We start from the raw sequence: 72,089 nt of genomic DNA, 5'->3' as shown, positions 1-72,089 counted from the left end.
TATGTAATCCTGAGCGGACGAAAGTTGGGATCGGAGAGAAGACACCTCATGATTCATCCTTTCGACTTCCTTACCTAGGCAATGACCCTTCTCCCGGACCATGTGCTGGTTCACCAAACACTCCACGTTCAGGCTCATAGATTTGATCAAGATATCATCAAGGTTATCCGGAGACAGCCTATCCCGATCTTCTCGAAGACAGATGGAGGACGCCAAGACCTTGGCGAAACCAGGGTTCTCTCGAACCGTACAGTTTTTCTCCAACGAGTGGATCAGCACTTGGGCACCGCGGGAAAGGGCCCTTACAGGAGGCTGGGAAGGACCCCCTTCCGCACTCGGAGCAACTGGAGGAGGTGGAGGCGGCTCTTCTCGACGAGGAGGAGATCGGACCACTTCTATGACTGGAGGCCCAGAAGGTTGAGAGGAGCCTCCCTGAATTTCCTCGGGCTCATGCCTGGGTGTCTGCATTTCTTCAGCCCGCTTCATTTCCCGAACTTTACGGGAGATCTCCCTCTTCCGCTTCCGGCTCTCCTTAGAAGCTTCGCCGCTTGCCATACCTGCACAAAGAAGAGGTCAGTGAGATCGCTAAGGTCCAAAGATCTGAGATATAGAAAATACCGATGCCGAGATCAGAGAGCTGAAGCCCGCGATCTTGACCGGTGACCAGCTGCATAGTCTAATGGTGTAGCTCGGCCGTCACTGCATCCAAACAAGAGAACTTCTCTCTGGATGCCTGATCTTTCAGCTCCATCACCATCAGGCCTTCTTCCCTATTTAGAGTGATGCGCTTCGGAAGTGAGGGGCCCTGGTGCAGCCAGCTGCGAGGGAAGCCCTCAAAGCTGTTCGGAATTTTGCTCCTCAGAATGAAGAAGCTATTCTTCCAATTCTTCAGGGAGGAGGGAAGGTCGGCAAACAGCCCGCAATGTGGCTTCGCCTGAAAAAACCAATACTCGTCGTCCTTTTGACGAGTCAATCTATGTAGTTCGGTGAATACCTTAGCTGTAGGATGGAGTCTCTTAGCTCGGCAGAGACCTCGGAAAGCTACCAAGATTCGCCACGTGTTCAGAAGAACTTGAGCGATGCACAGTTGGTGATATTTCAAAACTTCTTTGAAGAAGTCATCCAAAGGGAACCGCAGACCGGCCTTTAACTGTTCTTCGTAGACCATGATCATATCATTCTCCTCGAAGAAGTGATCAGCACGAAGATCGCCGTGACACTTAATCAATTCGTAAGAATCAGGCCGGATGTTGTACTCCTGGCTGAACGACTGAAGGTCGGTTTCTTACAAGATTGACGGTAGCTCGTCCATGAGAAGATTTTCCCTCCCCGAAGAAGGCCCATGCCTTGATGGCACTGGTTGTCCTCGTACTGGAGTAGAGACCCTAGGAGGTTCGAGCTACGCGCTTGGTCCGACCACCTCTACCTCATCGGACGACCACGAGAACTGAATGGAAGGGGGGCTTGCCGCTCTCTGACCCTCGGCACCGCTCATTTTCAAAGGAAATAGAAAGCTTAAACTAAAAGAAAGATCAAAACCCTTACCGGAGCTTGATCGGTGTCGGAGGAAACTTGAAAAAACGAGAGAATTCGGAAGTTGTTTGCGAGAGACTGAAAATGACATAAAGGAGCAACTGGCTAACCCCACCCCTATTTATACTCGTTCGAGCATTTAATGCTCGCGAGGTTCTAGGTAATGCATCGGATAGTGGGACTCGCCAGCTGTTCTGACACGTCTCGCGAATATTCCCAAGATTCCATGAAGAGATCGGTTAATTATAGAGCGGCAGATTAATGTATTTTGAATTACGGATCGGATAAGTGTCATTCAAATGAAGAATCAGATCGGATAATAACATCAGAGATCGGAAAATAATCAATGTAATAATAATAAAATGATAGTGGTCAAAATGAAATTTTATTTCCGAAAAGGTCAGATTACATCATTTGGGTGATCTTCAGAGATCGGGATAACACAAAAGTTGAATTACATCATTTGGGCGATCTCTAGAGATCGGATTACATTAAAAGGCAAGTTACATTATTTGGCCGATCTCTGGAGACCGGCATCACTTCCTATCTAGCGAAGGCCCATGTCAAAGCCTAGTCTCGTGGCTGAGTCAAAAGATGTGTCTGATCAGGAGACCGGCCGTTGGATAAATGTATAGCTTAGATGGGGTGAATATGACTCTCATGAGGATGTAGAGTCATTTCTATTGTCATCGACCAGAACCGAGCTGTAGTTGGGACGCCCAATATGGTGAGGAGCCAAATGAACATCAGCGGGCAATCACCGAGGTTGAAGGGAATGTTAGTAGTCTTCTCGCCCGAAATTGGATCGCCAATTATATTGGCACAGTAATCCGAGATCGGTATGATCGATATTTTCGATCTTAATCGGGAAATTAGTCCAGTTCTCTCACTATCATCAAATAAGGATATCATTACAGCCCGATCACCGGGGTCGTAAATTTTCAGTTGGGACATGAAGAAAATGGTCGAAAAAAGATCAAAAGTGGTCACCATGGCCGGAATTGTTGCCGGAATAGCTAGAACAAGGAAATGAGGAGAATAGGGGAGAAAGTCAAGTGAAGTAGGGCTTTCCGATTGAAGGTATATATATAGGAAAATTTGAGCATTTATTGCAAGCAGAAAACGAGGCGGACGCCTCGAGAATTGAGGGGAATAAATGCTTTGACTACACCGAACCCGATAAAAAGGAAGACTGGTGTGGTAAAGATCGGTAGAAGAGAGCGTGTCAGGAAAGATCGGAAGAGAGGAACCCAGTATGAGAGATCGAAAAAGGATCACGTTGAAAAGATCGGAAAAGAGGGGAGGTCAGGAGACAAAGAGAATAAGACAGCTCTTGGCAATTATCATCACAATCAGAGCTGAGGTAGTTAAAGCGTTGCTGGAGAAATCTCAACCGCATGCCCCAGAATCGCCCGCATTTCTGACATGCGCCAGAGTACGTCAGGACAGTGCTGTACATCCTAATCTCCACCGTTGATCTTACTTGTAAGGACGAGCTCGGAGCCCTCGGATCGAAGAAGAAAATGACAAGATCAGTTCCTTTCACTCCTAGCCCTCGGATCGCCCCGGACAAGAGAATTTGGGACCGTCATATTAGAAGAAGAAAATAACAAATATTCTAAAGGGGATCTCAGCCGTCCGTTCTGATCCTCTTTAATTCCTGAGCCTCAGATCATGTCCTTCGAAATCCTGACCCTCCATCTCCCTCAAAATAGATCCTGACCCTTCATGTGGAGCACCCGGTTCCTATAAATACCTGCATGAAAACTGTTCAAGGGACGGGCAAAAAAGGAGAAATAGTTACTATAGTGGAAGAACTCTGAAATTTAATTCATTACATTTCACTGCTTTTTAAGTTTTTGATAAGGAAAACTTTTGAAACCGCTTTTCAAGTGTTTTCTTGCAAAAGGAATTCTTGAAATACGAACTCTCCATTTTCGCTTCTTTCATTATCCCGTGACGCCTTTATTTTCGCTTCTTTGTCATCTTTGTTTCCATTCTTATTTCCCAAGCTCAACTTGCTTGTTTAAACTTGACTGCCGTTTAGCGAAGCATCCTTCGTTTCTAGGAGAGCTTCAGCCTTCAAGCTAAACAGCTTGTGCCCCTATTACGTTCTGTGATTAGTTTAGTAGATTCGGCTCCTCATAAGTGAGTGTTTATATCTCTGTTTCACTAAAAGCTCTTTTTATTTTACGCATTCCCTTTACTTTTATGTTCGTAATCTTCGCCAAGTTTCTATGGTGTAATGAAGGTTATTCTCGAAGTTTACTTTCTTTGTCAATTGGTCCATTCTTTTTTTTAAGCTTTGCTACTTCTAAATGCGAAAGTCCTCATCTCAAGTAGCGTATAAGTAGTTCCGTAAAATGTAGGTAGTCGTGTCTTAAGTGCTTCTTTAAAATAGAAAGCCTGAATAATACGTCAAGAAAATAATAGAGTTGTATCACTAGGCTAACATAGAAGGTGATCCAGTATGACATCATAAAGCAGAATGAAACTAAATTTCAGGTAAATAAATAGGACGGATTATGTATAAAAAGGTATTGGTAAGGTAATTACATAGGAGATCAGTAAAATTTAGTCCGGCATCCTTTGTCTGGTCACAAGGTATCAATCAGTTAAAAGAAGCCTTATTCCGACCCTTGGCATCTTTGAATGCCGAAACTCTTAGTCTCAGGTTCTTATGATGCATAGCTGTAATTAAACCTTGAGAGATCGGAAAAGTCCTTATTCGGTCTCCATTTAAATGTTTAATAGAGGTCGGAGGAGAGTTCTTATCCGATCCTCGCCCAGAGTTTTCATAAATATTTAATAGAGGTCGGAGGAGAGTTCTTACCCGATCCTCGCCTAGAGTTTTCATAAATATTTAATAGAGGTTGTCGACACCATATTTTGGCCGATCCCCAGAATCAATAAACTTTGAAATCGATCCCCAGTACTAAGTCTCCCTTTGACAGCTAATTACATTTTCGATCTCTCTTTGACTAGATGGTCACATTTCCGATCTCCCCTCACAAGGAATTGAATCAATGCTAAGTCCTCACATCAGTCAAAGCCTTACCGGTCTATTAAATCACTCACCGATCTCTCAAACCCATTGTCGAATCTCCTGACCAGCCGAGTATATTCCTAATCTCTTTCAATGAACGAAATTGAACTGACACTAGACCTTTGTTACCAGTTTTATTGCCGATCTCCCTTTTAAAAGTTTAGGAATGATCAAAGGTTCCATTCCGGTTTAATGATGATCCCGATCTTAAATGTTCAAGCCAAATTTACAATTTTAATCAAGTCCTGTCTAGCATTGGTTTCCTAACTATCTCATGCTCATTGTGTTTTCCGATCTCTCACACTTAGGTTAATAATCACTTTCAGTTATTTCAACATACTCAGACAATCAAGTGTTTAAATAATTTAGAAATTTTCCGATCACAACCATTCATCGAACAAAAAAGGGCATTCCATTCCATTTCATTTCAAGAATTAGTACAAGTCATTCGGCTGGGGGTGATCCCCTAGCCTGATCTACATTTTGTTCATTTTCTCTCTCACCTTCAGCCTCCCCTTCGCTATCCTCACCTTCGTCCTCGGGAGCCAGGTGAACGCCAAAGAGCAGTCACCGGTGTTGAGGGGAATATTAGCAGTCTTCTTGCCCGAAACCAGTTCGCCAATTATATCGGGCGAACGATTCGAGATCAGCATGATCGAGGTCCTCGATCCAGATTTGTTAATTAGTCCAGTTTTCTCACTGTCATCAGATAAGGTCATCATAATTTTTCGATCACTGGGATCGTAAATTTTCAGGCAAGGAACAAAGAGGACAACCGGAAAAAGATTAAAGGCGGTCATTTTGTCCGGGATTGTTATCGGCGCAGCTAGAACAAGGAAAATGAAGAGAATAAGGGAGAAAGTCAAGTGAGGTAGAGCTTCCCGGTTGAAGGTATATATATAGGAAAATTTGAGCATTTATTGCAAGCGTAAAACGGCGACGCCGGGAATTGAGGGAAATAAATGCTTTGACTGGACCGAACCCAATAAAAAGGAAGACTGGTGTGGTAAAGATCGGTAGAAGGGAGACCGGCATGAAAGATCGGAAGAGAGCTTGTTAGGAGAGATCGGAAGAGGGGAACCCGGTATGAGAGATCGGAAAAGGATCACGTTGAAAAGACTGGAAAGGAAGGAAGGTCAGAAGACAAAGAGAATGAGACAGCTCCTGCCGATTATCATCATAACCAGAGCCGAGGTAGTTAAAGCGTTGCAGGTGAAATCTCAACCGCACGCCCCAGAATCGCCCGCACTACTGACATGTGCCAGAGTATGTCAGGATAGCGCTGTACATCCTAATCTCCACCGTTGATCTTACTTGTAAGGACGAGCTCGGAGCCCTCAGATCGAAGAAGAAAAATGACAAGATCAGCGCCTTTCACTCCTAGCCCTCAGATCGCTCTTGACAAGAAATTTTGGGCCGTCAGATTAGAAGAGAGAAAAGGACAAATACTCCGAAAGGATCCTACGTCTGCTCGATTCTCTTTAATTCCTGAGCCCTTAGATCATGTCCTTTAAAATCTTAACCCTCCATCTCCCCCAAAACAGATCTTGACCCTTCATGGGGAGCACCCGGTTCCTACAAATACCTGCATGAAAAACTGTTCAAGGAGGACGGACAAGAAAAGAAGGAAGTTACTATAGCGGAAGAACTCTGAAATTTAATTCAGATCGTTACTCTGCTTTCATAAGAAGAACTTTTGGAACCAGTTTTCTGAAGTGTTTTCTTAAAAGATTTGGAACACTGAAACTCTCCATTTTCAGCTCGTTCATTATCCCGTAGCGTTCACATTTTTCAGTTCCTTGTTATCTTTATTTTCACTTCCATCGCCCATGCTCAATCTCATTTAAACTCGGGTATAATTCTGACTCGATTGCATTTAGTGAAGCACTCTTTGTTCCAAGGCGAACCTTAGTCTCCCGGCTATCAACTTGCAATCTTATTGCGTTTTGTGATTCTCGGTTAGTTCACTAGAATCGACTCCTTACAGGTCAGTATTCATGTTGCCATTTTATTAAGTTTAGTTCTTGTTTTACGCATTTCCATTCTTCTTTCTTTATGTATGTTATTTTCTTTAAGTTCATATCACGCTAGAAAGATACAGAGAAAGGTTGTGCTCTAGTTTATTTCCGTGTCGATACCTTTGTTAATCTTTATTATTTCTGAGCGTAAGTCATCTAGTTCCAAGCGATACATAAGTAGTTGGATGAGATGTAGGTAACGGCAACTTAAGAGTCCTTTTGAAATAATGAAAGGTCTGAATAATAAGCCTGGAAAATGGTAAAGCTGAGTCACTAGAATAACTCAATAGGTCATAGGGCAAGACGTCATAAGACAGAGTAAAACCAAACCCTGGATAACTAAATGGAATAGATCGGTTACCAAAAAAATGCTGGTGAGGCAACCATATAGGAAGGTCGGAGGATTCGGTTTGGCATCCCCTGCCCAGTCCTAAGGTACCAATAAGTTAAAGAGGTCTTGCGCAGACCCCCTGACACCTTTGAACGTCAGAACCCTTAGCCTTAGGCCTTCTCGATAGGTAAAATTTAGAGAGATCGGAAAAATCCTTATCCGACTACCATTTAATTAAAAGAGGTCGGAGGAGAGTTCTTATCCGATTCTCAATCTAAAATTTTAACAAATATTTTAAAGGAGATCGGAGGAGAGTTCTTATCCGATTCTCAATCTAAAATTTTAACAAATATTTTAAAGGAGATCGGAGGAGAGTTCTTATCCGATTCTCAATCTAAAATTTTAACAAATATTTTAAAGGAGATCGGAGGAGAGTTCTTATCCGATTCTCAAGCTTAAAAATTTTAATAAATATTAAAAGAGATCGGAGGAGAGTTCTTATCCGGTTCTCAAGCTTAAAAATTTTAATAAATATTAAAAGAGATCGGAGGAGAGTTCTTATCCGGTTCTCAATCTAAAATTTAAATAAATATTCAAAAGAAATCGGAGGAGAGTTCTCATCCAATTTCAAAAATTGGATTCTAATAAAATAGCCCTTCAAACAAAACTAATATACAACAGTAACTCACTAAGGTTGTCTCATTTACTTATGTATCTGGGTAATCCGAATTTAGTGAAAAATCAAATATTCCTTTTTGTTAAAAGGATTAACATTTCCATTCAAGCCCTCCTAACTAATTTATAAAAAATGCAAAGTTAAATCTACTTACCCTTATTAAGGGACGAGGTGGGGTGCCTAACACCTTCCCCACCCGTTTACGGACCCCGAACTTAGAATCTCTGTTTTGAAGTGGTTTTATTTCAATTTATCTTCACAAATGGTTTTCTTTAGTTTCCCTCAAAATTAAAGTGGCGACTCCTCATTCTTTTCCACTTCGGTGAGGATTCGTTCAGGCGACCGCAAAACTCCTTGCGACAGAGGTCGGAGGAGAGTTCTTATCCGATCCTCATCCAGAATTTTAATAAATGTTTAATAGAGGTCGGAGGAGAGTTCTTATCCGATCCTCAAGCTTAAAATTTTAACCAATATTTAAAAGAGATCGGAGGAGAGTTCTTATCTGATCCTCAAGCTAAAAACTTGAACCAATATTTGAAAGAGATCGGAGGAGAGTTCTTATCCGATTCTCAACCCAAAATTTTTTAATGAATATTTATAGGAGATCGGAGGAGAGTTCTTATCCAACTTCCAAATTAAATTTTAACAAATACGTAAGAAGATCCCCCTGAAATAAAATACGCAACAGCAACTCACTAAGGTTGTCTCATTTACTTATGTATCTGAGTAATCCGGATTAGTGAAAAATCAAACATTCCTTTCAGTCAAAAGGATTAACATTTCCATTCAAGCCCTCCTAACTATGAAGAACGTGAAGTTAAATCTGCTTACCCTCGTTAAGGGACGAGGTGGGGTGCCTAACACCTTTCCCACCCGTTCATGGACCCCGAACCTAGAATCTCTATTTTTGAAGTGGTTTCATTTTAACTTGCTTTCACAAATGGTTTTCTTTAATTTCTCTCAAAATTAAAGTGGCGACTCCTCACTTTTCCACTTTGGTGAGTGTTCGTCTAGGCGACCGCAAAATACCTTGCGACAGATATTTCACTATTCAGGGCTGCCCAAGAACATGAGTACGTGAGATGACCTTTAGTGAGTAGGCATCAGGCAGTTGATCTTTGTTTGGGGGTTACTTTGTATATTATGATATCTTAATTCGGGCTTTAGTTAAAAGAATTCGGGTAAGGACTTTCTCCCGATCTCTTAATGTATTTCGTTTAGAGTTTTTAAGCGAAGGATTTCAGATAAGAACTCTCCTCCGATCTCCACATATTTTATTAAAATTTTGGTTGAGAATCAGGTAAGAACTCTCCCCCGATCTCTACATATTTTATTAAAATTTGGCTGAGAATCGGGTAAGAACTCTCCCCCGATCTCTTAAAGTATGTTCGTTAAAAATTTAAGCGAAGGATCTCAGATAAGAACTCTCCTCCGATCTCCACATATTTTGTTAAAAATTTTGGTTGAGAATCAGGTAAGAACTCTCCCCCGATCTCTTAGAGTATTTGATTTAAAGTTTAAGTGGGAGATTTCGGATAAGAACTCTCCTCCGATCTCCGCTATTTAAATATTTGACTGAGAATCGGGTAAGAACTCCCCCTCGATCTCTTAAAGTATTCGGTTTGAAGTTTTAAGTGAAGGATCTCGGATAAGAACTCTCCTCCCATCTCCTTACATTTAAATTTGGAATGAGAATCAGGTAAGAACTCTCCCCCGATCTCTTAAAATATTCGTTAGGATCGCATATCGTAAGGACTTTGAACTAAAGATTCTAGCCGAGCGGGGCGCAAGAAACCGGTGTAGAGCTTCTTCTAACCCACAAAGCCTTATAACTAGAGGGTGAATACAAGACCGAACTTCTCACCGATCTCCTATGTGATCGCCTTATCAGAACTCTTTGGTTGGCAATATCTGATCTCTTTTAGTTACTAGTCCGAGGCCTAATCCTATCTCGGTTCCCGCTCTATTATGTTATCTTCTGGGCTCATTTCGTAGCCTGACCTCATTACTTATTTGTTTGACCTACTATTCGACCTATTGTTACACCTATCCTTTTTGTCATTTTTTATTTGATTGAAAATTCTCACATCGAAACATTCCTGCTTACGTGCTTTTAAGTACTTACAAGCTACTTGTGAATTGAACGTCTACTCTTGAAGGAAATGAAAAATAAACGAAGACACAGGAAATAACTGTTTGATTGGACAATCTATTTCGAGATTTTAATGCAACTGGATATAGAAGAGATTTCAAAAGAAAGCTGGAGAAAATAAACAAGGGTATTTGACAAAATGATAGTTTAGACGCTTATCTGTGGGGAGTTAAGGAGACAGATGGAATGACTCCAGAATCCTCAAATATTGCAGAGCTGAAAGCTGACGGCCGAAAGACTAATGCTTACTTCGGAGTAACGGAACTGTCGAATGCGCTTGAGTCGGGCGACGGAACCGGTCGAATGCGCTTAAGCTTGGAGAGTAATATACTGATGTTAGGGCAGTGAGGACGAAAATGGAAGAAAAAGGAAAAATGGTCTCACAGAGTAATGAACAAACACTGAAAACGAAGAATTTCAGGGTCCAAAACTCCTTCAATGAAGATACTTATGAAAACTGGTTTCTAAAGTTTCTCAAAAGCTTAGAATGACAAAGTAGCAAGACTGAATCAAATTTCATAGTCTTTCCACTATAATCACCACCACCTTTTTTTTTGCCCGTCCCCCTCTACAGTATTGCATGCAGGCATTTATAGGGAACGGGTGCTCTTAATGAAAGGTTAGGATCTCTCCTGTGGAGATGAAAGGTCTGGATTTCAAAGGACATGATTTGATGTCTGAGAATTAAAGAGAATCAAAATGGATGGCTGGGATCCTATCCAGAATATCCGTCCTTTCTCTTCCTAATCCAATGGCTCAGGATCCTGCCTTACAAGATGGATCCAAGGGCTGGGAATAAAAGGCGCCGGACCTGTCATCTGTTTTTGATCCAAGGGCTCCGAGTTCATCCTCGCAAATATAATCAATGGTAGGGATTGTGATGTACAGAACTGTCATAACTGTTTTTGGCGTCTGTCAGCAATGTGGGCGATTCTGCAAATGAGGCGTGCGGTGAAGATTTGATCATGCCTGCAACGCTTTAACTACCTCGGCTCTGATTATGTAGAGAGTTATTGGAAGTCATCTCATCTTCTTCGTGCTTTCCGATCTCTTATTCCTTCCGATCTCTCTATTATGACCCTTTTCCGATCTCTCATATCAGGCCCCTCTCCCCGAACTCTCCCCTTCTAGAACTTTCTTCTTTACCCGACCTGCCTTAGTCAAAGCATTTAATTATTCGGTTACCGATGCATTCGCTTCGGTTTCCGTATGCAATAAATGCTCAGGCCCTATATATATATATGCCTCAGCAGGGAAACTCTTCCACATTTGATTTCTCCTCCTTCCATTTTCCATTTGTTCTATTCTAGTTTCTCCGGTAACAATTCCAGCCATGGTGACCGCTTTTGATCTTTTTTTGACTATTCTCTTTGCTCCTTGACTGAAAATTTATGATCCAGGTGATCGGAGAATCATGAAAACCACATCTGATGACAGTGAGAGAACCGGACTAATTTACCGATCAAGATAAAAAATGTCGATCGTGTCGATCTCGAATGGGTCTATCGATATAATCGGTGAACCGATCTAGGGCGAGAGGACTGCTAATTTCCATCTTAATATCGGTGACCACCTCTTGAAGTTCATTTGGCTCCTCACCACATCGGGCGTCCCGACTGCAGCTCGGTTCTGGTCGATGACATCGATGATGACTCCACTCACCATCATGAGAGTCATAGTCACTCCATCTGAGCTGCACATCTATCCAATGCCTATGGCTGGCTTTCTGATCAAACACATCTTTTGATTCAGCCACAAGACTAGGCTTTGACATAGGTCCTTACTAGGTAGGATGTAGTACCGATCTTTAGAGATCGCCCAAATGATGTAATCCAACCTTTAAAGGTTCTCTTAATGATGTAATCCGATCTCTTTGAGATCGTCCAAATGATGTAATATGACCTTTTAGAAATGAAATGAAATTTTATTTGAAGGTCATTATTTAATTATCGCATTGGTTAATTTTCGATCTCTGATGTGCATATCCGATCTGATCTTTAACTGAATTGTCATTAGTCGATCTGTGGCCCTGAAAATTCGCACAATCCGATAACCCTAACTAGCCAATCTCATTTTATTTAATTTTATTATTGTGTTTCTAAAACCTTCCCGCGACGTGTCAAGAAAGCGGGTCGATTCCGCTAACCGAAGCGCTGCTTGGGACTTTGTGAGCGTTGAATGCTCAAACGGGTATAAATAGGGGGAGGGTCAGTCAGTTGCTCCCTTATGTCATTTTCAGTACTTTGCAAGTGACTTCAAAATTCTCTCGTTTCTTTAAGTTTTTCCGACACCGATCACATTCTGGTAAGGGTTTTGATCTTTTCTTAGTTAAACTTCATTGGTTTCTTTGAAAATGAGCGGCACCAAGGGTCAGAGAGCTACGAGTCTGTCTTCTGTCCACATTTCATGGACCTCAAAAGAGGGTGATGTGATTAGATCGGGTGGTCAAGCCAGCAGAGCCCTCATCCCGGTAACTAGTTTGGGTGCCAGACCGAGGCGAGGGGCATCTTTGAGAAGAGATAACTTGCCAATTGATGAGTTGCCTTCAGTCTTGACAGAAACCGATCTCCAATCTATAAGCCAGGAGTACAATCTACGAATTGACTCTTTTAAACTGATCAAATGCCATGGCGATCATCGAGTCGACAATTTCTTTGATGAGGGCGATCTCATCATGGTGTATGAAGAGCAACTAAAGGCCGGGCTCCATTTTCCCTTGGACGAATTTTACAAAGCCGTCCTAAAATTCCACCATTTCTCGGTAGCCCAAGTGCATCCGAACTCCTGGCGGACTCTAATAGCCTTCTAGGGCCTCTGCCGAGCTAAGGGACTGGAACCCACGTCCAAAGTCTTTACCTAGCTGCATAGGCTCTCCCGAAGGAAGGATGATGAGTTCTGGTTCTTCTAAGCTAAGCCCCATTGTTCTCTCTTTACCGATCTTCCTTCTTCATTGAAGAATTGGAAGAACCGATTCTTCATTTTGAGGAGCAAGATTCGGAATGGCTTTGAGGGCATCCCACGAAGTTGGCAACAACTGGTGCTTCAATCCCAAAAAAGATCACCTTAAATAAGGATGAAGATGCCATGGTGAAAAAGTCAAAGTCTCAGACGTCCACTCAGAAATTCTCTTGCTTAGATGCAGTGATGGCCGAACTGAAGTATTGGATGATGCGGCTGATCACTGACGAAGAATACAAGCTTTAGCTCTCTGACCTCGGCCCTAGTACTACCCATATCTCTGGTCTCTGAATCTTAGCGAACTCACTGACTTCTTTTTGGTTCAGGTATGACGGGCGGTGATGCTTCCAATGAGAGCCATAAACGAAAGAGGGAGGTCTCCAGAAAAGTGAGGGCGATGAAGGGGCCGCCACTGTCGATGCTCAGTCCCCTTATCGTGAATCAATAGAGGTGCTGAGCTCTCCTCCCCAACCTCAGGAGCAACCAATCCCTGAGGTAGAAGTCATCGCCCCGGCTCCTCAATAAATCAAGCTTCCACCTCCCCCTCCTCCTTGACCTTTTCTAATGTAGAAGGGGAGTTTTCCGGTCCCACGGTTAGGACACTTTCCTGGGGTGCACAACTTCTGATCCAATCATTGGAAAGGAACCGCTCTACTAGGGGGAATCCCGGCCTGGCCAAAGTCATGGGAGCTTCCATTTGCTTCCAAGAAGATCGAAACAGGTTGGCAGAGGAGAGCTTGGATGATATCTTAGCTTAGACAATGAGCTTAGGCTTAGAGGCCATCGCAAACCAGCATATTCTCAAAGAGAAAGCCCACGGCTTGAAGAAAGAGATCCTTAAGGCGGTCCAAGATGCCTCTGTTGTACAAGCTCAGCTCTCCTCTGCTAACGAGTACATCGCCAGAATGGAGGATCAGATGAAGCGTTATGAGGAGAGGATCGTTGAAGTGGAATGAGAACTCAAAGACTCTCGAGTTGATTGGTCTGCTAATCTCGCTCGTTATGCTGAAGACCTTCGGGCGAAGGAGGAAGAGCTCCGAGCTAAGGATGAGGAGCTTTAAGCTAAGGAAGAGAAGAGCACTACGAAGGAGGCCGGGGCTTATGTGAATGCCCATAACGACCTTATGGCCGAGCTGAAGAAATGGTATCCTGAAGAGGACTTCTTCAGGATGAACGAGCTCGCCCCCCTAGAGCATATTATTTAGTATGTATCTTGTATATATTTTTATTAATAAAAGGCATTTCCACTTTTCTGTTTACATAATATATTTATGTGTAATAGAAAAGGTCCATTGATATTTTATTAGAAATATTATTCTTAAGTTGTTAAGAATATGAGTGAAATTATTTCTAGTATAAAGTATCATAAATAGGTTCACAATCGAGGATACTTCAAAATAAGGATATGACTTATCCAGAAAGATTGTATTCATGTTTGTTACCAAGTTATTTATATGAGATATAAATAAGATGGAATGGTGAGTCTCATGCCATATGAAAAACATGATAGGCACTTATAAATGATAAGTAGGCCGAACCAGTAACACTTATGACAAGCACATGGAGTTTACTCTCGTCAATGTTTTTTCATAAATCATATCAGTGCATATAATCTTTAGACCTGAGATAGCACAGTTATCTTATATATAGGTAGTTTGAGTTTGATACTGCTTTCATACTTGTACTGTGTATGGGTATATGGGCATCTGTTGGCTCCTACTAGTTATATATGGAGGTAGGTATTGATCAAGATGGAATATGTTCCTCTAAGTAAATAGAGATAAAATCCTATGTTCATTTAATTGTTCTTGATGTTTCAAGTTCTGCCAGACAGATAGATTTATTGAAAAGAGTTTCTGTTGAGAAAATCTTTTTAATCAAGAACTGGAATTAAAAGAGAATATAATATTCATAGCAAATGGAGTTTGACATAAACCATGACTCCAGCTTGAGTTGGGATTTTGTAACAGAGAGATTCTAGTGCATGGTAACATATGATTATAGGTTCATTTAAGGTAAACTTTATTACTAATTGGGTGGCCATGGCATGCTATGCTAGGTGTTAACCATGGTCTATAAGGTTCATAAAATGATTTAGAGAAATCATTTATGGTAAGAAAGAGTTCTGATGATATTAAGAGTTGATATCATGTCTCATTGCCAATTAGTGATGAGCCTAGTAAGTCACACACATACACAAGTTATCACCTATGTAAATATGATTTAATTAATTAATTAAAGATTTTAATTGATTAATTAAATAGGTTTGGTTTGCAATTAAATTGCAAAGTCCCTAGCATGACTTGAAATCAAATCTAGATTATTGGATGTATAGTATAAGTTAAATTTATATTTAAAGTGTTTAAATATGAATTTAATTAATGAGAAATTAATTAATAGAGATTAATTAATTAATTTATATTTGATATAAATTAGAAGAAGAAAAATAATTATTTTGGGTTGAGAACTCAAAATTAAGACACAGGGGCATTTTGGTCATTTCACAGTGTGACACGTGGCACCATGAGATGGTGACACATGGGATTACACATAAGCTTGCCAAATGTTTTTTAATCATGTAAGATGATTAAAATCAAGATTAAATATAGGTTTGACATTTGGCACAATGTGATTGGGTCACTTAAACCTAGAGCTAATCAAAGGGTGACATGTGGCAAGGGTTTAATGTGTTAATCTAGCTATATAAGTGTTGTTATGAAAAAGAAAAATAACCAACAGCCACTCCTCTCCTTTTTCATGCCATTTTGAGGCTCTTCATCTATTCTTCTTCATCTCTCATCAATTCAAAGAGATTAGCCATCAATCTCTTGAATTAAGAACACTAGAAATTATTTCTAGTGTCCTGTTTACATCTCTAATCTCTTAAAAGGCAGAACTTGAATTTCTAATTAATAGAAAAAGCTTTAGAAGCTGTTCAAGGGCTGCCATAGGTGTTCTTAGTGTGGACAAACTAGAGGGACAACATCTGGTGTCCTGAAGACAAATCTCAAAGGCGCAGACACGCTGCAGTGCATCAAGAGGTTAGTGTAATCGTTCTTGATTTAATCTAGGGTTCTAAAATTAATCTGATTAATTTTAAAAATCTTAAATGGAAAACACAGATCCAAAAAACATATTAAAAGAGTTTTAATATGTTGTTTATCATTGAAATCAAATAGATAAAAATAAATCTTGCATGATGCATGTGACCCTAGGTGAAAATTTTTGAATTCAATGGTATAAACTTGTGTTTTTCACGCTTCCGTTCCTTCAATTGGTATCAGAGCCACTATATTTACCATTTAGATTGATGTTTATATGATTTAATTGTGTGTGTGTTTGATCATGAGATCAAAAGTTCATTGCTAGTTGCAAAGCCAAGGTGGCGGCACAAATGAAAAAAACCATCAATGGTGCGCATGGTTTGGCTTCCATGGGTGGTTCAAGGTTTGGCTTTTAATTCTGCAATTGTTGTATGATCTAAGGCCTATTCTTTGACTAATTAAAGTGTTTAATTAGTAGTTTTAATCACACAATTAAATTTTGATTCAAATCAGAATTTTAAAAATTGTTTGAATGTGATTCAAATCTGAATTTTAAAAGTTGTTTGAATGTGATTCAAATCTAAATTTTTAAAGTTGTTTGAATCCTATTTAAATCTGATTTTTTAAAGTTGTTTGAATAATATTCAGATCTGAATTTTTAAAAATCATTTGAATGTGATTCAAATCTGATTTTTTAAAAATTGTTTGAATGTGATTCAAATTTGAATTTTTAAGGTTGTTTGAATGTGATTCAAATCTGAATTTTTAAATTTGTTTGAATGAGATTCAAATCTAAATTTTTAAATTTATTTGAATCATATTCAAATCTGGATTTTTAAGTTGAATATGAGATATTCAATTTAATTTAAGTATGTATAGTTTATTTAATTGTTAAATAGAGATATGCATGATGGATGATCATGAACTATAAAAGACCAATATGATTGAATTTATTTCTTTTATGTTTCTTTGGGATTGTAAATTAATTAATTTATTTTAATTTATTTTGGGCATGTATTATTAAGTTTGTAATAATTTTTGGGTTGTAATTTCATTTATTTAATTTCTTGTAAATTCGCCTTGGTATGCCAAGGATTACTATGTAATAATGGATTGCAAGAAGTTCAAGGAAGTCAAGAGCATTGGTGGGACCAGTGGGAGGAATTTAAGATCAAGTGTTGATTATGTACTCCTTCAGCAACTCTTGTTAAATGAATGAATGAAATGCACCTAGGAATGCCCTGATTTAATTCTTGGTGGCTCAGAATTGAATCCCTTAGAAAGTCCATGATCATACCATATTTACTGCTTATCCATGAATGCATGAGATGTATGAGAATGTATGCTATTATATGATGTATGCATGCTAATTGGATAATGTGCAAAGTGAGACCTTAATAGTAATTAGAATGACCATAAAATCTTCCAAACAAATGATTAAGTTGGAAATGCTATAATTAAAGTAATTATAACATAAGCCCTCCATTGGGGCAATTATTTTAAGAAATTTTAAATAGTTGCATAAGATGCAATTAATTTAAGAGATTTTCTTAAGAATAATTGTTAAGCATGAGATGTTGTAAATATGTAAATAGTTTGGTGGCCAATATTGGATGTACCTGAGGACATTAAAATTATTTGCATAATTACTTGTTCAATGGGATTAACTTAACTAATGCAAGATAAGTGAATAATGGATGTACCTGAGATTTTGAGCATTAGGGGCTAGGTAAAGGATTGAACCTCACATGAGATGTGATGGGCAAGGAGTTGCTCAGTTATAGTTTATTGTAATTCCAATAATGGATGTACCTGAGGATGATCAATAGAATTATAAGAATTCAATCACCCACTAGAAATTCATCCAACTAGGATTTCCATTTTCTACTTTGGAAGTGTAGGATTCGCTAAGTTAGTGGGAGGACCAATTTGATTAAAAGACCATAATCATTTTGGTTAATTACATGATACATTTACTAATTAATCTGGTTATTTTCTGCAGTTAATTTTTTGATAAAAATGAGCACAGAACAACCACCACCATCCAATATCCTTGCAAGCATACTTGATCGTAATAGGTTGACAGGACCTAATCTCTCTGATTGGCTAAAAAATTTGAAACTTGTTCTGAACCTTGAACATATAGGATATGTTCTAAACTCAAATGTTCCTGGTCCCTTACCTCCAGAGGCCACTCAAGAGGAACATAAAACTTTGGACAAGTGGAAGGAGCATGATATGAGAGCTAAGTGTTACATGCTTGCTTCCATGAGTAATGAGTTACGTAGCGGCATGAGAACATGCAGAGTGCGAGTGAGATCCTCCTTCACCTACAAGAGTTGTATCTCGAGCACTGAGGGAATGCTAGGTATGAGATATCTAGGCACTGCTCGCATGAGGATGTCCGAGGGATGTAATGTTGGGGATCATGTCCACAAGATGATTCGGGTGATTGAGCAGCTTGGAACATCTTGACTTCAACATGGATTTCCAACTACAGACGGATTTGATCCTTCACCCTTCCCCGAGTCTTTTGGGAATTTTGTGACAAATTTCCATATGACTCAACAGGAATGCACCTTAGCTGGTTTACTCAACATGCTGGTTATTGCCCAAAAGAATATGCCGGGCAATAAAGAAAAAGAGGTAGCTTTGATTGCATCTTCTTCTGCTGGAAAGTCTAACAAGAAGAAGGGCAATAAGAAAAAGAAACCTCAGATTCCTAGTCCTTCCAAGAAAATAGCTAAACAGAAAAGGAAGACTAAAGCTGATGGAGGCAAAGGAAAGTGTTTCCACTGCCAAAAAGATGAGCACTGGAAAAGGAACTGCCCAGAGTATCTTGCTTCTCTGAAGGACAAAAAGGATACACCTTCGGAAGGTATGTCCATATCTTGTTATTTAGATTCTGATGATACTCATAGTTCATCTACAGCTTGGGTTTTAGATACTGGTGCCAGTTCTCACATTTCTAATGATATGCAGGAACTAGCAAGCAGCTTGCGTTCTCAAGATATTAGAGTCCGGATTGGCAATGGCTCAACTGTTGAAGCTTTAGTCATAGGATCTAAATCTTTTTACATGTTTGGACATGTTTTGTGTTTGGATAATATTTTATATGTACCTGATGCTTTTAAGAACATCATTTCTATATCTAATTTGACTAGAAATGGCTATGAATTTCAGTTCACAGATGATGTTTGCAATATTTATTTTAGAAATAAATATGTTGGTTTGGGTTATATGAATGATGGTCTTTATTATTTGGGTAATAATGACAAACACAAATTGAATGCAAGTGATCTAAAAGAATGCAATGCCATGGTGAAAACCAACTTAAGTTCAAAATATATTTGGCATTTAAGGTTATGTCATGTTGCAGAAGATAGGATTGCAAAACTAGAGAAAATGGGGATTCTATCCTCATTGGGCTCTAAGCCTACTCCAACTTGTGAATCTTGCCTTCAGGGCAAAATGACTAGATCACTCTTTGTTGGACAAGGGCAAAGAACTGAAAATATTTTGGAGCTAATACATAGTGATGTATGTGCTCCATTTAAAGAAATCGCTAGAAGGGGCTTTCATTATTTTATTACCTTTACTGATGATAAATCAAGATTTGGGTATTTGTATTTGATGAAATACAAACACGAATCCTTTGAAAAGTTTAAAGAATTTAAATCTGAAGTAGAAAATTAAAGAGAAAAGAGTATTAAAGCTCTTCGATCAGATCGTGGAGGTGAATATTTGAGTACTGAATTTGATGAATACTTGAGAGAGCATGGCATTGTTTCTCAGTTGACTTCTCCAGGAACGCCACAGCTGAATGGTGTATTTGAAAGGAGAAATCGTACCTTATTGGATGTGGTACGTAGTATGATGAGCTATACTGATATGCCAATCTTCTTTTGGGGATTTGCATTAGAATCAGCTTTGTATATTCTGAATAGGATTCCATCAAAATCAGTTTCTCCCACACCTTATGAGATATGGCATGGAAGAAAACCAAGTCTTAAGCATGTTAAGATTTGGGGTTGTCCAGCTTATATCAAAAAGCTGAACACTGATAAATTGGAGACCAGATCAGAAAAAGGTCGATTTATTGGATATCCAAAAGATAGTTTTGGATATTATTTTTATTTGCCTACTTCACAAAAGGTTGTGATAAGTAGAGATGCCACATTTCTTGAACAATAGTTTGTTCAATAAGGAGCCAAAGGAAGGCAAATAAAGTTAGAAATGGAGAATTCTGACCAACCAACAGATCAGATGGATATAGATCCATCTAGTTAACCTATACCCGTCGATGAAACATCTACAGCTGTTCCTCATAGAACAACCAGGGTATCTCACCCACCAGTGAGATATGGTTTTCTTCATGAAGAAGAACAAGAGTTGTCTACTCATGAAGAAGTAGATCATGGAGATGATCCACTTACCTATGAAGAAGCTATATCACATATAGACTCTTCAAAATGGATTGATGCTATGAAATCTGAGATTGATTCCATCTATAAGAATCAAGTTTGGGATCTTGTTGACCCACCTGAAGGTATTGTACCTATAGGGAACAAATGGGTTTTCAAGAAGAAAATTGGTTCTGATGGAAAGGTAGAGACCTATAAGGCAAGGCTAGTAGCCAAAGGCAAGGAGTCGACTATGAGGAGACTTTCTCGCCTGTTGCCATGCTTAAATCAATTAGGATTTTATTAGCAATAACTGCATACTATGATTATGAGATTTGGCAGATGGATGTCAAAACAGCTTTTCTCAATGGATACATTGAAGAAAACATTTTCATAGAATAACCTAGGGGTTTTGAATCCCAAGATGGTTCCAAGGTATGCAAGCTAAAGCGATCCATTTATGGGTTGAAACAAGCTTCGAGGAGTTGAAACATCCGTTTTGATGAAGCCATTAAATCCTTTGGTTTTATCAAAAATGAGGATGAGCCATGTGTATATAAGAAGGTTAGTGACAGTGCTATCACTTTCCTTGTCTTATATGTAGATGACATACTGTTGATGGGTAATGACACAGGTATGTTGACAACTATAAAGGTATGGTTGTCAAATATATTCTCCATGAAAGACTTAGGGGAGGCAACCTATATTCTTGGGATTCGCATATATAGAGATAGAGAGAAAAGAATAATTGGTTTATCCCAAAGTCTATACTTGGAAAAGGTGTTAAAGAGGTTTAACATGCTTGATTCCAAGAGAGGATTGTTACCAGTGAGACATGGTATCCACCTTTCTAAAGAGATGTCTCCAAAGACACCTGAAGAAAGAGATAAGATGGCCAGGATTCCATATGCTTCGGCTATTGGAAGTTTAATGTATACAATGTTGTGTACTAGGCCGGATATCGCATATGCTGTTAGTTTGACTAGCAGGTATCAATCCAATCCAGGTTTGGAACATTGGATAGCTGTCAAGAATATCCTTAAGTACATGAGAAGAACTAAGGATTTGTTCTTGATCTATGGAGGTGGAGACTTGCAATTGGATGGTTATACTGATTCTGATTTCCAATCAGATATCGATGATAGAAAGTCTACCTCTGGATATGTGTTCATTTGTAATGGAGGTGCAGTCAGTTGGAAGAGTTCCAAACAAAGCACGACTGCAGATTCCACTACTGAGGCTGAGTATATTGTCAATCGATGTCAGAAGGAAGTCGTTTGGATAAAGAAGTTCGTGACAGAACTTACAGTAGTTCCTTCCATTGAGTCAGCAGTTCCACTACACTGTGACAATAATGGAGTAGTCATACAGGCTAAGGAACTAAGGTCTTACCCAAAGTCCGAACACATAGAAAGGCACTACCACATTATCAGAGATATAGTTGGGCAAGGCGATATAGCCATGCAGAAAAATAACATCAGCTGAAAAATACAGCTGATCCATTCACTAAGCCTTTGTCACTAGCTCAGTTAGACCGACATCTTGAGAAGATAGGTCTAAAATATTGTAATGAATGGCTCTAGTGCTAGTGGGAGATTGTTAGTAGTATGCCCTAGAGCATATCATTTAGTATGTATCTTGTACATATTTTTATTAATAAAAGGCATTTCCACTTTTCCGTTTACATAATATATTTATGTGTAATAGAAAAGATCCATTGACATTTTATTAGAAATATTATTCTTAAGTTCTTAAGAATATGAGTGACATTATTTCTAGTACAAAGTATCATAAATAAGTTCACAATCGAGGATACTTCATAATAAGGACATGACTTATCCAGAAAGATTATATTCATGTTTGTTACCAAGTTATTTATATGAGATATAAATAAGATGGAATGGTGAGTCTCATGCCATATGACAAACATGATAGGCACTTATAAATGATAAGTAGGCCGAACCAGTGACACTTATGACAAGTACATGGAGTTTACTCTTGTCAATGTTTTGTCATAAATCATATCAGTGCATATAATCTTTAGACCTGAGATAGCACAGTTATCTTGTATATAGGTAGTTTGAGTTTGATACTGCTTTCATACTTGTACTGTGTATGGGTATATGGGCATCTGTTGGCTCATACTAGTTATATATGGAGGTAGGTGTTGATCAAGATGGAATTTGTTCCTCTAAGTAAATAGAGATAAAATCTTATGTTCATTTAATTATTCTTGATGTTTCAAGTTCCTGGTCAGGACAGATAGATTTATTCAGAAAAGAGTTTCTGATGAGAAAATCTTTTTAATCAGGAATTGGAATTAAAAGAGAATATAATATTCATAGCAAATGGAGTTTGACATAAACTATGACTTCAGCTTGAGTTGGGATTTTGTAACAGAGAGATTCTAGTGCATGGTAACATATGATTATAGGTTCATTTAAGGTAAACTTTATTACTAATTGGGTGGCCATGGCATGCTATGCTAGGTGTTAACCATGGTCTATGAGCTTCATAAAATGATTTAGAGAAATCATTTATGGTAAGAAAGAGTTCTGATGATATTAAGAGTTGATATCATGTCTCATTGCCAATTAGTGATGAGCCTAGTAAGTCACACACATATACAAGTTATCACCTATTTAAATATGATTTAATTAATTAATTAAAGAGTTTAATTGATTAATTAAATAGGTTTGGTTTGCAATTAAATTGCAAAGTTCCTAGCATGACTTGAAACTAAATCTAGATTATTGGATGTATAGTATAAGTTAAATTTATATTTAAAGTGTTTAAATATGAATTTAATTAATGAGAAATTAATTAATAGAGATTAATTAATTAATTTATATTTGATATAAATTAGAAGAAGAAAAATAATTATTTTGGGTTGAGAACTCAAAATTAAGACACAGGGGCATTTTGGTCATTTCACAGTGAGACACGTGGCACCATGAGATGGTGACACATGGGATTACACATAAGCTTGTCAAATGTTTTTTAATCATGTAAGATGATTAAAATCAAGATTAAATATAGGTTTGACACTTGGCACAATGTGATTGGGTCACTTAAACCTAGAGCTAATCAAAGGGTGACATGTGGCAAGGGTTTAATGTGTTAACCTAGCTATATAAGTGTTGTTATGAAAAAGAAAAATAACCAGCAGCCACTCCTCTCCTTTGTCACGCCATTTTGAGGCTCTTCATCTATTCTTCTCCATCTCTCATCAATTCAAAGAGATTAGCCATCAATCTTTTGAATTAAGAACACTAAAAATTGTTTCTAGTGTCCTGTTTACATCTCTAATCTCTTAAAAGGCAGAACTTGAATTTCTAATTAATAGAAAAAGCTTTAGAAGCTGTTCAAGGGCTGCCATAGGTGTTCTTGGTGTGGACAAACTAGAGGGACAACATCTGGTGTCCTGAAGACAAATCTCAAAGGCGCAGACACGCTGCAGTGCATCAAGAGGTTAGTGTAATCGTTCTTGATTTAATCTAGGGTTCTAAAATTAATCTGATTAATTTTAAAAATTTTAAATGGAAAATACAGATCTAAAAAACATATTAAAAGAATTTTAATATGTTGTTTATCATTGAAATCAAATAGATAAAAATAAATCTTTCATGATGCATGTGACCCTAGGTGAAAATTTTTGAATTCAATGGTATAAACTTGTGTTTTTCACGCTTCTGTTCCTTCAGCCCCAGAGGCTGAAGACGAGAGCGACGAGGAGCCCAAGAGAGAGAGAGAGGGTGAGCGAAATGTTAATGTAGAATAGGCTGGGGATGATCCTCCAGCCAAATGACTTATACTTTTATTTTGAAATGAAATGAAATCCCTTTTGCTCAATTTCTTGATGAGATCGGAAAGTATCCAAATTGTATGAGTGCTTGATTGTTTGAACATATTAGAACATCAAACTTAAAAGTGATTATTAATCTAAGTATAAGAGATAGAAAAAAATATTGTAAGCATGAGATCGGCCTAAGCCGGGATCAAACACCGGATAGAACTTTAGATCGTTAAAATTGGAAAATTGATTTGAATACTTAAGATCGGAAACACCATTAAGTCCGACTGGGACCTTAACTTTTTTAAACGATTTTCCACAATATTTATAAAGGAGAGATCGAAAATAAGACTGGATGGCACGGAGACCTGATATTGGTTTGATCTCCTTTGACGAGGGATCGGAAATGGGATTGGACGGCATGGAGACTTGATATTGGTGTGATCTCCTTTGTCGAGAGATCAGAAAGCATTCGACTAGATGCGAGATCGGTTTATTTCCTGATCGAGTCACTTGTAATCGAAAAATGTCTGTTGGGGTCAATTTTCAAGGTTCATTGACTTCGGTGATCAGCCAAAATATGGCGTCGACGTACTAAAACACTTTAAATTGTGTGTTTCAGTTGAAAAGGATATTGGGAAGCATAAAGAACATTGAGTCAAGGCCTAGGAGCGACTCAAATCAGGTTTGTGCACAACTAGTTTTTAACTAATTTTGTTCTGAATATTTCATATGATTAAATGACATATTTTTCTTATGTATTATGTTTAACAAGTATTGGATTTAATTTAATGATTATTGAAATTATTATAGTATGTATGAATTTAGCTTTGTGAAATGGTTTTTCCACACTTATTAAGCATTATTGTGAATTGAATAAATTATGTTTTGGAAAATTGTGATAGAACATGTTTTGAATTGTAATAGGCAATTTGCATGGAAAAATACAAATTTATGATTTAAATTGTGATGAGCATAAAAATTATTGGATATTGAAATTGACTTTGAATCGAATTGTATTGTGATTTATGCTCACTAAAAGGATTGTGATATTGTTTTATATCTCACTATAGATGCCTGACTAGGTTATTACCAGTCTCTCTCATTTGTTGAGAAGACAATGGAGTGAGTTGTGTTTTGATTATCATGGTACATGCACAGGCTTAGATTCTCCTCTTATTAGAGGTCAGATCTAAGTTTTATGTTATGGGCCTTTCGGATGATTCATTATTGTGATGTGTACTGTGCACGATGATTCGACCTCCCCGACCATAGGGAGTTAGAATCCGATTCGACCTCCCCGATCATAGGGAGTTAGAATCCGATTCGACCTTCCCGACCATAGGGAGTTAGAATCACCCTGATTCGACCTCCCCAACCATAGGGAGTTAGAATCACCCCGAAGATAGCCCTTGTGGATTAGTCTTGCATAGTTAGTGAGATAAATAATGGTTTTTGAGATAAAGAATGGCTTTTGAGATAAATAATGGTTTTTGAGATAAAGAATGGCTTTTGAGATAAAGAATGGTTTTTGAGATGAAGAATGGTTTTTGAGATAAAGAACGGTTTTCGAGATAAAGAATGTTTTTGAATAGTAAAGAATTGTGATTTCAATTATGATTTATGTATAATTGATTTTGTTGGAATTACCTTAAATAGTTAGTTATGATTTGATAAATTGAATTTTGTGATCAAAGTTATTTTATACAAATGATTTATATTATTGGCAATGAATATTTTGAGTTTTGGAATTTGATGAGTATTTAGATTTTCAAATTATTTGCTGTAATTTTTGTTAAGGTATATTGTACTATATTTTAAATTATAGTTGTGCACCACTGAGTTCACCACTCAGCGATAGCTTTATATGCTGTCGCAGGTGAAAAGACCATAGAGCAATTGAGTAAGCTTTTTTAAAGAGACATTCAGATCAGCTCCAGGTATACCCATGTACATAGGTTTTGATGTATGTATGTAATAATATGTATGTAAATTATTTGAGCAGTTGTATAAAAACTCTTGTACAATATTTTGGTATGTAATTAAATGTAAATTATTGTAAATATAAATTTGAGATTTCATTTACCTGAATAGTTTTGTAATATTAATTTTGAGTCTTGTAATAAAAGAAATGATTCTTTTATAATGAGATTGGTTTGAAAATGAATTGATTTGATTGTTGAGATTTGAATTGTGAGTTGAAATGAAGTTATTGGAGTTGTATTTGAGAAAACATATTGGGAGTGTTTTCCTTTTTAGGTTTGAAGAACTATTTTCTCAAAACACAGCCGGCACTTTGCCAAAATTTTGAAAAAAAATTTATAACACCATATTTTAATCGGTGATTTAAATTTCACGAAAATTGTTTTAAAATCCCTTATAGTATATCTAATAGGTTATCAGTAGGCGAAGTACGGTAATTCATTAGGTGTACTACGGGATCATGTTACATCTTACAGGGGCGTAGGGTGTGACATGTTTTGTGGTATCAGAGCAATGGTTTTAAAGTATTTTAAACTGTGAATTTGAAATCTTTTTGTCGTTAACTACAACTGCTCAAATGTTTGATACAGATAGTACATTTACATCATAAATATGAACTAATAGAGAGGAATCTCCTTGTATTGGTTGTACAGGAATAGAAAATCCTGTGAAAAGATATGAAAGAGAAGAATGAGACAATAGAACAGTCTGTGATGGCAGAAGTACAAGTTGAGGCCCCAGCTCCACAAAGTGTCGAAGGCTCGACTATACCAGTTTTACCGATATAAATTACTGCACAAATGGCCAAGCAAATGGCGACTTTTTTTCAATAAATGGCTGATACTCTGTCAGCTCAAGCTCAAACACAAACCCAACCCCCACAAGGGCAGTGTGAAATAGAGAAGAGGGAGAAACCTATGGGTCAGAGCTTGAACAGTAATTTGGGGAAGAGAAAAGAATTTGAGGAACCCCGGGCTCAGGGATATGGTAGAGGCAAATCATCAGGGCAGAGAACACCAAGATTTAGTTTTCGAACAACTAGAAGTTCCTATTCTACCCGTTTCTGCCATGTTTGTAGTAAGCTACATAGAGGTATTTGTCGTAAGGCCTCTGGAGCCTGCTACAATTGTGAAAAACTTGGACACTTTGTTAAAGATTATACTAGAGCACCTCGATCTACTCTCCAAAGTTCACAGACAGTCAGTAAAGGTCGAGATAGAAATAGAGTTGGTATTCCTCACAACCATAACATAGTGAATCGACCCGAACATAGTAGCGCATCAGTTAGAGAGTCCACTATGCGCCAAGGGAAAAGAACAGAAACTTTGGATGTCGCTACTGGTAAGTTCTTAATTTTTGAAAGAAATAATTAATTATTTTTGTTTGATCCCAGCACTACTTAGTTGTATGTTAGTGTTAGAACTATATGTTCTGTTGTTATTCCTTTACAGGGGAATAAATTTTGATGCATCAGTGACTAGTCCTTTAAGATAAGGATTGTGATAATAAGTGAAATTTGTTTTGGAAGAGTTTATTGGCGAAAAGTATTTTCCAACACACCATAAATTATAAAGCTAAACAGCAAGCCTACTTAATATAAGGCAAGAGAATGTAAAAGTAAATTGCAGTAATAGAATTGCTTTAGATGAGGGCAAAGATGTTACTGTTAGTAATTGTTAATAGATATTGTTAACAGAATAAGATTCGAATATCAGTAAATTCTAAAAGGATAAAATATAGGAAAGTTTGATCTATTGGGATGTATCGTAGTAACTATGCAATGTTCTTGATATTTATACTGTAAGCTACAGATTACAGTACTAACTTGAGATTATTGTGTAGAGCTATGTACTACTCGATAATACACCAAGATGAGAATAGTTGCCAATGGCATCTGTATTGGTATAGTTATGTTAGGACAAAATTTTGTTATTAGAAATGAGTTTTGAAATCCTATTTAGGGATTTAAAACTCAAAAGCTAGAATATCGAAAGGTTATAGTTTAGTACAAAAGGAAGTAAGTTATAGAATATTAATAGATAAAAAGAGTTATGGAAGTAAAAATTTGAATAGTTGGTTCAGATATAACAAAAAAATATTACGAATGTGAGTAAGATTGTTAACTAGAATGGTCAAAGGACCCATGATTAGATAATTAATTCTAATATGACCATAATGGTCATTCAAGAAGGGAACATGAATCGAAATATTAGACAGAATGATAGTAAGAAAAGATTAGTGCGTTATAAATAAAGTAAATGTTATATTAGATTGTTAAAAGTCTTACACAAATTCGGAGGAAAGAAGATTATACGATCATATAGAAAGGAGGAAATAAACGTGTGAATATTATAAGAAGGCTATTGGGTAAAATTTCACGGACGAAATTTATTTTAAGGGGGGGAGAATTGTAACACCCCTATGTTCGGTAGTGCGTTCTATTGTTTCGATGACCAGTGTCTGTCTGTCCGGACAGCTAGGATGCCTAGAACTACACTTAAATATTGATGAGGAGACATAAAATAATGAAATACAAGAAAAGAAAATACAAGAAAAACAAAGGAAAAATAATAGCAATGAAATGTAACCAAGTTAAACGAGTCGAAAACCATAGCGATGGGTAACCGCACCGGGAAGTTACGGCGTGGGCCGTTGACTAGCCCTGGATCGCAGGAAACCCTGAAAAATATTTTTTAGACTTAAATAAACATCTATTGAAGTATAAATGACATTAGAAATATCAAAGAAAAATTAAGTAATTAGTACAAAGAAAAATGAAAAATCAAGAAAACGATAAAACTCAGTGTTACCGAAAAATCGGGAATAGAACCCGAATAGGGGCATTGTGGTCAATTGACACCCTGAGTTACCTTTTGACCTAAATTTCCATTAAAAATAAATGATATTAAACTTTGAAAATGTCATAAAAAAATTAAATTGTGGTACATAATGTAAATAGTGAAAGAATAGTGATAAAATTACAAAATTGGAAACTTTGGATTATTAAATCTTAAAACTAAGTTAGTGCTCCACTAAGGAGAATTAAGGGACATTAAAATACAACATTTTGGGACAGAAAATCTGTCATCTTCAACCTCACAAACAGACTAGCCGAATTCATCCTCCTAAGAGAAAATCCTCTATAGCCAAACCTCATTCTACCTCCATGCACTCCACATTTAGCCCTCTTTTACACTAAGTTTCTTCATTAAAACTTGCATACTCAGCTTGGGGAAGACATTGGCAGCAAAAAGAAGAAGTTTGGGTGAGGTTTTGAAGAACTTCAAAAGCGGTAAGTGAGTGTTTTCAATTCTTGTTTCATTAAAAGTGTAACCAAGGTTGTGGGTAGTTGATTTATGGAAAAATTTTTGAAGTTTGATGTTTTAATAGAGATGTACATTTTGGCAGCCATGAAAATTCAGTATATGTAGCTTGTTTTTACTTGTTTATGGTTGTTTAAGATATTGTTATTGATGGCAGCATGGATATGTGAACAATTGTTTGGATTTGGACATGTAAATGGGGTATGTTCATGTGGTTAAATTATTGTAATTGGACTTTGAAAATTCTAAGTTATAATGTGTATGTTGAGAGTAGTTACAAGCTGCTCAAAATGACCAAAATGTGATGTAAAGTGTATTAATATTATGGTACCAAATCAGATTTGGCAAGAAAGGTAAACTTGGTAAGTATTGAATGTGTAATTGGTAAGTGTTGAATAATGTGTAACAGGGCAGTGTACATTTTAGCTTAGAACCTTAAGTGTGTGACTTCAATTGGTATGAGACCAATTGGAGGTGAAAATAGGCACAAAATTTGCCAACTTTCATGAAGGAATCTTACCTAAATTCTGCCTAGAAGGTCACTTAAAAAATGACCAAATCCGGATTAGTGACTTGAAAGCCTGAAAATTGATCATTTGGGCAGTAGTTAGTATTTTGACCATAACTTACTCAAAACAAGTCCAATTGACCTGAAATTTTTACCATGAATAGTTGAGACATATATCTACAATTCTTATGAAGACACAAAAGCCCAAAAATGGCCAGAACCAAGCCAAATAGCTTGCACAAGTTCGGGTACCAAAACTGGCCGAACCAAAAGTGACCTAAAAATGACCTAAGCCTACCATTTTAGTGCATTCTGTTCAGCATTGGTAAATTGACTATATCTTGGTCTACATAATTCAGAATAATCTAAAATTTTGTCCCACATGCAATAAGACATAGACCTACAAGTTTGTAGTTTGGATCGAAACTTGAAAACCAAGGGAACTAAGTCGTTCGGCTAGGTCAAAATAGTACACGGAAATCGGGTAAATTGCAATAAAATGCAATACACTTGAAAATGAATTTGGTAACATAAACCAATACTAAAGGGCTATAAAATGTAACATATTGGTAACATTAAACCTAATTCACCTAGAGTGCATCGAGGGTCAACATTATAGGTTGACTAATGAAATGAATTGAAGAGAATAGTACCAAAAAAATGTAGATATTGGATTTTATGATTGGAGACAAATTCATTGAGTACTGAAACACTTTAAATTGTGTGTTTCAGTTGAAAAGGATATTGGGAAGCATAAAGAACATTGAGTCAAGGCCAAGGAGCGACTCAGATCAAGTTTGCGCACAACTAGTTTTTAACTGATTTTGTTCTAAATATTTCATATGATTAAATGACATATTTTTCTTATGTATTATGTTTAACAAGCATTGGATTTAATTCAATGATTATTGAAATTGTTATAGTATATATGAATTTAGCTTTGTGAAATGGTATTTCCACAAGTATTAAGCATTATTGTGAATTGAATAAATTATGTTTTGGAAAATTGTGATAGAACATGTTTTGAATTGTGATGGGCAATTTGCATGGAAAAATGCAAATTTATGATTTGAATTGTGATGAGCAAAAAAATTATTGGATATTGAAATTAACTTTGAATCGAATTGTATTGTGATTTATGCTCACTAAAAGGATTGTGATATTATTTTATATCTCACTATAGATGCTTGACTAGGTTATTACCCGTCTCTCTCATTTGTTGAGAAGACAATGGAGTGAGTTGTGTTTTGATTACCATGGTACGTGCACAGGCTTAGATTCTCCTCTTATTAAAGGTCAGATCTAAGTTTTATGTTATGGCCCTTTCGGAAGATTCATTATTGTGATGTGTACTGTGCACGATGATTCGACCTCCTCGACCATAGGGAGTTAGAATCACCCCGAAGATGGCCCTTGCAGATTAGTCTTGCATAGTTAGTGAGATAAAAAATGGTTTTTGAGATAAAGAATGGCTTTTGAGATAAAGAATGGTTTTTGAGATAAAGAATGGCTTTTGAGATAAAGAATGGCTTTTGAGATAAAGAATGGTTTTTGAAATAAAGAACGGTTTTCGAGATAAAGAATGTTTTTGAATAGTAAAGAATTGTGATTTCAATTATGATTTATGTATAATTGATTTTGTTGGAATTACCTTAAATAGTTAGTTATGATTTGATAAAGTGAATTCGTGATCAAAGTCATTTTATGCAAATGATTTATATTATTGGCAATGAATATTTTAAGTTTTGGAATTTGATGAGTATTCAGATTTCCAAATTATTTGCTGTAATTTTTATTAAGGTATATTGTACTATATTTTAAATTATAGTTGTGCACCACTGAGTTCACCACTCAGCGATAGCTTTGTATGCTGTCGCAGGTGAAAAGAGCATAGAGCAATTGAGTAAGCTTCTTTGAAGAGACATTCAGATCAGCTCTAGGTATATCCATGTACATAGATTTTGATGTATGCATGTAATAATATGTATGTAAATTATTTGAGCAGTTGTATAAAAACTCTTGTACAATATTTTGGTATGTAATTAAATGTAAATTTGAGATTTCATTTACCTGAATAGTTTTGTAATATTAATTTTGAGTCTTGTAATCAAAGAAATGATTCTTTTATAATGAGATTGGTTTGAAAATGAATTGATTTGATTATTGAGATTTGAATTGTGAGTTGAAATGAAGTTATTGGAGTTGTATTTGAGAAAACATATTGGGAGTGTTTTCCTTTTTAGGTTTGAAGAACTGTTTTCTCAAAACACAGCTGGCACTTTGTCGAAATTTTGAAAAAAATTTTATAACACCATATTTTAATCGATGATTTAAATTTCACGAAAATTGTTTTAAAATCCCTTGTAGTATATCTAATGGGTTATTGGTAGGCGAAGTACGGTAATTCATTAGGTGTACTACGGAATCATGTTACATCTTACGGGGGAGTAGGGTGTGACACCGAGAACCACGAAGCTCAAAATGATTAGTGGCAGTTTTGAGTCCTCTTCAGAAGGAAACTGAAGTAAAGTTTTCCAGACTCCTGTACTTGTTTTAGTATCCTAGGATACATTCATTAGCTTGGGACCTGGGGAACATAGTTCACAGTCACGCATAGATCAATTGCTATGCCTTTGTAACAAATTGTCTAGCTGGTAGCTTAAGTTCTTACATTTCCATTTCCTTGACTATGCAGGTGCCTTCTCATGCCTTGATGGGCATTCCACATAGTGCTTCACTCTCTCCTTTGTCCTCATTTAGTGAGGCTTGGTCAAGAAATGACCTGACAGCCATACATGAAACCTTATACAACATTAGCTATAAAGATGATGAAGGAGTAACAAATGAGGTTATCCACTAGTTTTGGTTTAAATAATATATTTTCAACTAAATGCTTAGCCTTCTTAATTTATCTGTGCTGAAATATTTTATTCTCCTGTGTTGCACTGCAGCTCTCATTCCAAATGTGGACCGACGAAATGCAGGAAACTTTAAATTTCAAGAAAAAAGGTGATTCTGCTTTCAAGCAGAAGGATTTCAAATATGCAATTGAATGTTATACATAGGTTTTCCCTTCATTATGAACTTCTATGAACTCATGTTAGTAGTAATTTCCTTTCATAGAAACAATCTCCTTGCAACGAAGAAAGCTTCTGAGTTGTGACCATTTTTTCAGTGTGAGAAATATAATGCATTGGGACCTTTTTCATAAAAGCTATCCATTTCTAGATATATTTTTATCAAATCCTTGGATTTTCAAACAAATTTTTCTTTAACTCGCAGTTCATTGATGCTGAACCAGGGTTTCTCCAACTGTTTTAGCATGGTGCAGCCTGTCCTTCCTCATGAATGACATGACTTAAGAAGCTCTAAATGATGCAATGCAAGCTCAAGTCGTTTCCCCTGTATGGCATGTTGCATCTTATCTCCAGGCTGTTTCCCTTGCTACACCAGGAATGGAGAATGAAGCACAGGTAGCACTCAAGGAAGGTACAAATCTTGAAGCTGAAAAGAGTGCAACCTCTGAACAAAAGTGAAGATGTAGAATGCGTGATCTGTGAATTTTCTTGGCTCCTTCATGTGAAGCTCTATCCATGGAGATTAAAACTTGGCATTGACTTTGGAGTTTGAATTCCATTGACAGCATTCATTTCCATAATTTAGTTAAAGAAAGCACATCTTTTTCACTGATGAATTCCTATGGTGGTGTCTTGGGGTTAGAAAGCATGGGAGACTTCAAATACTTGTGAGGTTTGATAGATTGTGTACTTTAGGGTCCGAAACTTTTTGTACAATTCCATTGAAAACATAACAAATTGGCTTTATTTATTTATATTTTCATTTTAAACATGTGAATTAATGGGAGGCAAAGAATACTAGCAAGCTTCTATGGAGTTTCCTTTTTGCGCTTTTTCCTGCTGAAGATAAATGATGTTGCTGGTAACTGCTGCTGTTCTGTTCCCATTTGTTGGATTTTCCCACAGCAAACTCACAAAGAAAACGGAGGTTCTCTATCCACACAACACAATATTAAAATTGCAGAATTCATACACACACATTTCATTAGATTAGACTACTTATATAGCAGCAAAAGTAGTACAAAAAGCGTGGTCCATAGCTACTACAACAAATTTCAACTTACTTCTTTCTAATCAATCTCCTTAAATCAAAGAAAGACATACACTTGCACCTAACAAGTTTGACAACAGAATTTAAGGATTACAAAATGCAAAAAAATGTTCTTCATATTTTTTAGAAAAATCTCAATACTGCAACACTCCTCCTTGAGATTTTTCTTGAAGACTCTAAATTTTACTTTTAACTCTTTAAATTTAGATTTAAATATTTATTTTGTAAGAAACCAGCTCCACAAAAATAATTATTCTCAGCCTCTTCAATTGGATGAAACTTCTCTTGCTTGATTCCCCCATGCTTGTATGACATTTTGCAACTGAAACAAAATAATTTTTTTTTCTGCTGGAAGCATAAGAAAGTTTAGCTTATTTTGCTAAATTCTTCTTGGACCAAATAACTTGATTTGCTTTTGAGGCAGTAACCATTCTTCTGCCTTTGTCATTTGGAAATTTTGCAACTGGTTTAACCTTCTTGAACTCCTACTTAATTTCATTGCAATAAACATTTAATTTTGAGCCTTCAACATCAAAAATAGCATCAGAAATAGCTACTTTGCATTGCCGCTCTTTTGTTTCAACACCTGCAGAATCACTTTTCTGTACTGAAGTTTTCTTTTCATTTTCAACTTTATCACAATTAGGTATTTCTTTAGCTTCAGCACTAAATATATCATATTTGAAATTTAAAACAAAGCTATTATTCTCCAATTTTGCTTCAGTAACCTTACAGTCATGTGAGTCATAAATGGAAAACAAATCCCTTTCAAATACCACATGGTATCCCTTCTTTATCATTTGTGCAACACTAAGAAGATTTTGATCAAGGTTTGGAATAAACAATATATCATAAATGAGCGTCATACCTTTCTTCGTCTGAAGTCAAATTGAACCTCTTCCTTCAGCTTCTACAATTTCTCTATTTTCCATTCTCACTTTAGTCTTGACAAATCTTTCCAAAAAGTTGAAAAAACTTGCATCATTGGCCATGTGATTTTTACAGCCACTATCAACATTCCAAATATACTTCTCTAGTGACTCACAAAAATGAGATGCAAAAAATAAGGATTCTTTAGCTTCTTGTTGATCTTCACTAAAATTGGCTTGTTGAGCAGGTTATTGTTGAGATTGATTTTGCTTTGCTTTGCAAAATCTTTCAATGTGACCTTGCTTCTTGTAAAAATTGCATTGAGCCCTTTTCCACCATATATATTCACTATGATTTGTTTGCCCATAAGTGCCACAAGGTGGAAATTTTCTTTTCACACTACCATCTCTATTTTGAGCTTCATTCTCCTTTGTGCTTGATGAAGCTTTTCCTTTGTTCTTGGCTTGGAAAGCTTGGAAGGCTCCTTCAGTAACTTCTTCATTTCTTATTGAAGTTCTTTGCTTTTGAGCTTGAAGTTTGCTAATTAACTCTGCAATTGTGAGTCTCTTCAAGTCACATGATTCTTCAATTGCAAAAATTTTTGCTTCAAACTTATTTGGTAAAGAAATCATGATCTTCTCCATAACTTTTCCATTTAGAAAATCTTCTCCAAAAAGCCTCATTTGATTCACAATCTCCATTAGTTTGGCAGCATAGTTTTTGACTGATTCACCATCCTTCATTTTGAGCATCTCGAATTCCCTTTTAAGAGTGAACAATTTGACTAATCTCACCCTCTCACTCCCTTAGAACTCTTCTTTGAGCTTGTCCCAAGATTCCTTGGCTGTTTAGAAACCAACTATTCTTGGAAAGATTGAATTTGAAATAGCTTGATGAATGAAAGTTAAAGCCTTGTATTTCTTGGCACATTCATCACTATGATATTTGATTTGTGCCAAGGTTGGATTTGGTGGCAAAGGTGCTGGATCTCTTCTAGTATCTACTACATCCCACAAGTCATGAGCTGTAAAAAAATGCTGTCATTTTTACAGCCCAAAAATCATAGTTCTTACCTGCAAAAATAGGTGGAGCAGAAAATGAACTACTGCTGGTGAACATTTTGCAGATAACCTCTCAAATTTTTTGCGAAACAACTCTCAAATCTCTCTTAAAACTCACAAGGATAGACATAGGCCCCTTAAGATGAAAGCTCTAATATCATTTGTTGGATTTTCCCATAGCAAGCTCACAAAGAAAACATAGGCTCTCTACCTCACACAACACAAGATTAAAATTGCAGAATTCACACACACATATTTCATTAGATTAGGCTGCTTATATAGCAGCAAAAGTAGTACAAAAAGCATGGTCTATAACTACTACAATAAATTTTAACTTCTTTCTAATCACTCTCCTTAAATCAAGGAAAGACATACACTTGCACCTAACAAGTTTGATAGCAGAATTTAAGAATTACAAAATGCAAAATAATGATCTTCATATCTTTTAGAAAAATCTCAATACTACAACACCATTTGCTCATGCCTCGGCACATAGCTGTATAAAGGTTCATTAAATATTTTTCTCAAGTGGCACAAAGTCCTCTCCAATCTAGCCATAACTGAACCGTTCCATACTTTCATATCTTTACATGGTTCACACATTACACAACTCATTAAGGCACCCCATCCCCACCAGAGCAACTAATGAACTAAAACTAGTGAAATACACTCTGAACTATGAACATATAAAGAAAATAAAAATGAATGATTGATGATTCCTTGAATAGAAAAATGACAATTAAATGTAATTAACTAACTATAACATACAATAAATAATGGAATGAGGTTTGATTAATCTTAAGAATGATGAATGGTTTTTATTAGTATAACAAATGAATTGAATACGAAATAAATGGAGAGAAGTTCAATAGGGAGAATAGTTAAGAGTAAGTGGATGGTGGATGATGTAGGCTTGGTGGAGAAAAACCAAAACTTTTGGGTGTTGATATTGCATATTAGGACTACACATAGTAAAGAAATAATCTCTCACTTTATCAAGTAAAGAGAACCATTTGGCAACAGTGTGTTAATTCATTTCATAGCTCAGCTTTATAATATAAATAAATATTATATTTTATCAAAAGAATAAAGAAAGTAATCAATAAATTTCTTTTGAAATATTGCATATCCCACACATTCTAACAAAAAATTACACAACTACAACTGCTAAAACCTAAAAACCCCATTGCATGAATATAATTGGTGAGGTTCAAAGCTGTAACACCCCTATATTCGGTAATATATTCTACTATTTCGGTGACCGGTGTCTGTCTCGACAGCCAAAATGCCTAGAATTATACTTAAATGTTAGTGAAGAGAAATAAGATAATGAAATACAATAGAGGAAAATACAAGAAAATAAAGGAAAAATAAGAGCAATGAAATGTAATGAGATTAAACAAACCAAAAACTCTAGCGATGGGTGACTGCACCGGGAAGTTGCAGCGAGGACCGTTAACTAGCCCTAGACCGTGGGGAACCCTGGAAAATATTTTTAAGACTTAAATAAATATCTATTGGGGTATAATTGACTTAGAAAATATCAAAGAAAATTTAATTAATTAGTATAAAGAAAAATGAAAAATCGAAAAACCGACAAAAATCGGTGTTACAAAAAAATCAGAAATGTAACCGAAAAATGGGCATTTTGGTCAATTGACACTTAGAGTTGGCTTTTGACCTCAATGTCCATTAAAAATAAGTGACGTTAAAGTTTGAAAACCCCATGAAAAATGAAATTGAAAATGAAATGTATAAATAAGAAAAATTGTGGGGTAAGATTTTGAATAATTAAAAGTTTACTTAAAATAATATTATCTTAACCTTAGTGGACCACTATGGACTATATAAGGCTTAAGAAAATAAAAAACTCTCCACTATCTTCTGCCATCTTCTTCTTCCTTAAACACCATCTTGGCTGAACCAAAGCTTGAAGGAAGTCCTTCCATGGCCGCCCACCTTTCATGCATGAAAACTCCATGATCAAGCCACCATTTCCCCAACTTGTCTTCATTAAAGTTTCTCCCCACCTTGCAAGGAAGAAGTTGATAGTAATTTCAAGAGATTTTGGTGAAGATTTAACAAGCTTCAACAATAGGTAAGTGTCCAAACTCCTTCATTTCTTAAGTAAAGTTTGTGTGAAGCTTGAGATAAGTAAATTGATGAAGAAATTTTGAGGTTTTGATGAGTTATGGAGGTGCTCCATTTTGGAAGCCATGGATATTGAAGAAGTTTGAGTTGTTTTCACTTGAATTTGATGGGTAATGAAGTTAATTAGAGTGCTCAAATGTACAAGAGTTTGATTTTTATATATATGTGTGAATTGTGAATGTAAAGTGAGACCACATATTAAAATTGAAAAGCTTGATGTATATAAGCAATTTGGGTAGCCTTGATGTGCTTAGGAGGGCCTTAAATTCATATATAATTAATGTTAATTTAAGAGCAATGGATTCTATTTTATGGATTTTGATTAGTTGAATTAGTTTTGGAGAGTTGAATTGTACTTAGACATGGATTAAATTGCTAAATACTTGATCAATTAAATTGTGGTTGGATATTGATTGTATTGAACTATTATTGGACATTTTATTTCATTAAACTGAGTTGTTGCTGGACAAATTACCGAATTGAGTTGTTGTTGGTCATTTGACCAAATTGAAATTTGAATGGTAAGCATTAGAAGTGTAAATTATCAAATGCAGATTTAGGTTAGTAAGGGCAGTATGCAAATTGGGCTATAAGTGAAAAATTATGACCCCAATTAGTATGAGGCCAATTGGAGGCAAAACTAGACACAAAATAGGCCAACTTTCATGAAGAAAGAAGACCTAAATTCTGTCCGAAAAGTGACATGAAAACTGACCTAATCTTGATTGGTAACATTGCAACCTAGAAATTTAACCAATTGAACAATATTTACGAAAATGACCATAACTCCTTGTATATAGGTCCAAATGACCTGGAATTTATATCGTTGGAAAGCTTAGACATAGGGCTACAATTTTGGTAAAGACCACCAAATCCAGAAATGACCCTAAGTAAGTCAAAATGCTTGGACGAATTCGGGTATAAAACCTGTCAGAATTGGAAATGACCTAAAAATGACCTAAGTTCACAATAAAAAGGCAATTTGCTCAGCAATAGTAAAATGACCATAACTTGGTCCAGAAAACTCCAAATGACATGAAATTAGTGCTAAAATGTCACTAAAATATAAACCTACAATATTGCTCTTTTGATCAGGACCCAGAAACAAAGGAAAATAAGTCAATTAGCTAGATCAATACAGTGCATCAAATCTGAAAATTTGTAATAAAATGCAATAAACTTTAAAATGAAATTGGTAACATATACTAATACTTGAGGACTATAAAATGTGACATATTGGTAACATTAAAATTAATTCACCTAGTGTGTATTAAAGGTCAATATTATAGGTTGACTAATGAAATGAATTGAAGTGAATAGTATCAAGAAAATTTAGTTATTGGATTTTATTATTAGAAACAATTTAACTGAGTACTGAAACACTTTAAATTGTGTGTTTCAATTGAAAAGGATGTTGAAAAGTATAAGAAACATTGAGTCAAGGCCTAGAGGCGACTCAAATCAGGTTTGTCCACAATAAACCTAATTAAGTATTTCTTATTGAAATTTTGATTTGCTATGCTTTATGAAATCTCTATGTTAATTATAAATTGTGTTGCCTCTTTGTGAATGAAAATGTGACTTTGGAAATTGATTGGATTTTTCATGAAATATTTGAATAAATTGTTTTGAATTGATTTTGGATTCACACATAGCATGACAGTACCATATTATTCCTCCTCCATTTATGGGTTTGAGATCGATTATTTTCCTCCCTTTCTAACTTACCAGTTGAGGTCATAGATCGGATGAGTACTCATGAGCTAGCTAGCCACCTCCCTCATTGATTTCGATTAGTGAGGTTGTAGATTGCTTTGTCGTGGTGTACAACGCGACATTGATCGAAAATTTTGTCATGACCTAAGATGTGTATGGATTGGCAACACTGTGTTTATTATATTATTTGAAAAAATTGTATTATAAATTTAATTTGAAAATTGTGAAATGGGACTATGATTTGTTTGACTTATGATTTAATTGTGAATGTTTTATATTCAGCATTTTAAATTTTTATTGTGCACCACTGAGTAAATTTTACTCAGCGATAGCTTATTTTGCTGTCGCAGATAAGGGTAAGGAGAAAGCAGCAGAGTGAGCTGCTATTGAGATAGAAGACTGCATTAACCTTTTTGTACGGGTATTTACTTATACCTTGTAGTTATTTTGATGTAAATATTGTAGTGTCATATGTACTAATGTAAAGTTGAGTAGTTATACAGTAAATTATAATAATATTATTTTGGATTTTTTTTCTGTAAATTAAGACCTGTATATGTAAATTAAATATAAAATGCAATGTAGATGAATTTATAAAATATTTTGAGATGACAAATTTGATTTGAATTGTGGACTTTGAATTGAATTGTGTTGAACTGAGTTATATTTGGAGGTTGGGAGTTGTGAAAACAATTATTGGAAGTGCCTTTTTACAGGTGTTTGAAGAACTGTTTTCTCAAAATACAGTTAGCACTCTGCCAAAATTTTTACAAAATTGTGAAAAAATAGAAATTTTCAAAAATTCTACCTAACATTTAAACTTCAAATAAAAGTTTTTATTTCCTATTAAAGGTACTCACCACCTTCAAAAAGAAATAAAATTATTTTAAAATTTTTTATAGTGTATTTAATGGGTTATCAGTAGGCGAAGTATGGTAATTCATTAAGTATACTACGGGATCATGTTATGCCTTACAGAGGGGTAAGATGTGACATGTTTTAGTGGAATCAGAGCACAGTTTTGAACTAAGTTTTGATTGTGAATTTGATTATTTCTTTTGATAAGTACAACTACTCAAGTATCTTATACATATGACATATTTACATCATAAATATGCACTAACAGAAGTCAATCTCCTTGTATTTGTTATGAGGGAGTAAAAATTTATTGGAATCGGAATGGAAGAAAGAGATCATTCCGTTGAACAGTTTGTTGAAGCTGAGGCACAAGGGGAAGCCCCAGCACTTCAGAATGTGAGTGGGTCAGCCACTTCAGCTCCTCAAGTACCGCAATTTCCTGCTCAGTTTGCACAGCAGATGGCTGCGTTATTTCAGCAAATGGCTGGGAATTTGCCAACACCAGCCCCAACTCAAGCACCAGTAGCACAACCACAGCCCTCAGTAAGACAGTATGAGAAATTGATGAAGTTTGGGGCTACAGAATTCAAGGGAACAGTGGATCCACTGGAAGCAGAACAGTGATTAGAAAGGATGGAACGAGTGTTCAGGAAGCTACAGTTCAGAAGAGCTGAAGTTTGAGTATTTTGCATCCCTTTTGTAAGGGGATGCCTATGAATGGTGGAAGACCATCCCCCATAGCCTGGTAGAGCCTCCAATTCTTACCTGGTCAGATTTTCTGAGGGAGTTTCAATAAAAGTGGGTCCTTGATGCTTATGTAGATATGACGTTATAAGAATTCCTGAGTTTGAAACAAGAGAATAGAACCATAGCAGAGTATGAGAGAGATTTCTCTCGATTGAGCCACTATGCTGGGAGCCTAGTTTCCACCCCAAAGTTCGGTGTAAGCGGTTTGAGGCCGAGTTCAGGCCTAATATGAGAATGCAGGTTGTGGGCTTCTGACATCAAAATTTCTCTGAGTTGATCTCACAGGCCCTGGAATTGGAAAGGATAGAATCCGAAGGGGCAGTTAAGAAGGGTACTCAAGAGAAAGAGAAGACTGAAAAGGCTACTGGCCAAGCTACTGAAAGTGGTTCAGAGAAGAGGAAACAGTTTGGGGAATCCAGGTCCCATAAATTTGGTAGAGGCATATTTTCTGGCCAGAGACACCCAGATCTGGTCAGCAGACCCAGTAGACACCTAGAGGGGCATTATCGATCCACCAATGCGAGACCTATGGCAGAACACATTGTGGGGTATGCTTCAAAGCCACAGGTGCATGTTTTAATTGTGGAGGGATCAGACATTTTGTAAAGGATTGTACCAATCCATGCTGTTCTGGACCGTCTGCCACATTAGAGGGATTAGCCCAAGCTTTTATACCGAGGGGTTCACAGCTAGCTAATAGAGGCAGAGGTAGGGGTAGACGTAGTACCCCAGGAAGTCAGAACACAGTAAATCAGCCTGAGCAAGTTCCAGCTAGAGTGTATACAATGAGACAAAGAGAAGAGGCTGAGACTTCAGACATAGTTGTTGGCACCTTCTCTACTTTTAATCAAGATGTATTTGTGTTATTTGATCCGGGTTCTACCCACTCCTATGTGAATGCTAGCATCATTGATTGCATTACTGTTCCGTGTACGAAAATGGATTTTGAGGTGCTAGTAATAAGTCCGCTAGGATAAGAGGTCAGGGTCAATAGAATGTATAGGGATTGTCCTTTGGTAATCCAAGGACATACTTTTCTGTCTGATATTGAAATGCCCTTCAGAGATTATGATATCATCTTGGGCATTAATTGGTTAGCCAGGCATCATGCCATGATTGACTATAGACTGAAGATGGTCACTTTTGGTCTCCCTCAGTATAGTGATGTGGTAATACATGGGGAGAGGCAGCTATTGCCATCAAACATCATTTCAACTGCACTAGCCAGAAAAATGATCAAGAAGGGGTGTGAAGCATACTTGGCACATGTGGTAGACACCCAAGTGAGGAGTCCAGCATTGAGGGACATCCCTACGGTATGTGATTTTTTAGATGTATTTCCTGATGAGTTGCCAGGATTACCTCCAGAAAGAGAAGTGCAGTTTGAGATTGATGTTATGCCTGGTGCGGATCCAATCTCCATAACATCATACAGAATGGCACCAGCAGAATTGAAAGAGTTAAAGGTGCAGTTGCAAGAGTTACTTGACAAGGGCTTTATTCGCCCTAGTGTGTCACCTTGGGGAGCGCCAGTGTTGTTTATTAAGAAGAAAGATGTCACTCTCCGCTTATGTATTGACTACCAACAGTGAATAAAGTGACAATAAAAAATAAATATCTGTTGCCCCGCATTGATGACCTGTTTGATCAGTTGAAGGGTGCAGCTGTGTTCTCCAAAATTGATTTGAGATCTGGTTATTATCAGTTGAAGGTGCAAGAGCAGAGCATTCCAAAAACTGCTTTTAGAACTTGATATGGTCATTATTTTCTGGTAATGCCATTTGGATTAACTAATGCTCCAGCTGCTTTTATGGATCTGATGAACACTATCTTCAGACCATACCTCGACTAATTTTTGGTTATATTTATTGATGATATTTTGATATATTTGAGGAATGCAAAGTAGTATGATAGACATTTGCGGATTGTACTACAGACCTTAAGGAAAAAATAGCTATACGCCAAATTATCGAAATGTAAATTTTGGGTGAAGGAAATCTCTTTCTTGGGACATATTGTGTTAGCTGAAGGGATCAAGGTAGATTCCAGCAAGGTAGAAGCTATCCTTAATTGGAAGGCCCCAAGAATATTACAGAAATTCGCAGTTTTTTGGATTTAGCTGGATACTACCATCGATTTATGAAAGGGCTCTCTATGTTGGCTTCTCCACTGACCAACCTATTTTGGAAAGATGTGAAATTTCAATGGACGGATAAATGCCAGTAGAGTTTTGATGAGTTGAAGAGGTGTTTGACTGAAGCTCCAGTCCTTACTTTACCTACACCGGGTAAAGAATACACAGTTTATAGTGATGCTTCTCACAATGGGTTAGGCTGTGTACTGATGTAAGATCGAAATGTCATTGCATATGCATCACGCCAGCTGAAACCGCACGAGAGGAACTATCCGACACATGACTTGGACCTATCAACTATTGTTTTTGCTCTGAAGATCTGGAGACATTACTTATATGGGGAGAAGTGTTATATCTACACAGATCACAAGAGCTTGAAGTATTTGGGCACTCAGAAAGAATTAAACTTGAGACAGAGGAGATGGTTAGAACTAATTAAAGGCTATGATTACTTAATAGACTATTAACCAGGGAAAGCAAATGTGGTGGCTGACGCCTTAAGTCGCAAGACTATGGCAAGTTTTAGAGTTTTTCCTTTGTCCATGGTACATGAGTTGAAAGCACAGCATGCCAGTTTGGAGATTGATGATGAGGGACAGACAGTAGTGGCATGGCATGTATAGCCAGTGTTGATTGATCGATCGTAATGACCGCCGTAATGATGAAAAATATCGGTTACTAAAAGAAGTCCAGCAGGGAAAGAAACCTGAATTCTCTATGAGAGATAATGGTTTATTGCTACATCAGGGTAGAATGTGCATTCCTAATGATGTTGACTTGAAACAGATCATTATGAAGTAAGCACATGAGTCTCCTTTTGCTATGCACCCTGGTGACATTAAGATGTACAGAGGATTAAAAGAGCATTACTGGTGGATGGGTATAAAAAGGGATGTAGCTGATTTTATCTCCAAATGTCTAACTTGTCAACAAGTGAAGGCAGAATATCAAGTACCTGCTGGTTTGTTACATCCATTGCCAGTACCAGAGTGGAAATGGGAACGGATAACTATGGATTTTATGATGGGACTTCCGAGGATACAGAATAGCCATGATGCAGTATGGGTTATAGTTGACAGACTGACAAAGTCTGCTCACTTTCTGCTAGTCCGAATGGACTATAGCCTAGAAAGATTGGCTAGATTGTATATAGATGAGATTGTAAGACTACATGGAGTGCCAGTATCGATTGTATCTGACAGAGATCCTAGGTTCACTTCTAGATTCTGGGGTAGTCTTCAGAGAGCCCTAGGAACTAGATTAAACTTCAGCACGGCATTCCACCCATAGACAGATGGCCAGTCTGAGAGGGTAATTCAGATATTGGAAGATATGCTATGGGCTTGTGTAATCGAATTTGAAGGTAATTGGGATACACACTTGCCTCTGATTGAGTTTGCTTATAACAAAAGCTACCAATCAAGCATTGGGATGCCTCCATATGAGGCTTTGTATGGCAGAAAGTGTAGAACTCCCCTGTGTTGGGATGAAGTGGGCGAAAGAAAAATGATTGAGCCAGAAATTATTCAGCAGATAGAGGAAAAGATTAGACTGATTAGAGATCGACTCAAGGCTGCATCAGACCGTCAGAAGTCCTACATCGATCTGAAGAGAAGAGATATTGAGTATGCAGTGGGTGATATGGTATTCCTTAAAGTTTCTTCTTAGAAGAAGATTATGAGATTTGGCAGAAAAGGGAAACTGAGTCCTCATTTCATTAGACCATAAGAGGTTCTGGAAGGAGTGGAGAAGATACATACCGATTGGCACTACCTCCAGAGTTGGAGAAGATACATAACGTCTTCCATGTGTCTATGTTGAGGAGGTATCAATCAGACTCATCTCATGTTCTACTTGTTGAAGAGATTGAGGTAGATCCAGACCTGTCATATGAGGAAGAACCCATAGAGATTCTGGCATATGAGGTGAAGCAGCTGAGGAACAAGCAGATACCCCTGGTTAAAGTACTGTGGAACCATCATTTAGGCCAGGAAGCTACTTGGGAACGTGAAGAGGACATGAGGAGACAACACCCACAACTGTTCAAAGACTGATGCCAGGTAAAATTTTGAGACAAAATTTATTTTAAGGGGGGGAGGGAGAATTGTAACACCCCTATATTTGGTAATGTGTTCTACTGTTCTGGTGACCGGTGTCTGTCCGGACAGCTAAGATGCTAGAATTATTCTTAAATGTTAGTGAAGAGAAATAAGATAATGAAATACAATAGAAGAAAATACAAGAAAACAAAGAAAAAAATAAGAGCAATAAAATGTAATGAGATTAAACAAGCTAAAAACCCTAGTGATGGGTGACCGCACCGAGAATTTATGGCGAGAATCATTGACTAGCCCTGGACTGTGGAGAACCCTGAAAAATATTTTTAAGACTTAAATAAACATCTATTGGGGTATAATTGACTTAGAAAATGTCAAAGAAAAATTAATTAATTAGTATAAAGAAAAACGAAAAATTGAGAAACCGACAACAATCAATGTTACCGAAAAATCGGAAATGTAACAAAAAAAATGGGCATCTTGGTCAATTGATACCTAGAGTTGGCTTTTGACCTCAATGTCCATTAAAAATAAGTGACATTAAAGTTTGAAAACCCCATGAAAAATGAAATTGAAAATGAAATGTATAAATAAGAAAAATTGTGGGGTAAGATTTTGAATAATTAAAAGTTTACTTAAAATAATATTATCTTAACCTTAGTGGACCACTATGGACTATATAAGGCTTAAGAAAATAAAAAATTCTCCACTATCTTCTATCATCTTCTTCTTTCTTAAACACCATCTTGGCCGAACCAAAGCTTGAAGGAAGTCCTTCCATAGCCGCCCACCGTTCATGTATGAAAACTCCATGATCAAGCCACCATTTCCCCAACTTGTCTTCATTAAAGTTTCCGAAGTTGATAGTAATTTCAAGAGATTTTGGTGAAGATTTAACAAGCTTCAATAATAGGTAAGTGTCCAAACTCCTTCCTTTCTTAAGTAAAGTTTGTGTGAAGCTTGAGATGAGTAAATTGATGAAGAAATTTTGAGGTTTTGATGAGTTATGGAGGTACTCCATTTTTGGAAACCATGGATATTGAAGAAGTTTGAGTTGTTTTCACTTGAATTTGATGGGTAATGAAGTTAATTAGAGTGCTTAAATGTATAAGAGTTTGATTTTTATGTATATGTGTGAATTGTGAATGTAAAGTGAGACCACATATTGAAATTGGGAAGCTTGATGTATATGAGCAAATTGGGTAGCCTTGATATGCTTAGGAGGGCCTTAAATTCATGTATAATTAATGTTAATTTAAGAGCAATGGATTATATTTTATGGAGTTTGATTAGTTGAATTAGTTTTGGAGAGTTGAACTGTACTTAGACATGGATTAAATTGTTAGATACTTGATCAATTAAATTATGGCTGGATATTAGTTGTATTGAACTATTGTTGGACATTTTATTTCATTAAACTGAGTTTTTGTTGGACAAATTACCAAATTGAGTTGTTGTTGGTCATTTGACCAAATTGAAATGTGAATGGTAAACATTAGAAGTGTAAATTCTCAAATGCAGATTTAGGTTAGTAAGGGCAGTATGCAAATTGGGCTATAAGTGAAAAATTATGACCCCAATTGGTATGAGGCTAATTGGAGGCAAAACTAGACATAAAATAGGCCAACTTTCATGAAGAAAGCAGGCCTAAATTATTTCCAGAAAGTGACATGAAAACTGACCTAATCCGGATTGGTAACATTGCAACTCTGAAATTTGACCAATTGAACAGTATTTACGAAAATGACCATAACTCCTTGTATACAGATCCAAATGACCAGAAATTTATATCGTTGGAAATCTTAGACATAGGGCTACAATTTTGGTTAAGACCACCAAATCCAGAAATGACCCTAAGTAAGTCAAAATACTTGCCCAAGTTTGGGTATAAAACCTGCCATAATTGGAAATAACCAAAAAATGACCTAAGTTCACAATAAAAAGGCAATTTGACCAGCAATAGTAAAATAATCATAACTTGGTTCAGAAGACTCCAAATGACATGAAATTAGTGCTAAAATGTCACTAAAACATAAACCTACAATATTGCTCTTTTGACCAGGACCCAGAAACAAAGGGAAATAAGTCAATTAGCTAGATCAATGTAGTGCATCAAATATGAAAATTTGTAATAAAATGCAATAAGTTTTAAATGAAATTGGTAACATATACTAACACTTGAGGATTATAAAATGTGATATATTGATAACATTAAAATTAATTCACCTAGTGTGTATTAAAGGTCAACATTATAGGTTGACTAATGAAATGAATTGAAGTGAATAGTAACAAGAAAATTTAGTTATTGGATTTTATTATTAGAAACAATTTAACTGAGTACTGAAACACTTTAAATTGTGTGTTTCAGTTGAAAAGGATATTAAAAAGCATAAGGAATATTGAGTTAAGGCCTAGAGGCGACTCAAATCAGGTTTGTGCACAATAAACCTAATTAAGTATTTCTTATTGAAATTTTGATTTGCTATGCTTTATGAAATCTCTATGTTAATTATGAATTGTGTTGCCACTTTGTGAATGAAAATGTGACTTTGGAAATTGATTGGATTTTTCATGAAATATTTGAATAAATTGTTTTGAATTGATTTTGGATTCACACTTAGCATGACAGTACCATATTATTCCTCCTCCATTTATGGGGTTGAGATCGATTATTTTCCTCCCTCTCTGACTTACCAGTTGAGGTCGTAGATCGGATGAGTACTCATGAGCTAGCTAGCCACCTCCCTCATTGATTTCGATTAGTGAGGTTGTAGATTGCTTTGTCGTGGTGTACAACGCGGCATTGATCGAAAATTTTGTGTCATGACCTAAGATGTGTATGGATTGGCAACACTGTGTTTATTATATTATTTGACAAAATTGTATTATAAATTTGATTTCAAAATTGTGAAATGGGACTGTAATTTGTTTGACTTATGATTTAATTGTGAATGTTTTATATTCAGCATTTTAAATTTTTATTGTGCATCACTAAGTAAATTTTACTCAGCGATAGCTTATTTTGCTGTCGCAGATAAGGGTAAGGAGAAAGCAGCAGAGTGAGCTGCTATTGAGACAGAGGACTTCATTGACCTTTTTGTACGGGTATTTACTTATACCTTGTAGTTATTTTGATGTAAATATTTTAGTTTCATATGTACTAATGTAAAGTTGAGCAGTTGTACAGTAAATTATAATAATATTATTTTGGATTTTCTTTCTGTAAATTAAGACTTGTATATATAAATTAAATATAAAATGCAATGTGGATGAATTTATGAAATATTTTGAGATGACAAATTTGATTTGAATTGTGGACTTTGAATTGAATTGTGTTGAATTGAGTTATATTTGGAGGTTGGGAGTTGTGAAAACAATTATTAGAAGTGCCTTTTTACAAGTGTTTGAAGAACTGTTTTCTCAAAATACAGAAGGCACTCTGCCGAAATTTTTACAAATTTGTGGAAAAATAGAAATTTTCAAAAATTCTACCTAACATTTAAACTTCAAATAAAAGTTTTTATTTCCTATTAAAGGTACTCACCACCTTCAAAAAGAAATATAATTATTTTAAAATCCCTTGTAGTGTATTTAATGGGTTATCGGTAGGCGAAGTACGGTAATTCATTAAGTACACTACAGGATCATGTTATACCTTACGGAGGGGTAAGGTGTGACAAAAGCATTCTATTATTATTTTCCTTTAACTAACAATAATAGAGAACCTTCATTCCCTACAAGGCCACTTAAGTAGCCCAAAATGATTCCTTTGTTCTCCCATAGTAGACTGGTTTAGTGCCTAAAAAGGTTATAAAATTCCAGCAAAAAGCAAATCCACCTATGCAGCATGATTGCTCCTTAAGATCTATAGCCTCCTTACTTTTATATGGTTTTGCAAGAACTCGGTTTGATTGAGGCTGATCTGCTGGCTTAACTTCCTGAATCTGCTCCTTAGGCTCTTACCCAATCCCATTTTCACTTGGTAAGAGCTACTTTGCAGGTTCATTCTTAGGCTTCATTGTGGTGACGGCTTCATTGTGGTGACTGCTTCAGCAATTATCTATTTATATAATTCCATTAGCGGCTTCAACCTTGAAAACCACAGGTTACATGTTCAAAAGCAAGTCCCACAAACTAATACACAGATTTCGCAATTAGAAATGACCCATTTAGAATAATAATAATAATAATTATGAAGTGATATTGATGATACCAATTAGTGATTTGTTTATGAAACTAAGAGATAGGCTTGTCACACCTTACCCCTCTGTAAGGCATAACATGATCCCGTAGAATACTTAATTAACTACCGAACTTCACCTACCGATAACTCATTAAGTACCCTACAAGGGATTTTAAAACAATTTTCTTACATTTTGAAAGTGGTGAGCATTTTGATAAGAATTTAAAATCATTTATTCAAGTTTAAATACTAATAAAAAATTTTGTCCATTTTAATTTTGCCGCAAATTTTATAAAAATTTTGACAGAGTTCCATCTGTATTTTGAGAAACCAGTTCTTCATAGACCTGTAAAAAAGAACTTCCAAAAATATTTCACAACTCCCAACCTTCAATAATTCACAATTCAACTCAAATCAATTCATTCCAAAACAGTTCCACAATCCAAATCAAATTTGTCAACTCAGAATATTTAATAATTCCATTCACAAAACATAAAGCAGGAAATTCATATGTACAAATATTAAATTTACAGAAGAAAATCCAAAATAATATTATTACAATTTATTTACAACTGCTCAACTACATTGATACATACAACATTTTTATATTTACATCAAGATTATCTACAAGGGTATAAAATAATACCCGTACAAAATGGTCAGAGTAGTCCTTGATTTAACAGCAGCTCACTCTGCTGCTTTCTCCTTGCTCTTATCTGCGATAGCAAAATAAGCTATTGCTGAGTATAAAAATACTCAGTGGTGCACAATAAAAATTAAAAATGCAATAAATAAATCATTCATTGCCAAACACAATTTAAATGTTTCTTAATCACATTTCACAAATATTAAAGTTCATAATAACATCATCTTGTCAAATAATCTATTAAACACAATTTAGTCAAACAATTTCATAAACACAGTGTTGCCAAAGTCATACACAACTTAAGCCATGACAAAATTTCCGATCAATGCCTCGTTGTACACCACGACAAAGCAATCTCAATCCCATTAATCGAAATCAATGAGGAAGGTGGCTAGCTAGCTAATGAGTACTCATCCGATCTACAACCTCAACTGGCAAGCCAGAGAGGGAGCAAAATAAACGATCTCAACCCCATAAATGGAGGAGGAATAATAAGTAACTGTCATGCTAAGTGTGAATCAAAAATCCATTTCAAACATTTCATTCAAATATTGCATACAAAAATCAAATCAATTTCCAAAGTTACAATTTGATCACAAGGTGGCAACACAAAAGTTCATAAATTTATAATGCGTACTAAATCAATTTTTTTCAAGGGTAAAATGCTTGAATAGGATTTATTGTGCACAAACCTCAAGCGAGTCGTCCCTTAGCCTCGACTTGGTTCCTCGGGTTCTTTCCCGATATTCTTTTCAACTGAAACACACAATTTTACAATGTTTCAGTACTAGAACTTAACGTAAATCCAAAATAAATTTAGCGTCACAATTACCTAGCTCTAACGTGCTAAATTCGACGTTCTTTAAATTTTGTGTTTCGGGTTACCATTCACTGCACTATTCAAGTCAAATAGTTGACTTTCTAAGGCTTAATAGGTATGGAAACTCCAACTTCACCCACATACCACATTTTGGTCATTAAACTTGTTGGTTTTGGCCATTTTCTCAAAGCTTAGGTCATTTTGGCAAAATTGCCAATTTTCAATTTTGGAGTTCTAAATTGCACTGTTTCATTAGTCCATCTACTGTTGGAATTTGGCAAAACTTCCTTAATAGAAAATGTTCCTTATTTTCTTAAGTGTATTCTCATTTTTGGATCACCCCAATTGGAGTTTTGTAGCTCAAGTTATAGCCAAAATACAATTACTGTTCACGTGCACTGTTCATGCTGCAATTTTGGTTCTGGCAGATTTTTGACCCAACTTCGTTCAGTAATTTGATCGAGTTAAGTCCATAATTTGGTCTAATTTCCTTCATACGAAATGTTCTACTATGTCTTAGGTTTCCATCGGTTCAAGAATCGCCTAAATCGGAGTTTTCTAGAGAGAGTTATAGCCATTGGAACTTTACTGCTCAATGGCAATTCTGCAGAGTTGTAGGTTCAATAACTCAACTTTGCTCAATAATTTGATTAGGTTAATGGCATAATTTGGGGTGGTGTTCTTCATGACAGTTTTAGATCTATGTCTTATCTAATTACTGGTAAAATCTCAGGTCCTTTTGACCTTCCTAGCTCGAGTTATAACCAAATAAACAGTTACTGTTCATTTGGTCAATTGGTTCACCAAGTTTTAGTCAGTTTTTTGCCATGGTTCCTTAATGAAAATTGTGCTATTTTATGTCTATTTTCATCTCCAATTGGTGGCATATCAATTGGGCTTATAAAATTCCTGTTTTGGTCCTTCAAAGTAGGTTTGACCTACGAATTTGTCTTCCATTCTAACAATTCCCATACATTTCCTTTGGTCATTATTGACCATTTTTCAGTCCACAATTGGTCAAAGATATCATTTATATATTTCTCCAAAATTTGGTTCACAAACCCTAACATTCAAACCCTAACTCACTTAATTGTTGCAATTAATCACATTTATGCATTTCCATCTTACTACCATACTCATGTAAGTTTACTAACACCTTTAATTCATTCCTAACACATCAAATTCTCATACATCCATGGGTGGCTGAAATTCACTAAAAGTCCCCCAAAAATTATTTCCTTTGATTTTTTTGATTAAAATCTAAGTTAAATTAACTTAATACATGTGAATCAAAACCAAAATTTCAAAGTAAATTACTTACCTTCACTTGAATTCCAATTCTTCAATTTCACTCCCTTTTTCCTTTTCTCTTCTTCAAGTTTTTTCTTCTCCTTTTTACTCCCAAGTGATGTATCTAGGTCTAAGAGTGTGATTTTGTGTTGGAGTTTAAGAAATTTATGGGAAGAAACTAGAGAAAAGCAAGCTTTCTAAGTTCAAAAATGGTGGAAATGAAGAGAAAATGAGAGAGAGAAATGGGAGAGAGGGAGTGACGGGAATGGAGAAGTAATAAATTTTTTTTTCTTTTCTTTTATTTATTTTGGTTTATGGAAGACCACAAAAACCTAATTAATTAATTAAATTAATTAATTTATTTATGGCATCATGCATGATGTCATCACCTTTTTACCTTTTTCATTTTTCTCTTTTTTTTCTATTTTTCTATTAGTTCTTTAATTTAATTCTCGATTCCGAAATTTTCTTTTCTCCGATTTTATTTGACAGTTAGGTCAGGAATCAGCTCTCGGGATCAATTGACCAAATTGCCCCTCGTCGATTCATCCTGGTTTGCAAATAATCTAATATTTCTTTCGGCTCTCTGACCTAATTATTTGACTGACTTAATAGTTCTTTTTCGTGATTTTCTCCTTTCCACTGTGTTCATAAGGGTCCTAAGAACCGCAGCGTCACTTTTTACGGTTCAAAATTTGAGTTTAAAATGACTTCGCAGTCGTTCCCGAGGAGGTCACTCATCGCTGTGACTCTCGGCTCGTTTAACCTCTTATGTTCTGTTTTTCTTATTTATAGTTAACTAATTAAACATTACTAATTATTTGTGTTTATGGCTTCTCAAGTTGTCTTGAGTATGGTTCTAATCCCCTTAATTGTCCGGACCGACACCGGTCACCGGAACAGTGAAATATACCAGGCTATACAAATAGGGGTGTTACAAGGTTCATGTACAAATAAGATAAAAAAGTTTTCTAATTATTGATGTCAACAAATTATGCTAAAATGACTTCCAGTATAGGCTGCGCAGAAGTTCTTATTGCTTAGAATTACACATCTGAATTTGATCGTAGGCTTTCACAAACATATGTTGCTTTAATTTCATTTTGCAGTTCTTTTAATAATTAAACAAATAGATCAAGCAAGTTATGTCCTATTTCAGAATCCATGAATACCATTTCTTAAATCTCAAATTATTACAATTTTTAAATTAAGAGAATTCCAAGATAATTTCCATTGCAGTAAGTTGGAGACAATGAAGACTACAACATAATCATAACTAAGAGATTATAGACAATGAATTTGAACTCACATACAGCAGTTAGCAAAGATTCCAATTCAACAAAGGTTAAAAATTGGATTTGATAAAGCATGTCAAGCCAGAGATAAAATTTGCGTTCAGGACATCTACAGGTAGGGGTGTGCAAACGGTCGGTTCGGTTCCGAACCGAACCGAACCGATAAAATCGAAAATCGAAAATAAAAAATTCTAAAAATCGAACCAAACCGATTGATAAGAGAAAACCAAACCGAATCGAATCGATAAATATCGGTTCGGTTCAACTTTAAACCGATCAAACCGAAATTTATAAAATTTCATATTTTTAACATTAAATCTAAATAATAAAAACATAAAAACAAAAAAAAATTAGAAATCAAAACTCAAAAATCTTAAGGTTCGGTTCGGTTCGGTTTTCTTTGATTTCGGTTCGGTTTGATTCAATTTGGTTTGATTTTTTTAATTTCCTATATATATTAATAATTTTGGTTCGGTTCGGTTTTTTTGAATTTTTTATGAAAATAACCGAACCGAACCGATTAATCGAAATTATCAAAATTATAAACCAAACTGAACCGATTAAATTTTAAAACCGAATCGATTGAACCGAATTCAATCGGTTCGGTTCGATTTTTCGGTTTAAACCGAAAACTGCTCTCCCCTATCTATAGGTATATAGTTATTAAACTATGCACATTTTTATGGAACAAAACTACACATAAGTAAGTTTACTCTCTCAAAGTTCATCAGCTCCTTTGCAACTCCGAAAGTCCACTGTTTGAAGCACCTTCAACAACAAGAATGAATTTAGCCTCCTTAGCCTTAATATAAACACATGAGGTATGATAAAAAGGTTAACGCGCCAAAAACTATAAAGGGGCACTTTTACTATGAAGTGGAACACTATTGTCTACCGCACCATTTTACTCTCTCCATCGTATATAGAGGCTAAGACAAGGTTTTTAAAATGTAGAAAAACTGAAAGAAATTGGGTCTAAAATTTGATCATGCAAGATAATTAAGTACTTGAGGTCGTGGGCATATTCAACTAATAATTGTTCTAAAAGGGGCTAGAGGATTTGTAACTAGTAAACAGTACACTACAAGCCCAGAAAGAGATCACCTGCTCTGAAACATATCAAAATGATTACAAACAAAATAAATTCTAAAAAAAGACCACGCCTACGAGGCTATGAACCAAATTAGCATAAAAATTAAACAAATTTAGATGAATTACACCTTAAATTCCTAGAATGAATTCAAGCAAAGTAAAATACCAAAACAAAAATCTCAATCACAAATGCTGATCAAATAGTCAAAAAGTGGAAATGGATTATTAAGTGTAACTCGAGTAAATGGGAACGAATATCTTTGAGAACAACACGCATCTTGAAGTAGCTGCAGTATTGGATTTGGACATAACCATCAAGCGCTTTCTTTTTGCCTTTGGGAGGAAGAGAAGCAGCTGCTAGAGGGGGTGGCGGCGGTGGTTGTTGTGAAGGTGAAGGCGATGCTAAAACAACGGTTGCCGGTGGTGGTGGTGTAGCATTTACCGTTACTTGTGGTGGTTGTGAAAGGGGAGTTGGGTTTGTAGCTAGTGGGTTTGGGTTCGGGTCTTGGGTTGGTGGGTCCTGGACTGGTATTGCTTCTTCCATGGCTTTGCTGTGTCTTAATTGGGAATTGGAGATGTAATAAATGTAATAAAGAATTAATAATTTCAAGATTGTCAGTGATTGGTGAAGAATGAGGGTATTGTTTGGTCGTGGAATTAATTTGAATTGGGAGCAGTGACTGTAAAATATGGTAATTTACAATTAAATTAATAAAAAATTATAAATTAATTTTTGATATGTCACAACAATTTAATCTTTAAATTTTAACTTTGTAATTTTATTAAAGAAGAAAATTTTATTAATTTTAATAATAATTTAATAATGTGTGTTATTATTTAATTTTTTAATAAAATAATATGAATATAGGATATATTTAAAAAATAAAATTTATTATTTAATTACATTTTTTAATTTATGTGTAAATAGAAAGAAATCTATCTTTTGTGGAAGGAGAGCATTTGGGTAACTATTTATTTTATATTTACATAATTATTTAAAATGGAAACATGTGTAAAAAATCTCCTTCACAAACAACGTTGATTTAACTATCCCATCTACTCTCTGCTGCCACTGCCTTGTTCATGTTCATGTTCATGTTCCATTGTACGTGTCCGTGTTCACCTGGACCATCTCCTCTCCCTCCCTTCTCTCCCTCCAAGCTCCAGCCCTAACCCTAATAGCCACCACCAATGACACCATCCACAACCCCCTTCGAATCTCCACTACCCAAATTCTCACTTTCCTCCAACTTTTTCTCAAAAATTGTCCTCAAACTACACCTAACTACCTTACTCTCCAAACCCCCAAGACCCGTCCTTTCCTTCAAAACTCTCTGTTCTCACTCCTCCATCCCACCTGACCACTCTAAAACCGTAACCCTAATCTACCTTCTCCGCGCAATCCCCGACTGGGCTGACAGCGTAAAAGAGCACGGAATGCAGCAAAAGCGCTCTCTTTACACCCACAAGAAATGGGTCGAACACAGACGTTCCCTTCGCCACATCCGCCACTTACTCTGCAGTCTTCAATCGCGAGTCATATTATCATTAATTCCTCCAGTGATTGCCTTCACTTCAGCGGCTGCCGTCATAGCTGTCTATAATTCTGCGGTGGAGATGCATTTATTGCCGTGGCTTTTCCCTGTTTTGAGGGCTTCTTCTCTGCCCTATCAGTTGACAGCTCCGGCATTGGCGCTGTTGCTGGATTTTAGGACGGAGGCTTCTTATTCGAGATTTGAAGAGGGAAGGAAAGCCTGGACAGAGGTGATTTCGGGTACAAATGATTTTGCCGGGCATGTGATTGCTACGGTTGACAATTCTAATGACGCTGCCCTTAAAAATGCTCTTTTGCATTATATTATGGCCTTCCAGTTGCACTTAAGGTCAGCTTCTTTTTGCCAGAGTACAGGGCTAATTCCTTGGTAGCTTGACTGGTAATAATAGATGTTCTGCTGAACAAACAGGAGCAATTTAATATTGAGGGGATCCATAATTATATCGTTTACATTATGAATCGTTTAAGATGCTTACAAAGAAATGAATTTGAATGATGGTCCTGTAATTACATAGATGCATCATACTTTGAATCTGTATTGGTTTAACATCGAGATGAAAACTTGTTTGATAGGCCTCTGTGTTTGAGAAATAATGAGTCAGATTCGCTGAAAAAATGTTGGCTCTTGTGACAGTTTCTAAATTCTAATTTAATGAAGTTGGCTGAAAAGTTTTTATTTGCAGTGCCATGTGATTTATGGTTCAGATATTGTCCGAGACCTCAGGAATTTGCTTGAAGTAGATGATCTAGCAGTGGTACTCAGTTCTAGGCATCGGCCTCCCTGCATTATTGAATTCATTTCCCAATGCCTTCAATTGCTCAACTTAGAGGAATCACAGAAAAATCAGCTTGTATTTTCCTTGTCAGGTTAATTGACTGTTTAAAGCTTTTCATTCTGATTGGTGGGGTTTCCATACTTTTCACCAATAGCTTTCTCAGCCCTGTTTTATGTTAATTCCAAACTATTGGATCGTGTTATCGGGAATTTTGAAAATAATATCAGGTTAAAATTAGTGGGTTCTTCATGCTTTACTTTGCAACAGAAGGGAACATAACTAGACTCAAGTAATAAAATGAAAGCTGGTGAATCTACCATAGTAATTACCAATAAATAATCTTCCAGCAACACTTTCATTATGGTGCAGGAGTCAAAGATCTCATGTTTGCAGGAAGGAATTGGTGTCTGTTAACAACTCATGGGAATTCCCATTCCACTCTCATACACCCGCTCGACATCAAGATTTCTGGTCCTTTGGCATCTCACTCTTCCTATAATACTTTGGGATGATTGCCACTGGATTGTAGTACCCGCAACCTTCATCAGTGCTGCTTCCTTATTCTGCATAGAAGAGGTATGTTTATTTTCCCCTCTTTGCTGTGAATTGTCTACATTAATTGCTTTTATATGCTTGCATAGTGTGTGTGCGTGAAGCAAATATGCTGTATGATGGACTCTCTCCAATCTCTGCATAACCTATGTGAACATTAGTGGAGCCAGAATCTTCATATAGAGGGAATGGGTGTGGTGGGGAGGGGTGATATATCTGGCTTCTCTTCCTTTTCTTTCTTATCAACAATTAGTTCTATATTGCGATGTCCTTGTTAGATAGGTGCTCCCTTTTCCTTTGTACCAAAATTTAACACTTCATTCTTCTTTTGGCACGTAATTTATTTCCATAGTTTGGTGTTCTGATCGAGGAACCATGTTAAATGTTAGCCCTTGATGAGCTTCGCAGTTAAGTTCACAGTAACATTCAGGAAGCAATTGGAACTGAGAAAGTCATCCAAACACAACTTATTGCAAAAAGAAAGAACTAACGCTTGTGAGCACTCAACAAATGGTCGGCCCAACTCATAGGACTCTTTAAGCTTTAAATGCCTGATCCCAGAACTAAATGCCAGTTAACTACTGAGATTTGGTGGAGATTGCAGTTCTCATCCTCTCTTATAAAAGCCTCACAAAGTAGCTGAGGTGAAGCATTCAAATATATGCAGAAAGCATTCTCCCTGGAGAAATCTTCCATCCAATGTATGTTCTGTATATAGAGCAGTATCACTGTGAATGTGCTAGTCGTATATAGAAGGAATCGTCAACGGCATTTGCATGCAGTGAGGACAGTTGTGGCACTGCAATGGATTATATTATACTGTCCGTCTCCCAGTCCTAGGGGATGATAGTCTTGGAGGAATATGGCTACAAATCCACATTGAAGCATAAATCATACTACAGTGCATGTTTGAAAATTCCTCCGCATATCTTGTGAATATTAAATAATAATGTGTCATGTAACATAAAAAAATGTTTCTTTTCTTGGTCTTACAGAAATGATCCTCTATATATTTATATCATTTATTAACATATGGTTATATTTGTGGAACCTCTAATGTAACTTCTTCATAGTTGGGCCAATATGGGCTCATATTAACATGTTACTGCTATACTTTTTTGCTAATTATTTAAAATTATGATTTTCTAGAAATATGTTGGTATCATAAGCTTGATGAAATGAAAAAAATACAAAACACCAGCCAATGTTGTATTAATTTAAGTTCTTTTAATTCTGTTTTGTCTTCATCCTCCTCCTATACCTTTCACCGTACCTTATGTAAGGTTTTGATACTGGTCATCATTTACCACTGGCATAATTATTTGAATTGAAAAGATCACAAACTTGTCCTAATTTCACATTAAATAATTGCTATTTTCAGTACCTTCTCTCTATATAAAGTCATATGCCAATTCATTTCACTCACACCAAACCATCATAAAACAACACAACACAGATAAACAGAGGAAAGCAAAAAAATGAAGAATCAAGTTTGCTCCAGCATCCTTCTCCTTAGTCTTCTCTTTCTTGTCATAAGCAGTGCAGAATCTCAGACATGCAAGCCCAGCGGCAAGATAAGAGGTAGAAAGCCTCCCCCAGGACAATGCAACCAAGAAAACGACTCAGATTGCTGCGTAGATGGCAAGCTTTACACTACTTACAAATGTTCACCACCAGTGAGCAGCCACACAAAAGCAAAGCTAACAGTGAACAGTTTTGAAGCTGGTGGTGACGGGGGTGCACCATCTGAATGTGATAATAAATTCCATTCAGATAAAGAGCTGGTGGTAGCACTTTCCACAGGATGGTTTGACAACAAGAGTAGGTGCTTGAACTATATTACTATCCATGGAAATGGAAAAAGCGTCAAGGCCAAAGTAGTTGATGAGTGTGACTCTACCATGGGATGTGATTCTGATCATGATTATCAACCTCCTTGCCGAAACAATATTGTGGACGCCTCCAAAGCGGTCTGGAATGCCTTGGGAGTGTCTGACCCTGATGATGTGGGAGAAATGGACATATACTGGACCGATGCTTGAGCAATTGAGCTTGAGCGATCCCTATATAATACTCTAATATAATTCTCATTCTCTATGTAATGTTCTCTTGTTTATAGAATGATACATGTATTTTATATTTGTACCATATAAATGCATTATTGTGCCATATTTATAAAGACCCAATATATATATATATATATATATATATATATATATATATATATATATATATATATATATATATATATGTACATAACGTTTCCCGTTTCATTCTTGTTACGAATTCCAAAAATAACCAATTAGAAATTTCAAAACAGACATCTATTTGTTCACCATTTTGCCTTGCAGATGTGAGACATGCTTAAATTATTCATCAAGCATACAAGTACAAGAAGTCAGGAACAAAACCTCATCCACCAGTAGTGATGCCTGAAACATAATTACTGCTTTTAGTAGGTGAAAAGCAATGTTTACTGATTTTATGATCTGATATAAAAAGTTTTGTGGATGAAAGGAAGTTGCCTCTCCCAATAGCCATTTTTCTATGTTTCTTGAGCTCTAAAGTCAACAACTAGTATCAGAGCTTCTCTGGTCTTTAAAGGGGCTGCGAAAGAAAAACAAGGGAGAAAAACCATCGCTACAAAATCCTTAAACACTGACAGTCAATGGCTTCCAGCTGCTTCATACCTCCTTCACCTCCTATTTTCTCAGGAGAAAATTACCAAATGCGGGCAGTGAAAATGAAAGCTTATCTCAAGGCTCTTGATCAATGGGATTTTGTTGAGACAGGCAGGGCACCTCCGCCTTTGCCTGATAATCCTTCTGTTGCTCAAATCAAAATGCATAGTAAGCAATGTGCAAAAAGGTTCAAGGCTTTAACCTCCATACATTCTGCTGTGTCCAAGAATTATGGCTTGTGAATCAGCTAAGGAGGCCTGGGATGAGCTCAAGGAGGAGCTTTTTTGGAAGGGACAAAACCAGGCATATGCAGACTAAATCTTAGGAGATTTTGAAGTTCTAAGTATGAGAGATACTGAGACAGAAAGATTCTAACATATTTTATGAAGGTGGTTAATGAAAGTGATTGATGGGGGATGAGTTAATAGACAAAAGACTTGTAGAGAAGGTGCTTGCAATTTTACATGAGAGATTTGAACCAAAAATGGAGATAAACACTGTTGGCTGGCTTCAGTTATCCTAGACTCCATTTTGCACATATTTTTACTGGGAGAATAAACACCTCTGAAAAGCTGCTGGAGGCGATAATCCATATCATCTTCTTTCTGCATTTCATCATTACTTTATTTCTGCATTTCATCATTACTTTATTTCTGCAGTAGAAAGGAAGCTAGCCACATTTACTCGGGTCGAGGTGCTTCCATTTGCTCACTGTCATTGTCGACTTGCAATGCTTGTTTCCTGCATAATCTTTCAGGCACTTCTTTTCCAGAATAGTCATTCTTTTCACTTGCAACGTTCATCCAAACATTTGGTTCAGCAACAGAGATTCCTTCATTAAACCCTTCCATATTGAATCGGAACTTCCTTATCTGATAAAGATGCCTCGATTGCCATTGGCCCTTCATTGAGCACCTCCATTGGATGAGTGACTCTACCATGTGATGTGATTCTGATCATGATTCTGTTACATATTAGTCTGCACACTTACTAAAACAGAGGAATAGGGAGAGAGAGATAGAAATAGATGAGAAAAGAATAAAAGTAGATGAGAAAAGAGAAGAGAGTAGATGAGAAGAGAAAGAGAATATTTCAGAGATGAGAGATATCTTTGATTATCGATGATCTTGGATAGTCTTCTCTTTACAATTAAGTTCCTATTTATACTTCTTTGTATCCTATAACTGCTCTCTACAATTACAATTGACTGGAGAGTAATTACAATAGACTAGTACAATAAAATCTTCCTAATTAACTACTGGACTAACCTCTTTACTCCTTACTCATAACATTCCCTACTCCTTGACATCATTCTTGTCCTCAAGAACGAAGAAAATGCTGGAAATTGAAATGAATTTTAGGTGCTGCCTTCTCATCAGCCGACAGAATGTGAGAATCCCACATAGTTTCTTTTGCTGGCCAGTTAATTCCCTGAATTTTGGAATACCAAATGTTAACTTCCATCATATGCTTCAGCTGAAATGTCTCATAGAATTGGCTAAAAGTTGCAAGTGATAGTATGAACTGTCAATGAACAAAGAATTTTTTTTTTTTTTTCTTTTTCTTCTCCAAATTTTCCATGCTTGTTCCTTGAAGATCATAATACCATTTGATGGCTGAAGTTTCTTCCTTTCCCTTCTTGATATTTCCCATTCATCTTCTATGAGACTTGTAGGATTACAACAGCTGAACACACCATCTTGGCTCCTAAAATTCTGCCACTTGCTTACCGTAACCACATTTTTTGTAGCTTTTTTATCTTTCTTGTTTTCAGGAACATCCCCAAAAGTTTGTGCAGCAAGAATTTCAGGCTTAACTTCTGCATTACCCGTTGTCAACTCTAGTTTCCTATCATCACCATCTTTATCCTTCTCCTCCTCATATTCCTCTATTGGACCAGACAAATCAAAAACAAAATCCTGATCTTGCTCCATCTCAATAGACTTGTCTTTCTTATTGGAAGTTTCATCAAAGACATCTTGTTCTTCACTTGAATTTTCAAGAAGTGGATCCTCATTATTAAAGACTGCAACATTCTCCTTTACCACTTGAATTGCTTCCACCAATTTGTCAATTTTCTCTTGAAATGACTTCTCATATTTCTCTAATTTTTGTAATAAAAATTCTTTCTACCTTTGTAATCCTCTTTCAACAACTTCATAATCCTATCAAGTAATTTTTGTTCCCAATGATGGTCTTCCATGATCACCATGTAGAAGGCTGAGTAGAATGTTGGAAAATTTTATTTCTTAGAGAAGAAAAATTATAGGGACTGGGGGAGAAAAGTTGATACAGAAACAAGGATTTCAAGAATTTCAAGAAAGAATAAAGAGAAGAAATTAGGGAAAAGGTGGAGGAAGAAACAGGTTTCTAGAAATTCCAAGAATTTCAAGAAACAGGTTTCTTGAAATGCAGCAGGTGAAAAATTAAAGAAAAGAAACAGAAGAAAGAACCAGAAATTGATAGAAGAGAGAAATTTGATTCAAGAATTCAAGAAAGAAGAATAGAAAAGAAATCTGAATAGAGGAAAGGGAAGAGAAATAGAAGAAAGGAGAACAAAAGAGGAAGAGGATAGATCAGAAAAGTAAGAACAGAAGAAGAAGAGGAAGAAGAAGAACAAGAATAGAGGGAAAGAAGGAAAGACTTTCAGAGAAGAAGAAGAATTAGAGGGAAGAAGAGAAGAATAGAAGAAACCTGGTATTTTGAGAAGAGTAATCTACCATAGATGCTACTCCCATGGAAAAATTTTCAGTAGTTGCCCACCAATCTAACAGCTCTGATACCAATTTGTTACATATTAGTCTGCACACTTACTAAAACAGAGAAATAGGGAGAGGGAGATAGAAATAGATGAGACAAGAATAGAAGTAGATAAAAAAAGAGATGAGAGTAGAAAAGAAGAGAAAGAGAATATTTCAGAGATGAGAGATATCTTTGATTATTAATGATCTTGGATAGTCTCCTCTTTACAATTAAGTTCCTATTTATACTTCTTTGGATCCTATAACTGCTCTCTACGATTACAATTGACTGGAGAGTAATTACAATATACTAGCACAATAGAATCTTCCTATTTAACTACTAGACTAACCTCCTAACTGCTTTACTCCTTTCTCATAACAGATTCCTTGCTTTGACAATATTGTCGATTCCTCTAATGCTGTTTTGAACACCTTGGAAGTGTCTGACCCTGAGTGTGGGAAAAATGAATATATGCTGGTCCGAATGCTTGAGGCATCCGCATACACTAGACATCTGTAATATAATTCATGTAATAATTTAATGTGTATAGGTGGATACATGTATATAAAATTATTATTATGTGTTTAAACTTCTTATGAAGACTCCCCATTGTATTTATCTCTGGGGCAGGTCAAGGAATTGCCTGCAAAATAAAGCTTTAATACCCCAGGCATTAATATGGTGAAGCAATCAAAATAAGGCATAAGAGTGAACATATCTCAAGAAAGTTCTCAGTGCAGCTTGTTGTTAACACATAAGCTGCTAAAAAAAAAGGGAAAATGTTTTCAGGCATCTGAAAATTTGCAAACATAATATTAAAGCAGCATGCAATCGCAAATGTAGGGAAGGTCAAATTTGTTGGTTCAGGACCTTTCAGGGCATTATGCTACTGTTTCTCGATGTAAGCAAAGGAATAACGGAAGCATGAAATAAACCTTTCCATTCTATTCTTGAAGCTCATAGTGAAATGGAGTACCTGGTAAGCTCAACATGGGCTCTGCTCGAAAATATATGTGCTGTCTCCTTGAGTTCAGACAACTTGCACTAAAGATAACCCTCCAGTATAATGCTCTGATGTGAGATCCTGGGCTGTAGATTATTTACTTTTAGTCTTTTCTGAACACTCTTCAAAGCCACAAAGGAACTCTTGGTACTATTTTCATCCCACAATGGCAATACTTCCACCGTGACTTTTTGCAACATATTCTGCTCAATACCATCATTAAGAAGCCCTTGAAGCTCATCAAACCCTCCCCTCAAATCCAGCAAAATGCTGCACAGTCCCCGACGCTCACCATACTCCAAAATTTCATTCAAGCATATCCCATCCAATACCACAGTTTCAATTCCTTTTTGAGCTGTTACTGGTTCAACAGTTGTCTCTTTGTCTGTAAATATAATCATTTTGGATGCTGCTTCTTCCTCTACAGAACGGATTTTCATTGGAGAAGAACGAGAAGCTGCAGTTATGACACAAATGGGGTTGATTGGCACCAGGTTCTTGTGATGTAGGAACTAAAAACTTGTGAATTAATGAGCTAGAAACTATAATTGCATCATATTCCTGTAACAATTTTGAGTAGTATCCGCCACACTCTGTGACTCCTTCCTCAAGTTGATTTAAAAGGTGGCCATTGACTGAGAGGGAGTGTCTATATGTTAGGCAGATGCCTCGAGTTAAAATACTTCAACAATTATATTAGCTAAGAACAAAGTTAATACCAAAGCAGATCCTCAAAGAAAATAAGGAAAAAAAAATCCAAGCACTAGCATTAACCAACTAAAAATAGTCTCCTTAATATTAGTTATTCAGGATAAATGATTTGCTTCAAAACTATCAAAGGGAATATATGGATACCTGAGTGTAACAAAAGGTTTTCCAGTCAGCATTTGATGGATGTAGGCCTCATTGAGCCTCTTGCACAATTCTTCTTCTACACCTACAATTACATCAATGCCTGCATGTCTCAGTTTATCCACCCCTGTTGAAGCCACAATTGGATTTGGATCAACCATTCCAATTACCACCTTCTTAGCTTTGGCATTAATGAGGGCTTCAGTGCAGGGTGGAGTTCTCCCGTAGTGATTGCATGGCTCTAAGCTCACATAAGCTGTTGCTTTCTCAGCCAAATCTCCAGCATCTCTCAGAGCAAATACCTGAACTAAATTATCTGACAACAGTTTGTCAAGAAAAGACACTGATTTGAAAAGTAGACACCATATTGCACAAGAATAGGAAAGATGCATGTTAGTTGCATAAGTCAGCAAATCAAAGGTAGAAAATCCTCAAAACATAATCTACTCAAAATTTTGAAACTCTTTCTTCATTTTCAACCTTAACCTTCAATGTTTGCTCAAAAGAATGCTAAACACATTTCAAATTGAACAATATCAATAATTTAAATCAGGCAAGAATTACTAATCCCAGAGCTTTATGAAAGTTATCTGATCACCTAAGGTCGAAAGAAAAAATTTCTTCAAAACACGCCCAGACTCCGTCTCGGGTGCCATGGATAACAAACTCAATACTCGCAATTTTTAGATCCAGCCACTATTAATTGAACAGCAGAAAACGAAATTTATCCACAACAAAGAGACACTCAATACATGTAAACGAGACCAAAGATCAAAACAATCAGTCAGATTTAATGGCAAACGAAATGTGGAGACAAAAGGAAAGGAACGTGGGGTTACCTCAGCATGAGGCTGACCAGCTTTTGGGTGGAACCCTTCACCAACAATCTTGCCATCTTTGACAATGACGCAGCACACCAAAGGATTAGGCCTTGTACACCCAATTGCCTTCCTTGCCATTTCCACACACCTCCTCATATAAAACCCATCGTCTTTACCTTCATCACTACCATCATTTGCTAACACTCCACAACTGACCATAACCAATCCACCATATCTTCTCAAACCACCAAGTGATTTGGATAACCTTTTGACTGAATTGCAACACCCAAATTTGGAATGAAATCTGAACCCTGGAATAGAGAGACCAGGAGCTGGTGCAAAAGATGAGTGCATATGAGAACGTGATAAATTGGGCAGTCCCAGAGTGCGATTTGAGAGCGAAAAATATTGAATTTGCATCTTTGTTTGGAGTACTGAAAGATGAGGATGTGAAATCTTAGCAGATTTTGTGGGTGTCTTTGTGATTTGCCTCTGAAGATTTGGTTTAAGATCGGAGCAAAAAAAGATTAGAAGTATGTGTGAGACTAGCGTGATAACCAACTACACCACCCAGACAATCTGTTTCTTCAGAGCTTCCTAGATATGCTGTTTGAATTTTTTTTTTTTTTTATCAATTTGATCAGATAGGCGCTAATACATCTTGTTGTGCAATAGAGTTGATCAGGCATATCATATATTGTGCTCCAAAGTTAATGAAGCTCTCTGCTTCCATCTACAGCCCTCCCTCAACAAGTCCTTGAAATCATCCTCTGTTAGTAACTCTTCTCTTGTTGCTTTGCTCCTATATTTTGTCCTTGTAGTTGTTTTTTTTGGGGAGGGGGAAAGCTGGCAGTAAGTGGTGTGGATTGGTTTTTGCGGATTCTCATTCCCAATTTCGTTTCTCTTGTGCAGTGATCCAAAATGAGGCGTAACTGACATGATTAATCAAGTTTAGTTTACTTAATGTGTGTCATAAGCATATGACTATCCTTTTGATTTGTCAATTTTTTGTCCACTGTGCCTTTTCAAAATTGAAATTGGCTTTTAATATAGTCTATCTCCTTTGAATTCTCTCAATATCACAAGTGTGACTACAATTTAAAATTGTGGATCCCTTTTGTTTTAGATAGTTGCCTTTTTTTTCTCTTGGCTTTAAAGGAATTTTTCCTCATTAGAGTACTTCCTTTCCTTCTCTCCTTTTATTCAGTATATTCCCCCTTTTTATTTTTGGTTCGAAAATGATGTTTTCACAATATATAAACTTTACAGTTTCCTTCTTTTATAAAAGGAAATAGTTTTGTTTTTGCTCATCTTTTTTGAATGAAAGTAATTTAACTTGGCACCTGTTGCACTCTAATTCGACCAGACAAGTAATTTATAAAAGCTAGACAAGACTTCTAATTCAACCTGTATTTTGTTGCACTCGTTTTGAATAGACTTCTAAGGTTTTTGATACTCTAAAACAAGACCTTTAAGTACTGATATAAATACTAGAAGGCAGAAACAAGCAAGAGAGTTTGTTTTGCTTTCAACCCTAATTTTCTAAGCAATTTGGAGAGAGTCTACATCAAAGCTCAAATTTTCAGCTGAAGTTCTAAAAGTCCAAGGCTACATATCATTGTTTTGGTTTCTTTTGTTCTATTTTTTTTAGATTGTTTTATGTTCTTTTATTTTAATATTATTATGTTTATTAAACTAACCATGAGTGAGTAGTTTGTTTAATTCTAGAATTAGGGAAGTAGCGCTCTCAAATTCTGTTATGGATCTATATTAAAGTTATTTAACAAATCTGAGTTTTATTCTTTGATTCAATCTTTTATGTTCTTAATACATGCTATGTGTTGGTACCCACTTAGTTATGATGTAAGATACTAACTAAAGAACTGAAAGATGAAGATTAATATTAGAAATCAGAATTTTGAACCTAGAAAATCTGACCTAGAGATAAGCTGAAATCCTTTATGGAGCTTCATAATTAATCAAAGAGCTTAAAGGGTTTTAATTAAGATTGATCTCCACAAAAGTAGGGCTTAGGTTAATTAAAATACACTTTAGATACCTTGAGAGATAACTTAAGATATATTAGGATTAATTTTTATCAAGGTAACAATTCTCAATTTGCTAAATAGATAAGGTTAAGTCCATAATAAGGTTAAAGTGTGAAATTCTAATTCTGAAATTATTTTCGTTAATAGCTTTCTAAGTTTAAGTTTATTGCTTTATCTTCTTTTATTCTCAACAGCTTTAGTTAGTTAAATTAGTTTAATTTAAATCTCTCTTATCATATTCGATAGCCTAAATAGTCAAAGTTGCTGTCCAGCTTGGTACTTACAAATTCGTCGTGGGAACGATATTCTATTCATATTACTTATTAACGATCCCTGCACTTGCAAGGTTACAAACTAGCAAATAAAACTCACGTGTAAACTTGATGTTCCTAACCCTTTTAGAAGACTTGAGGGAAGCTACGACATACAGTTGGCGTGGAGCATGCTTAGCCTTCTTTTATCGTGAGCTATGTCATGTTGCTGTTACTGAAACGAAGGAGATTTCAAGGCCCTTATTCATTTTGTAGATCTGGGTCTGGGAGAGATTTAAAATAATTTCTTCATCAATAAGAGATCCATCAACACCTGATGATGCACTACTAGGTGCTAGGTATGTCCCTACAACTATATTTTCTTTCTATTAAGCAATGAGCAAATTGATTTTTATTGCATTACATATAAATTTTTCTTAGCTATTAACAGGTGGAGTAGAGCTCGCTAGATTACTGATTACCACAAATTCGATACAACCTTGACTAGATTCGTCCTCAAGATGTAAACCACACTTCCATAAATCTTAGTTAAAATAATAATATGTTATATTTTTCCTTACATTTATAATGACTTAATGTTTTTTAATATTAACTTGAAAATTACATGGGAACCATATAATGATAAATCATTGGATGAGCTGCCAGACATGTATGTTCAGGGACGTCCCATTTTGAAGGCAATGGTGTCATTAGTTTACTTCTATATTATGGAATTGCAACAACCTTACAGGGTGCTCAGGCAATTTGGATTGGTTCAGCTTATTCCATGCCCACCAATGCAGATAGAAGAGCTGCACGAGATTACTCTCTAATTTAGTGAGAGTAATTGGGCGCACAACCATACGACATATATTAATCATTGAAATAGGCGAGAATAGCTCATTGTTTAAGGGCAAGAAATAGTACAGCCATTCCACCATCATTTTGAATATATGGAGTGGTACTGTCGAGTTGCTAAACGTTGGATCTCAATTAATTGAGCTACTATTGGTTCTATGATAATGATTTACAATACATATTTTTCCATTATTAAATACTTACTATTAATCATTTTATATTTTTTAAACCAAAATATAAAATAATGCATGGATTTTTTTTTTTTTTTTTTTACAGGAGGACGAAATCGAGGATTGTTTGCTCAAATTAAAGAACCCATCAACAGAAAATGTGACATAAGTTAAGCGTATGTTGAGGAAAATGATGATTGCTGTAGAGCAAGAAAGTTGGCTTTGCCAGATGCCACCTTCTCAGCTCGCACATCAACCAGTAACTTTTATAGATGAATTGGAAGAGGACCAACCCATCAACTAATCTGAGCCCTCACATAGAGTAGGACAATGTCGATCACGTCCTGTTCGATGTTGACAATAGCCAGGGCATCCACCCTCTCTGCCTGGTGATGTTTTGCCCCCACCTGTCGCATTCCACCCTTACTCCACATCATCAGTGCCTAATCCTTCTGATCCTCTTCCCTCAGCGCCTGCACTGTATGATCCTATTCCATCCACAATATGCCAACCATATTCAGAAACTATCCCAACGCATTACACTGGTTGGGTGCCTACCCCATCAATGCCTGGCCCATCAGCAACATAGATGTCATTTCAATCTCAAATGAAAAGCAGAAGCACATTCAACTTCAGTGAGAGTCAGCAGCCGCAAACACCACTTGACGGATTATTTGCTCCTTTTGGCAAACCATCTAGTATTGGGTCATCACACTATGCTTCGACTTAATTTGGTGGATATGGTCCAGATCAATACTTTGCACCATGTCAATCCGATGCCTTAAGTCATATTCCATCTGGTGCGGGTCTATTTGGACACTATAAACAAAGTGCTATGCATTATATTGCAGGGGGGAATCATCAGGACGACAATAAGGACAACCTAACCAACCACAGGATGCACAAGGTGATCCAGAAGATTAGGAAGAAGGGGGATAACATCGAGTTCTTCGATCGAGGTGACATATAAGGAGACCTAGATGTGGCGCATGACTTATTTTAATACTTTTCTTCATTTATCTATTAATTATGCTGCTACTTTTAATTTGTTTTATTATATGGCATGTTTTAAACATTATGCCAATTTAAATACTTGTCTTAATTTATATCTTCCTTTATGCCAATTATATGTACAATTTTCGCTTCTTACTCGCACGATATGCTAGTGAAAATTTTATATATTAACTTTATAAAACTAACCTATTTTTCAAAAAAAAAATTGCATAATTAAATTGACATAAAAAAAAAAGTAATTAAGACTAACAAGTATAAAAAATACAGTGCAACCCACACGTTCTTAAAAACTAAAAATTTTATAAGAGATTGCAATCTAATTTGATACTAAATTTTAATAACTTTGTTACTATGATTTTAATATTTTTTATTTCCTTAAAATGAATCTACTTGAGTGATTTATTTTTAATTCTTTTATAATGAATGATTATTAAAACAAAGTCAAAAGAAATTAAAATTTTAAATTATATATTGTTATAAATGGTCACACATAATATATAATAATTTAATTTCTTTTATACCTAAATTTAATAATTGCTACCAAGAAAATAAATTATCCATAATTACGATAAGAATAAAAATTAATAAAAAATGAAAATTAATATAATTGAGGATAATAAATTTTTTTTAACCATTTTTCCTGTCTCATATGACTTAAAATTTAATATATTAAAGTAACAAATTTTATTTATTTTTTTAATTTTTATACATTATCTATATTTTTGTGAATATGCTTTTACTATAAATAGTTAATTATTATATAAAGGCATATAATTTTTTATGTTTAGAATTAAATTTTCATTATTTTTATTTGTGTACAAAATAAATTTCAGTATAAAAAATAAATTAAGATGAAAATGGATCGAGACACCATTTTGATTGACGTCCTGCATGTTGGGATGCTAGTTATACTAGCATCCTTCATTTGGGACTCTAGTTTAATTGGCATCTACATGGGACACTATTTAAATTGGCTTCCTGCATGTTGGGATGCCAATATGACTAACATTTTGTACTGCCTCTTACTCTTTTCGTAACTTATCTACAACACACTTTTTTCTAGTAATTTTTCACTTACAGTACTCTTGTACGTAAAAAGCTCGGAGTATCTTGCTGGTTTTATTGTTTACCACATAAACAAAGTTGAAAATGGGGGAGCCTGTCACACCTTACCCCTCTGTAAGGCATAACATGATCCCGTAGAATACCTAATGAACTACCGAACTTCACCTACCAATAACTCATTAAGTACCCTACAAGGAATTTTAAAACAATTTTCTTATTTTTAATAAGTGGTGAGCATTTTCTAATAGGTATTTAAAACATGTAATTAAGTTTGAAAGCTAGTTGGAAATTTTGGCCCATTTTATTTTTCCACAAATTTTATAAAAATTTTGACAGAGTTCCGTTTGTATTTGGAGAAAACAGTTCTTCAAATACCTGAAAAAAGCACTTCTAAAAATTTTTCTCAACAACTGCTTCAATTTCATAATCAATCTCAATCAATTTCTCAACTTGTTGACCCCGTGTAGCTCAAAATGAGCATTGATTTTGATGATAACAAAACTCAAAGAGAATCTATCTAACCTAACCTTAAAAGTGATGTGTAGATTCTTTGTCTTATGCATAAAGAACCTTTGAAGTTGTATCTAAGGAGAAATGATACTCAAAGGTATTTCAAGACAAATCCAAAATGAGAAAAAGGCTATGGAAATCAAGACTCAAAGCAAAGGTATGAAAAGCATAGTGTTAGGAGTCTTAGGTCTTTTGTGAAAAAGAATGGATGAGAATTTAGTCATATGGAGCTCAAAAATGAAAATTTATTTTCTGATTACTTTTTCTCATCATGACCTTGAACACAACTATTGAAACATTTTTTAAAGGTCTAAATCATTTTACATTGCAAGTTGAGACATGCAGCTATTGACTTAGTTTCCTAACTGGTTTGCT

The 72,089-nt window shown here is 36.0% G+C and overlaps 4 protein-coding genes and 1 pseudogene across 4 annotated transcripts; 3 read left to right on the top strand and 2 right to left on the bottom strand.

Annotated features, from left to right (window-relative positions):
- The first annotated feature begins 13,475 nt into the window (after positions 1–13,475).
- On the top strand, positions 13,476–33,304 carry LOC110642538 (serine/threonine-protein kinase BSK3-like; annotated as a pseudogene).
- Positions 33,305–49,164: 15,860 nt separating this feature from the next.
- LOC131171225 (uncharacterized) lies at positions 49,165–55,360 on the bottom strand. Its single transcript, XM_058130695.1, has 2 exons — positions 55,019–55,360; positions 49,165–49,446 (listed from the first exon to the last, which is right to left on the bottom strand). Exons 1-2 carry the CDS (start codon positions 55,358–55,360, stop codon positions 49,237–49,239), a joined length of 552 nt encoding a protein of 183 aa, XP_057986678.1. The 3' UTR covers positions 49,165–49,236.
- Positions 55,361–55,906: 546 nt separating this feature from the next.
- On the top strand, positions 55,907–57,659 carry LOC110642525 (voltage-dependent chloride channel 1, chloroplastic-like). The gene is made up of 3 exons (XM_058130694.1): positions 55,907–56,580; positions 57,055–57,238; positions 57,517–57,659. Exons 1-3 carry the CDS (start codon positions 56,008–56,010, stop codon positions 57,657–57,659), a joined length of 900 nt encoding a protein of 299 aa, XP_057986677.1. The 5' UTR covers positions 55,907–56,007.
- Positions 57,660–57,729: 70 nt separating this feature from the next.
- Positions 57,730–59,870, top strand: LOC110642524 (kiwellin-1-like). Its single transcript, XM_021794611.2, has one exon. The coding sequence runs from the start codon at positions 59,178–59,180 to the stop codon at positions 59,739–59,741; it is 564 nt and encodes a 187-aa protein (XP_021650303.1). The 5' UTR covers positions 57,730–59,177; the 3' UTR covers positions 59,742–59,870.
- A 4,034-nt stretch (positions 59,871–63,904) lies between these two features.
- Positions 63,905–66,730, bottom strand: LOC110642522 (riboflavin biosynthesis protein PYRD, chloroplastic). Its single transcript, XM_021794610.2, is given in 4 exon segments — positions 63,905–64,604; positions 64,606–64,774; positions 64,981–65,279; positions 65,817–66,730. Coding segments are annotated over 4 exon segments (1,308 nt in total). The 5' UTR covers positions 66,219–66,730; the 3' UTR covers positions 63,905–64,166.
- Between the last annotated feature and the right edge of the window lie 5,359 nt (positions 66,731–72,089).

This window comes from Hevea brasiliensis, chromosome 12 (assembly GCF_030052815.1).
Source record: "Hevea brasiliensis isolate MT/VB/25A 57/8 chromosome 12, ASM3005281v1, whole genome shotgun sequence".
Classification (NCBI taxonomy): domain Eukaryota; kingdom Viridiplantae; phylum Streptophyta; class Magnoliopsida; order Malpighiales; family Euphorbiaceae; genus Hevea; species Hevea brasiliensis.
The sequence above is the reverse complement of the archived record's forward strand: the minus strand, read 5'-3'. Positions and strand labels throughout refer to the sequence as shown.

Coding starts and splice junctions, on each gene's coding strand:
- LOC131171225 (XM_058130695.1), bottom strand. CDS start 55,360: ATGGAAGAAGCAATACCAGTCCAGGACCCACCAACCCAAGACCCGAAC. Junction 49,447..55,018: donor TCCATTTCCACTTTTTGACT/ATTTGATCAGCA, acceptor ATTGGGTAAGAG/CCTAAGGAGCAGATTCAGGA.
- LOC110642525 (XM_058130694.1), top strand. CDS start 56,008: ATGACACCATCCACAACCCCCTTCGAATCTCCACTACCCAAATTCTCA. Junction 56,581..57,054: donor GAAGGAAAGCCTGGACAGAG/GTGATTTCGGGT, acceptor TTTTATTTGCAG/TGCCATGTGATTTATGGTTC. Junction 57,239..57,516: donor GCTTGTATTTTCCTTGTCAG/GTTAATTGACTG, acceptor ATTATGGTGCAG/GAGTCAAAGATCTCATGTTT.
- LOC110642524 (XM_021794611.2), top strand. CDS start 59,178: ATGAAGAATCAAGTTTGCTCCAGCATCCTTCTCCTTAGTCTTCTCTTT.